At 36.5% G+C, this 64,274-nt stretch overlaps 5 protein-coding genes across 6 annotated transcripts in view; 4 read left to right on the forward strand and 1 right to left on the reverse strand.

Moving 5' to 3' along the window:
- Window positions 1-421: 421 nt before the first annotated feature.
- LOC113066517 (ATP-sensitive inward rectifier potassium channel 11-like) lies at window positions 422-4,455 on the reverse strand. Its single transcript, XM_026238391.1, has 6 exons — window positions 4,314-4,455; window positions 3,336-3,526; window positions 2,983-3,219; window positions 2,610-2,879; window positions 2,136-2,343; window positions 422-2,003 (listed from the first exon to the last, which is right to left on the reverse strand). Exons 2-6 carry the CDS (start codon window positions 3,492-3,494, stop codon window positions 1,576-1,578), a joined length of 1,302 nt encoding a protein of 433 aa, XP_026094176.1. The 5' UTR covers window positions 3,495-3,526; window positions 4,314-4,455; the 3' UTR covers window positions 422-1,575.
- A 57-nt stretch (window positions 4,456-4,512) lies between these two features.
- Window positions 4,513-5,926, forward strand: LOC113066518 (BET1-like protein). Its single transcript, XM_026238392.1, has 4 exons — window positions 4,513-4,746; window positions 4,992-5,077; window positions 5,210-5,266; window positions 5,353-5,926. The coding sequence occupies exons 1-4, from the start codon at window positions 4,725-4,727 to the stop codon at window positions 5,518-5,520; spliced, it is 333 nt and encodes a 110-aa protein (XP_026094177.1). The 5' UTR covers window positions 4,513-4,724; the 3' UTR covers window positions 5,521-5,926.
- A 1,565-nt stretch (window positions 5,927-7,491) lies between these two features.
- LOC113066520 (cAMP-regulated phosphoprotein 19-like) lies at window positions 7,492-11,271 on the forward strand. Its single transcript, XM_026238396.1, has 3 exons — window positions 7,492-7,665; window positions 10,324-10,446; window positions 10,521-11,271. The coding sequence occupies exons 1-3, from the start codon at window positions 7,627-7,629 to the stop codon at window positions 10,689-10,691; spliced, it is 333 nt and encodes a 110-aa protein (XP_026094181.1). The 5' UTR covers window positions 7,492-7,626; the 3' UTR covers window positions 10,692-11,271.
- A 768-nt stretch (window positions 11,272-12,039) lies between these two features.
- Window positions 12,040-33,293, forward strand: LOC113066519 (unconventional myosin-Va-like). Of its 2 annotated transcripts, none has more exons than XM_026238393.1 (40): window positions 12,040-12,648; window positions 13,256-13,366; window positions 13,973-14,144; window positions 14,631-14,775; window positions 14,891-15,047; window positions 15,147-15,290; window positions 15,811-15,892; window positions 16,069-16,176; window positions 16,656-16,762; window positions 16,849-17,114; window positions 17,202-17,283; window positions 17,382-17,522; window positions 17,614-17,739; window positions 17,828-17,911; window positions 18,205-18,339; window positions 19,081-19,178; window positions 19,256-19,342; window positions 19,602-19,710; window positions 19,965-20,176; window positions 20,286-20,442; window positions 20,652-20,891; window positions 20,980-21,174; window positions 21,670-21,763; window positions 22,001-22,146; window positions 22,247-22,360; window positions 22,446-22,583; window positions 22,654-22,710; window positions 22,799-23,023; window positions 23,170-23,207; window positions 23,325-23,405; window positions 23,732-23,930; window positions 24,018-24,111; window positions 24,317-24,466; window positions 24,630-24,784; window positions 24,933-25,019; window positions 25,202-25,352; window positions 25,437-25,719; window positions 32,525-32,699; window positions 32,778-32,858; window positions 32,941-33,293. In XM_026238393.1, exons 1-40 carry the CDS (start codon window positions 12,622-12,624, stop codon window positions 33,091-33,093), a joined length of 5,406 nt encoding a protein of 1,801 aa, XP_026094178.1. In that variant the 5' UTR covers window positions 12,040-12,621; the 3' UTR covers window positions 33,094-33,293. The 2 variants fall into 2 exon arrangements, with proteins under 2 accessions (XP_026094178.1, XP_026094180.1); XM_026238395.1 differs by having other exon boundaries at window positions 24,320-24,466.
- Window positions 33,294-53,169: 19,876 nt separating this feature from the next.
- LOC113066371 (THO complex subunit 5 homolog) overlaps window positions 53,170-64,274 on the forward strand; it is a 28,821-nt gene continuing 17,716 nt past the window's right edge. The window contains exon 1 of the mRNA XM_026238284.1: window positions 53,170-53,196. Coding sequence (XP_026094069.1) covers window positions 53,170-53,196 — 27 coding nt within the window. The remainder of the gene's footprint in view (window positions 53,197-64,274) is intronic.

Genomic DNA, 64,274 nt, shown 5'->3' on the forward strand with positions numbered 1-64,274 from the left:
TGACTTTCTTTCTGAATGTGGAAGATATTTTGAAGAATGTTGGTGACAAAATGGTTTTGGTTTTCATTGGCCTCCATTGTATGCATAAAATATGCCGGTTGCACTTTATTTTACAGTATGTGTACTAACATGTACTGATAGTGTACTTGCAGTGTATTTATCTAAGAAAGTTCTGGTAACTCAAGGTAACTACATGGGGTAGGGTTAGGTTTAGGGGTAGGTTTAGGGTTAGTACCTAGTTATTACATAGTTATTGTAATTACTATAATAAGTACATAGTATGTACATGAGGAACAGGACTGTAAAATAAAGTGCTACCAATATGTCAATGGGAACCAAAACTGTTTTTTTTTTTTTTTTTTTTTTTTTTTTATTCCACAAAGAAAAAAAACCATACTGATTTGGAATGGCATGAGGGTGAGTAAATGACACCAAACTGTTTTATTTCATATTGACCTCTACTGTATTTTCTATTTGTACAATGGAAGTCAATGGGAACCAAAACTGTTTAGTTACCAACATTCTTCAAAATATCTTCTTTTACATTCAGCAGAAGAATAAAAGTCAGACAGGTTTGGAATGACATGAGGGTTAGTAAATGAAGACCAAATTGTAATTTTTGGTTGTACTATCACTTTAAAAAAGTAACGTAAACACATCACATCTCATAAAACAAGATAAGAACACAAAAAGGCAATGAACTGGAATATTATTAAAAGGGCTTATTGTGTAAAAACCCATCATACTGTACAAACATATACAGCTGCCACATGTTTGCTTTAACAGCAGCAGTATTACATTTTAATTGAGGTATATGCCATATTTAATTTGAAGAAAAAAAAAAACTACTCTGTGGCTGGTAGAAAGAGTCTGTTAAACAGTTTGTGCAGAGTTAAGGTTTTTTGGTCATGTTTAATTTCACAACATGAAAGTTGATTCTGTTGACTCTACTTCTATCCCCCACAGCCTGCTTTTTATTCTCATTGAATGGCATCTTCACCTAATTACACTCCGTATCTTGACTAGTGCTGTCAAGAGACCTCATTTCTCTGTTTAAAACAATCCTAAAATTCATTATATTGCTTGCAGGAAAGGACAAGAAATTCTCAGAGGTATTTGTTATCAATGCTACAGTTGTCCATGTTTTAGATTTACAAAACATGTGTAGTATAAAACATATCTGAGACTATTATTAATAATATTCTTGAAAATTAAAGGGATAGTTCTCCAAAAAAAAAAAAAAAGTAAATTGTGTAATGATTTCCTCACCATGATGTTGTTCCAAAGACTTTGGTCATTATTCTGAATAAAACTTGAAAGATTTCTGTCCAGGTAACCAAAACTTAGAAGATCCAAAAAGGTTATAAAGATGCTGCAAATCAAATCCATAAGAATCAAACGGTTTAAGTTTTGTGAATATATATAAGTTTTATGAGTTTGGAACACCATGAGGTTGAGGAAATTATGACAGAATTTTCATTTTTAGTTGAACTATAACTTTAAGTGAACTAGTTACCAATAACTTCTAGGTTATTTCTACTTCCATACCTGCAAAACCAAATAAATGTTTTTGTTCTAATCGCTCATGTCCTCCACTGCTTCTTCTTCAATCTCTCTGCCTATTTCCTCAAGTTTCACCCTTTTCTTTTGCCCCTTCTTCTCCTCCTCCTTCTCCGCTGGCACGTACCAAGGCTTGACTGCTGTGTCATCGCAGGCCCGGCCGCCGCCCCTCCTGTACCCGCCCCGTCCCGCCCTCACCAGCCCCCAGCCCTGAGGTTTACCCTCATGGGGTCCGCTGTCCTGCACACCCCTGGTCTGGTCCAGCTCCTTAGCGCTGAGCGCCGCCATCCGGACGGGAACGGTGTTTCCAAATTTGGAGTAGTCGATTGAGTAGCGCCCATCCTCCTCCGTCATAATGGAGACGAAACGCCGACCCCAAAAGATCTCCTCTGGCGTGTAGGATGTGCGGGCCTGCATGGTGATGCCGGTGGTCTCCACAACACCTGATAGAACAGACACATCGGCTCTCTTTCATAGTGAACTATACAGGTAGCAAATTATTTTCAGTTTAGAAATGACTGAAATGAATTAATTTATCATTATTATTAATTCAAAGAGAAGTGTACTCCATTCACCTTCCAAGATGACAATGATCTCCAGGTCTTCGGTAGCCAGTGACTGCGCTGAGACCTCGTACAGTGGGCTTCCTCTGTCAATGGTGTGACTGATTATAAGTGGAGAGACGAGGAATATGCCGTTGCTCCTGAGAGGATTTTCCACCTGGATATCGAGCTGACAGACAGGAATCACCTCACCCTCCGCAGTTACTGTCCGCCGAATCACCTGAAAAACAGAAATCAAGATTAGGGTGGAATTCAACTCAAGAGGTTTTAGACAGAAGTGCTACACTATTACAAATAAATGTTCCAAAAGGAAGATTTTACAGTGATGCCAGAGAAAAACCATTTAGTGAATGGTTCTGAAGTACATTTAAAAAATCTACAGAACCTTTTTCAACTATGAAGAACCTTCTGTCCAAGGGAAAGGCTCCATTGATATTAAAGGTTCTTAAAGGAACCATAGATGCCAGAGTAGAAGATATTTGTCACCTGCAGCTGTATTGTGGCTGAGATGATCATGCTCTTCCTCAGATCCCCAACACGGAACATGAAAGTTGGTCGGCCGTTCCTCGGAGCAATGACTGCGTTACGGGAGAAGATGAGGGTCTCTGCTCTCCGGTTGGCTTGAGCTGTCTTCATGAACACACAGCCCAGCATGATGGCGTTGATGATCAGGCCCAGAATGTTCTGGATAATGAGGACTATGATGGCCAGTGGACATTCCTCCGTCACCATTCGTCCTCCAAAACCAATAGTCACCTGATTTTACAGAAATGACTGATATTACAGGTTCAGAAAGCTCAACCATTTGGTCCTCAATGAGTCAACAATTGCATAGAAATCCAGCCAGACTGCTCCTTACCTGCACCTCAATGGAGAACAGAAAAGCAGATGTGAAGGAGTGAATGGAAGTCACACAAGGCACAGGTCCAGGCTCGTTGGGATCTCGAGGCTCCAGATCGCCGTGAGCGAATGCTAAAAGCCACCACACCATGGCAAAGAGCATCCAGGAGCACAGGAACGCCGAAGTGAAGATGAGCAGGGAATGCTGCCATTTCAGGTCCACCATGGTGGTGAAAACATCTTGGAGAAACCGGCCCTGAGAAGCAACAGAATCCAATCAGTGAAGTGTACTGCATCGGTTGTCTAATAACACATTATACTACAAAATGTGAGTGAATTTAAACATTTGCTTGGTTCATTTGGGCAACGCACCTGTTCTCGTATATTCTTGTGGGCAACATTACACGACCCGCTCTTGGTGATGAAACGTGCCCTCTGTGACTTTGGCCGGATGCGACTGGGTTGTGCGGCATCCTCGGCGAGTCGTGTCAACAGGAAACCATCAGCCAAAAGGCCTTTGCGGGCCAGCATTATGACAATCTGTGGCTGATCGGTGCTCCACACTAAAAAATAAAAATAGATTTATAAATTAAATACACATTTTAAATGAAAACACTTTTTAATTGAAAATAAATGTCACAATTAAAAAAAAAATGTTAGGCTTATATTTAAGATGATCTATTTTAATCACATATATAGATTTCATTTCTATCAAATAAAATTACACAGTTTCAACCAAATAATAAACTTAATGTGGTGCATATTTGTCGTTCATGTAATTTATGTAATAATAAACTAATAAAATGTTCTAGTATATAAAAAAATATATAATATGTTTTAAATTCAATTATAGCATTAAAAAAGTTTAATTAAAATTTCAAAAAAGGTTTGTCCCTATTTTGCTTGGTAAATAATTTCAATTGAACTTGGCACATTTTACAACTTTAGAAGCCTCATTCAAACGCCTTTTAAAGTCATTCAGTTCACTGCATAAATATCTAAAGATCGTGCGTTAAGAGGAATCATTCGACACAAGCACTGAAAAATCACAAACCACACTCCTGTTGAAACATCATCATTAATACAGTTAATTATATTTAAAAATCACCATAATCACTTTAAAACCTTGATGTTGTTTTGTATCTGCGAATATATCTACGTTACTTCAAATGCAGGGCAATCGAAAATATATTTAATTTAATCTTCACTATAGAATGCACACGCCCAGTTATTCGTGCGTATATATTAAATATTATCAAATAGAATTATGCATCCGTTATTGTATATTGCGACTCGTCGTTATAATGACCGCATAATCAAGGTTATGTATTATAAAATATAGATGCTTACCAGCACAACAGTGACACGCGCTGTTTATATCATATCAGTGTAGTTTAAAAAATAATAACATTAACCGAACAAAATGTTTAAAACAAACGCAAGCAGATGGCTGGGTAGGTATCTTATGCAATCAGCCAGAGTCCTTATGATTAAAAAAAATAAAAATGAATGAGTGGCGGACAAACATATCCCACAATTCCCAGCGGCTGCCGCTTCGCTACACTGTACGACCCTTCGCTGTTCAGCGGTTTGGTTTGTGATAAATGTGTGCTGTTTTACAGTTGTCAACAATTTTACTTAAAGTATATGTGCTAGCTTTGGTTTAAGACGTTATTTACGGTTAAAACAGATCGGTTTTACCGGTGTTCGGCGTGTTTTCGAGTGTTTTTTCGAGGTTGTTAGCCGATTAGCTCTTTAAAGATGGCTGATCCGTGGAATCGAGGTAAGTGACACGTAGCAGTTTTCTTATATTGTACAGTCATATATTTTTATTTTAGCTGTTTTATTAGAATCGCCACATAATATTTTAAACATTAAGATGCCTCTCTTGTCTAAAAAAACTACAACATTTATTGTTGATGTTGCCAGTGCAAGTAAACTCGAAAATGAAAGTGGTCAGATATGAAATCATGTTGGTGTACTTTGTCAAAAAAGGCTTAATCTCGGTTAATTTTGGGTCATTGACAGGACATGGTGCTGTGGATGACATGCTGGACGCTGAAAACAGGCTAATGGCTGAAAATCTGGCCAGTAAAGTCTCTAGACTTAAATCTGTAAGGCAGACTTCTGTATATATATATATATATATATATATATATATATATATATATATATATATATATATGTGTCATTAAAACAATAGAGCTGTCATTCTGTGGCATTTATGTCTTTGTTCTCATTCAAAGCTGGCGTATGACATTGACAAAGATGCTGAAGAACAGAATAGCTACTTGGATGGCATGGTAGGTGTTTTGAAAGTGTTGATGTTGAATGTATTTGCAGTGTTTGGGTGTAACTCAGCATGTGTTTAACATCCTTGTTTACGCAGGACTCTAATTTCCTCAGCGCAACTGGCCTGCTTACTGGAAGCGTGAAGAGGTTTTCCACAATGGTACGATCTGGCCGAGACAACAGAAAGATCTTGTGTTACGTGTCTGCTGGTTCGGTTGTGGCCTTCTTCCTGCTGTATTATCTAGTGACACGGATCCAGAACTAATGGCTCATTTGCTAAGATTTTAGAACCGGTTTCTCAGTTCTATGAGAATTTTTTGGATGCTCTGTTTGATTCTTTTATGAGGTGATTTCAGAAAAGTGTTCAGCAAATGACTTCCCATTCATATAAAAGAGGAACGACTGCAGTTTGAGGATGATTGATCACATTAAACTTTATTTGGGCAAGCGCTTTGTTTACGCTATCAGAATTGGTCTATTCTGTGTATATTTTTATTCATAATCGAAAGTAACATGCCATGGACCAATAGTTGCTGTTTTATTTCAAATTAATTAAAAACATTTTTACATTACCATGCTTTATATTTTTATCGTTGTAGATTATGAAAGAAAATGTAACTAAACGAATACTATTTTGATAATTATGTACATTAAAATGATTTTAAATGTAAACACCTCTGTTGTGCTTTTCTGTCCAACTTTGATATAGAATGTCAACTTTGGTTGTTTTTAAATTAAACTAAAATTGCAATGTAATGTCCTTACATGATGTTCATTTGACTTTTGCATATATCTGGTGCTTCTTTCATCTTATTGATATTTCATGCTTTTCTAGAAAGTAGTATAATTTGAGTATAATTTTTAAACGTTCAGGGCATGGTTCACATGTTTTTATTTTTTTTTAATGTGAAATCTTAAATTTTTTTTAAGTAAAGGTAAGAATAACTATATTATTGTTAGTCATTTTTAAAATGAACTTTAACTGGAAGGAATTAAACATTTCTCAAAAACCTGTTATATTTGGAGGTGAGCACTTAAGGGGAGCTGTGGCCTAATGGTTAGAAAGCTGGACTAGTTCCCAGAAAGTTGCTGGTTCAAGTCTTGGTGCTGGCAGGAATTGTAGGTAGGAGTGAATGAACAGCGCTCTCTTCCACCCTTAGTACCCAGTTGCTCCCCGGGTGCTGGATAAATAGCTGCACACTGCTCTGGGGGTGTGTTCACTTCTCACTGCTGTGTGAGTGTGCACACTTAGATGGTTTAAGTGCAGAGCACCAATTCTGAGTGTGGGTCACAATACTTGGCTAATGTCACAAGTTTCACATTTTTTTCTAAAATGCAGTACAGACCAAAAGTTTGGACACCTTCTCATTCAAAGAGTTTTCTTTATTTTCATGAATATGCAAATTGTAGATTCACACTGAAGGCATCAAAACTATGAATTAACACATGTGGAATTATATATGGAATTATATACATTATATGTCATATTGTAGGTTCTTCAAAGTAGCCACCTTTTGCTTTGATTACTGCTTTGCACACTCTTGGCTTTCTCTTGATGAGCTTCAAGAGGTAGTCACCTGAAATGCTCTTTCAAAAGTCTTGAAGGAGTTCCCTGAGAGATGCTTAGCACTTGTTGGTCCTTTTGCCTTCTGTCTGCGCTCCAGCTCACCCCTAAACCATCTGGATTGGGTTCAGGTCCGGTGACTGTGGAGGCCAGGTCATCTGGCGCAGCACCCCATCACTCTCCTTCTTGGTCAAATAGCCCTTGATGCCTTCAGTGTGACTCTACAATTTTCATAGTCATGAAAATAAAGAAAACTCTTTGAATGAGAAGGTGTGTCCAAACTTTTGGTCTGTACTGTAAGTATGGCGTTAAAACAAGCATTTAAATATATTCTTACTAAGACACTCAAACAACTGACATTTATTTGCATTTTATGTAAGCACTCTGATATACTGTTATAAAATCTCATTGGTTTACATTAGAGAAACATACTTTATAATGATATATGGGCATTAAAAGTCTGATGTATCAAATATGAAATAACACAAAACACATATGCAAACTTTTTTTAATTGTTTTTAAATATTTTCTCTTAAGTTTCAACAAACTGTTTCATCTCAAAATTTACATTTCATTGCATAAATATATTTGATTATATGTATATATTTTTTTTTCAGAAAGCCGCTGTTCTTCTCCTGTCCACGCGGCGGCGGTGCAGCTCAATGGTGAGTGTGTGCGCCGCTCGCTGTTTCTGTCGAGGAAGAACGTTTAGGATTTTGAAGACAGTACCAGCCGACGAACGGATCTCTCAAAATAAGGCAGTGTCTCGTTTTTGTCTTTTGTTTTTGTTGCATTTAATTTGTCCTGATGTCCGGTGAAGTGGAGGCGAGCACAGTGGAGCAGCAGGTTTGTTTATACGAGCTCGTTTAATACGAGGCCATTCCGCATCTGACAATATGATCGTAATGATTCAGTTACGAAAGACTCATAATGTATAAATGCATCAGAGTTCAGAATGTTTAGAGACTTCATGCTGATAACGCATTTACAAGCGTAAACTGAAATTATTTATAATAAAACTGTAAACTTTTTTTAAGAATTCTGAACTGAATTTTCATCATTGCTGCATTTATTTGACCAAACTACAGAAAAAAACAGTAATATTGAATATTATTATTTTCTGTGATGCAAAGCTGTATTTTCAGCACCATTCCTCCAGTCTTCAGTATCACGTGATCCTTCAGAAATCATTCTCATATGCTGATTTACTATCAATGTTGGAAACTGTTGTGCTGCTTAATATTATTATTATTATTTTTTAAACCTGTGATCCTTTTTTCATGATTACCGTATTTTCCGGACTATAAGTCGCACTTTTTAACGTAGTTTTTTTTTCATAGACTTATCAACATTAATTTGACATGAACCAAAAGAAAACATTACCGTCTACAGCCGCGAGAGGGCGCTATATACTGCTTAGTGCTCCTGTAGCCTCTCCCTGAAAACATAGAGCGCCCTCTCGCGGCTGTAGACGGTAATGTTTTCTCTTGGTTCTTGGTTCTAAATAAATGCGATTTATAGTCCAGTGCCACTTACAGCATATAATGCCGCGTTTCCACCGAAATTACCCGGAACATTTGTACCAGGAACTTTTTTTCTCAGGAACTTTTTTCCCCCCAGACCCCTTGCTTTCTGCGTTTCCACCACGGTGTAAAGTACCGGGTAGATTAGGCAAATAGACTGGTGACGTAGGTCTGCGCGTTTCTCAATACAAAGTACCGCTGATTTAAAAAAAAAAAAAAAAAAAAAAAAGGTACGCTGATTTTGGACGTGCATCATTGGTAGTTAGTTCTGACTTCGTGCATTCGACTGGGGAGTGTGATGTCAGCGACTACGCGAATCCTGTAATTTTCCTCTCTGTATATTTACAATAAAACGAAATAGGATATAAAATACCACTGCCTCCTTTGGTTTCATTTAAGCATAATAACAGCTGCAGAAATGTACTTAGTTCAGGGATATGTGTATATGCAGCCATTACAATGAAACGAAATATATTTATAATATTATATTATAATATTTTATTTTCATTTTAACATATAGATAAATTGAATACAGACCAAAGAAAACCTGTTAGATTTACCCCGCAGCTGAATTATGTTATGTTTAACCACTAAAGAGACATCAGAGCCAGCGGCACATATCAGAAGATCTGTCCGAGATGAGGCTGCTCTCTGGGGATACATGAGGACTGAGCTTCCGCTGATCGAGTGGAGCTCACCGTCTACGAGATCGGCGAAATACATTTTTAAATAGGCGCTGTCTTTATAAATAAACCATAGATTTGAGTTTTAAACAACTACATTCTCGCCTGAAATACTTTTAAAATTACATTTCATGACACAATAACAGTAATATTTGAAAATGATCCAAATAAATGGTGTTTGAACTCAACCAATGCTGCGTGAACTCAGATCGCTTTGGCTACTGTTATTTTCCCCTCAGTATATTTACAATAAAACTAAATAGGATATAAAATACCACTGCCTCCTTTCGTTTTCATTTAAACATAATAACAGCTGCAGAAATGTACTTAGTTCAGGGATATGTGTAATGTTATATACAGCCATTGCAATGAAACGAAATATTATATAGACTTGCCTTTTTTATTTTCATTTTAACATATAGATAAATTGAATACAGACCAAAGAAAACCTGTTAGATTTACCACGCAGCTGAATTATATTTTATGTTTAACCACTAAAGAGACATCAGAGCCAGCGGCACATATCAGAAGATCTATCCGAGATGAGGCTGCTCTCTGCGGATACATGAGGACTGAGCTTCCGCTGATCGAGTGGAGCTTACCGTCTCTGAGATCGGCGAAACACATTTTTAAATAGGCACTGTCTTTATAAATAAACCACAGATTTGAGTTTTAAACAACTACATTCTCGCCTGAAATACTTTTAAAAATACATTTCATGACACAATAACAGTAATATTTTGAAAATGTTGATTCGAATAAATGGTGGTTGAACTCAACCAATGCTGCGGTGGAAACACACCGAGTACCAGGCCAAAGTCCCTAGTTCCTGGGTAAAGTTCCTGCGGTGGAAACGCGGCTTAAGTTTTTTTTCCTCGTCATGACATATTTTGGGCTCATGCGACTTATACAGTATTTGCCGAAAACCGTTAAAAAGAACAGTGTGTATTTAAAATATAAATATTTTCTAACAATATGTGTCTTTATTATCACTTTTTATTAATTTTACAGACCCTTTCTGAATAAAAGCATAAATTTCTTTAAAAAAAAATTACTGACCCCAAACTTTTGTAGGGTAGTGTATATTGTTACAAAAGGTTTTTATTTTAAATAAACACAGTTCTTTTTATCTTTTTTCATCAAATTCACTATATTGTTCTTTTATCCTTCAATCTAGCTGTTAGTTCAATGCAGCTTTAACAATTTTTTTTACATGATTTGAGAAAAAACAATCTTTATGCATCCTGTGGCTTAAGAATTAGTGTTTTCACATGGTTTTCATCCCTCTCTTAATGAAGGAGATGCAGGACACTGTTGTAAGTCCAGAAAAAACTGAGGAGGCCAAACTGAAGGCCCGATACCCACATCTCGGGGCCAAGCCCGGTGGATCAGATCTGTTGCGGAAAAGACTTCAAAAAGGGGTACGTTCCTAAAAAGAGAGTTTTAATATTGAGCCCACTATTGAGCGAATAATGGTCGTTGTTATCCCTTGCAGCAAAAATACTTTGACTCTGGCGACTATAACATGGCCAAGGCCAAGATGAAGAACAAGCAGCTCCCGGCAGCAGCGGCGGAGAAGACGGAGATCACCGGAGACCACATCCCCACTCCTCAGGACCTGCCCCAGCGGAAACAGTCTCTGGTGGCCAGCAAGCTCGCCGTCTAATGCGAGTGTGGACTCTTAGTCTCACCGCCATTCCTGCTGTCTACATCTCCATAATGTTTTGTCTTTCTTTTGCTGTCTTTTCTTACTCTCTTTGTCTGCGGCCTGTTAAAACGCTCACAGTTTAATGTTTTGATACTGCTGCTGTCATTGCTCTTAGTCAGTTGTATTGCAACATCGATGCCGAGGTTTAAACATGGTAATCTGGCGCATTAAGTCAGATTATTTTACGGTTTTACACCATCTTTTGATCATCTTTTTGTCTTTAAATAAGATTTGCGTGAATAGATTATAAGGACTGGACTTGAAAAATCACAACCACCTCTTCTGCCAAAACGGTGCCTCCTGGAAGAAACAAAAGGCCTCGTAGATGTGAGCTGTTTGAGCTGAAGAAAACCGAAGTGCTCTTAGTTCATTCATTCCTACTTGTTAATGATGAAAATGGCCTTAAAACTGTCTGTTTCTCTTGAGTGTATTGAGCTCTTCGCTGGGTTCACTAGGTTTTGTCGTCAGAACGCCTGAAACAAATGTTTACTGTCACAACTGTGCCATTTGTTCTGTAAATAAACTAGTTGCTGCTACACTTGTGCTGTGTGACCGAGTAGTTGATGAAAGGTCATCAACTGTAAAATGTAATTATCTAGACAAATTTAATGGAGACTAGCATTGGTCCATCGTTTAGCAATAATGTTTGGTGAATGTCTAGTCAAACCTGATCTGTGTCTTAATTTATATTAACCAAGGCTTTAATTTATTTCACTTGTATTGTTCGCTGGCTGAATACAAATAAAACCAGCTTAAGTATTCATTGTTTTTAGGATGTCTGGGTGGAGTGCAGTAACTCACTCTTTCCAGCTCATTCGTTGCTGTGGTGGATTTTAATAATTTTTTAAGATACTATAATATTATCAAAGCCAAGAGGATGAACAAACAGCTCCTGGCAGTAGAGATGACAGTTATACAAATGACCAATTCACATTTGACATACATAATGTATGAAGTTTTTTCCATGCCATTCATTTTTATAAGTTCATTTTCAGTTGACTGAAATATAGTTGAACCAAAAAAAAAAAAAACCGGTCCATTCAGCAGCGGCAGAGAATACGGGTATAAACAAATACATTTGTTGTTGGGAAACAAACAACTAAGCAGAGCGCAGTAACTCTAAATTTCCACAAAGCGGCACTGTTTCCACGTCTTTCATCAGCAGCCTTTTTCTTTTTTGCTTTCTGGCAACTATAATATCAGCAGCAGAGAGGCGATATATAAATAATTACTATATATTTAGTTCACCTTATGGTACCCCGGAAGATAAATATAAATAATATTTAACTTTATAATAAAGAATTATTAAATATTTTATCAGTTGAATTTTCAATGGCTTTCGAAATTTACTCCTGTCTTTATTCTGCAGAATTCAACACTTTATTTCTATAATTGTATTCCGTTGTCAAAGTTGTACCTGTAACTTTTCTCACCGGTGGTCAGGACCGACCAATCATATACCGCTGTTATTACTAGCTGATTGTTTTTACTTTTTAATCGATTTATAAGACATAGTTGTCCGAGTTTTAATTTGTATGCCAGATGTTTGTCTTAATACGTAATTGAGTAAAACGATTAAACTATTTTGTGTGCACATGTTTCCAGTGAGACAGAAATCACCCAGAGATTTAAATGCGGCTCAATGGAGGAGTCGGGGTTTTGAGCCACCAAGCGCCCCCTGGCGGAAGAATACATCGTGTTCAATGGAAAACAGCTATTAGTTATTTAACTGTGCGACTCAATGGATTTCACCGGCGGCTATCACACTCCCACACCACCAGCCAAGAGATTGCAGAAGTTTGGCGTTTCTCAATGTCTGTTTTCTAAGTCGCAACAGACGAAGAGAGTTGCGATGTTTCTGGAGTAGCGGGGTTTCAGACAGAGCCCAATGGCAGCGCTGGAGCTGTACTCGAAGGTATGAGAGTTTAAACCCCGCTACTTTCACACCTGAGCAGTAGATGCATGTGCAACATTGTACCATCCAGACACTACAATCCTACATCTGTTTGCTGTATTTAAACAAATTAACACTGAACACTTAAATTATTGTTCGATTCTTACATTTAATTATTTAATTTGATAAAACTGTCAGGTGATAAAATTGGAGGCAATAGAAAAAAAAGTTGCACCACTAATTTAAGGTAAATTACACCGTTTTATTAAACCTAGTTTTAACTCTGGATGCATTCATAAATCAATCAAATGCTTGATTAAAGTTGAAAGAAAAGCAAAAAATGTAATAATATTAATCTGATAAAAAATTAAAATAAAATACAAAATATATTAATCTAAGTTGCAGAATTAATATTTAAAATTAGACATTTTTAGAAATTAGACATGTATTTTTAATTTATTTATTTTTGCTTTAAATATGAACGCATTGATAAAACAATGACATGTTTGATTAAAAAAAAAAAAGCTATTTATTTTATAAATTAGATTAATATATACATTTTTTTCTGTTTGCAATTGCATTTAATAAATCTTGTTCTTCAAATTAACTTAATGTTGGCCACCTGCAGTTTGCTCGAGTCTGGATCCCAGACACCACAGAGGTGTGGAGATCAGCAGAGCTGAACAAAGACTACAGGCTTGGAGACACTGTCCTACATCTACAGCTGGAGGATGAGACGGTGAGATATCAAACAGTTGTCCACTTACACCCGGCTTTGTAACAGGTTAAAAGTTTACCCATCCAACATGGATATGGAAGGAAAACATGAGAAATTGGACCAGATCAGATGGTCTAAAGCTATCGAAGGCTGCTTGAGTCAGACTGGTGGAAGAAATAATGAGTGTGGAATTCCAATTCCAGCATATTACTGTTCCCACTACTTTTTTTTTAACTGGTGAAAACTGGTGTAGCATTAAACTGGAGTGAAGTCCCTAGGCCAAAGCAGAGTCTCTGTAGTTTAGCTTTTTTTTTTTTTGAGGTGTCTTCTGTCTGTAAGTGTGTCAGTGATAAAAAAAAAAAACCTTTTTGCATGTTAAATCCACAGCAAAACTAGTGTTTATAAGTCATGTGTGCACGAGATAAACTAACATGTTTTATGTTAAAGGAATAGTCTGGGTTTAATAAAAGGTTATCAACAGCATGTAGACAGTAGAGTTCACTACAGGAAAGGAAACAAATAAATGCACATTCTGTGGAAGTTTATAGGACAAGGCAGTAGATTCACTTTAAGAGCTTTTTTAATTCTTCATAGTAGCTTCTGCTGAACTTTAGTATCTTTTGGCAGGATTTTGAGTACAAGTTGGACCCGAAGAGTGTTGTTCTGCCTCCCCTTCGTAACCCGGACATCCTGGTGGGTGAGAACGACCTCACGGCTCTCAGTTACCTCCATGAACCGGCCGTCCTGCACAACCTCCGGGTCCGATTCACAGACTCCAAGCTCATCTACACCTACTGCGGTAATCAAAACCAACACCTCAGATGATCATGACATTGCTTATTAGAAATATTAAAATCATAGTTTTGACTTTCCAATTAATTTCGATGACAATATGAAAGCATTGTGTCTGTGGCTAGTCTGTTCATTGTCAATATATTGTCTTGTATTTCAAAATTTAAAGTGTTATTTTTAATTAATTCAATTTTACCATTTTATTTAACTAACAACTTTATTTTATTCATTTCTGAGCATTGAACTGTACACTTTGGAGCTCTCATGTGCTGCAGATATTACTAGAGAATATGAACCCAAAAATATGGGCTTGTCATCTGTACTTCAGCCCATTAGACTTTGAGTTATGGACAACTATTCTTAGATTAGGCTGTTTTACATACAGTATGCAAAGTAAAAAAAAAAATGTTAAATGCATTGTAATTCAGACTGTAATTGGACCCAGAACTCCAGAAGTTTAAAACAAATCTAATCAGTTTTAAAATAAAAACAGGGATCATCCTGGTTGCCATCAATCCATATGAAAGTCTTCCAATCTATGGATCAGACATCATCAATGCTTACAGTGGGCAGAACATGGGTGATATGGACCCTCATATCTTTGCCGTTTCGGAGGAGGCCTATAAACAGATGGCCAGGTATGAGCACATACCTTATTGCAATAGACTAGAGATTCAGAGTATAGAGTGTATCTAAGAATGAGTTCACAGTTTATGGCAATTACAATGCTATATCTCCCTTTCCTCCTGTAAGAGACGAGAAAAATCAGTCCATCATTGTGAGTGGAGAATCTGGTGCTGGGAAGACCGTTTCTGCTAAATACGCCATGCGTTACTTCGCCACGGTCAGCGGTTCCTCTGCTGAGGCCCGAGTGGAGGAGAAAGTGCTGGCGTCCAACCCCATCATGGAGGTAGCTAACTAACTTTAACCTGTGAAACTCCCTAAGTGCCAAACAAATGGAGATTTTTTCCAAGAATCTCCTCATACTTTGGTTTTCATATGCGTGTAGGCTATTGGAAACGCTAAGACCACGAGAAACGACAACAGCAGCCGCTTTGGGAAGTACATTGAGATTGGATTTGACCGGAAACACCACATCATTGGAGCCAACATGAGGACGTATCTTCTAGAAAAGTCTAGAGTGGTGTTTCAGGTTAATCTTCTGCTTATTCGTTTCTAGATCATACTTGTTTAGATCATTTGAAAGAGTCAACATTGATTTCAGTACCGTATTTTTCGGACTATAAGTGAGTATAAGTCGCATCAGTCCAAAAATATGTCATGACTAGGAAAAAAACCCCACATATAACACATATCGCACTGGACTATAAGTCGCATTTATTTAGAACCAAGCACCAAGAGAAAACATTACCGTCTCCAGCCGCGAGAGGGCGCTCTACGTCTTCAGTCTAGAGGAGCACTGAGCAGCATAGAGCGCCATCTCACGGCTGGAGATGGTAATGTTTTCTATTGGTTCATTTCTCTCGGTTCATGTCAAATTAATTTTGATAAATAAGTTGCACCTGACTTTAAGTCGCAGGACCAGCCAAACTATAAAAAAAAGTGCGACTTATAGTCCGGAAAATACGGTAATATAAAACATAATAGTATTAATATTAAATGTCAATTCTGGTGTATTTATGTGGCAATGTCACTTGACTTTCCTGTTTTAGGCGAGTGAGGAGAGAAACTATCACATCTTCTATCAGCTCTGTGCCTGTGCACATTTACCGGAATTTGAACCTCTAAAATTAGGTATGATGCCTACTCTGCATTGTGTTTACAGTTAGCAGTCAAGTAAACCGTTCACATCTATAATGAATTATGGATGTTATTGTAGGTTTTAAGTCAACCGACAGGTGATATTTTGTCATAAAGAAAATCTGTTGAGTGGACTCCTTTTCTTCAGTAACCAGTTTTTCTCTTTTAAGGTAGCACTGATGACTTTCCCTACACTAACCAAGGCAGAAGTCCCATCATCGAGGGAGTGAACGACCTGAAGGAGATGGAGGCCACAAGGAAAGCCTTTTCTCTGCTAGGTATGAATTGCTTACCTTTCCCTGTGTTCCCCCATATATTGTTTTGTACACTGGGATCCTATATATCTTTCTTATTATCAGAATGATAAAAGGTTAAAAAAATTTTGTGTGTGTTTTTTTTTATCTTATTATTTTAAAATAATAATTTGTTTTTTCTTTTCTTTCTACATTTTTTTTTATTTATTTAATTGTAGTGTTTTTTATTATTTTTTGTTGTTTAATTTTTTACATTTTTATTTTTAATTTTTTCAATTATTATTCTCATTATCTTTCTATGATTAGACTGGCCAGGTTTCTGAGTATCCAGTAGCTTATAGTTGATGTATAAACATGGACAAAGTGAAACTGTGTTTTTATAGAACATAAAGCTCTTTTATCTAAAAAGATAATTAGATTCTTCATGTTATAAATGAATGCTTCTTCACATACTCTTAGTTTAGTCATTCAGCCACAAACGTGCCGTTATCTGCTGATTCCAGGAATAACTGAGGTGCACCAAATGGGTTTATTCCAAATCCTATCAGCCATTCTTCATCTGGGGAATGTAGAAGTTAAAGAGAGAGGATCATCTAGTTGTGCCATCTCTGTAGGTTGCATTGAGAACGCAAGAATAATACACATTTTGCATTTTCGTACACTGAATTCACACGTTGTTGTTTTCATCGTGTCCAGGATGAAGGCGGTCACCTGGCAGTGTTTTGTGACCTCACTGAGGTGTCGTACGAGTCCATGGCTCACTGGTTGTGCCATAAAAAACTCAAGACTGCCACAGAAACCCTAAACAAGCCTGTTACCCGCCTGGAGGCCATAAACGGCCGTGACGCTCTTGCCAAGCACATTTATGCCAAGCTCTTCTCTTGGATCGTCAGTCAGGTCAACAAGGCCCTGAGCACCTCCTCCAAACCGGACTCATGCATCGGTGTCCTAGACATCTATGGGTGGGTGAGGTGCTATTATTTCATCTTCATGCTTCATTGATGTTTAAAATGCAGTTGTAGGAAAATTAGGTGAACCACTGTGCCCAGGTTTGAGACATTCGAGGTGAACAGCTTCGAGCAGTTCTGCATCAATTACGCCAACGAGAAGCTCCAGCAGCAGTTTAACATGGTCAGCTTTTTCAAACATTTGTCAGCTGTTCCAGCGTTCACGAAATGATCAGTCAAGTCCAAGCACATCACGACTTACAGAAAGCTTTTCCCCTCCAGCACGTGTTCAAACTGGAGCAGGAGGAATACATGAAGGAGCAGATTCCATGGACGCTCATCGATTTCTACGACAACCAGCCGTGCATCAACCTGATCGAGGCCAAGATGGGCTTGCTAGATCTTTTAGATGAAGAATGCACTGTACACATTGTTGAACCATATATACATAAATAAATATAAATAGCATATTTTTGTGATGAACTTCTCAGATTTATTGATTTGATGCTTCCAGATGCCAAAAGGCTCAGATGATTCATGGGCCCAAAAGCTGTACAATACACACCTAAAGAAAAGCTCTCACTTTGAGAAGCCACGCATGTCTAACAAAGCCTTCATCATTCTGCACTTTGCAGACAAGGTACATGAAGAGAAATATGCACTTATGTGGTCATACAGGAAGTTACTAAGAGTCAATGTCATTGTATCTCTTTCTATTTCCGTTTTAGGTTGAATACCAGTGTGATGGATTTCTGGAGAAAAATAAAGACACGGTCAATGAAGAACAAATTAATGTGCTGAAGGCTAGTAAGGTGTGTTCACCTCAGCATAGCTCACTAGCATTTCTCTGTTTCCTATAAGTGACTTTAAAATAGAGTTATGATACAACATGTCTTGAGATGAGGATCGCCACCTGTTCGGTTCATTAACATCTTTGGGGTTCCTAGAAAAGTGGTTCTCAATTGATGGGTTGCAACTCCAAAACAGGTTATGGAGAGCAGGAAAAAACTGTTTTAAATCAGTTGAGAGCCACTGAGTCTAGACTAGAGTGTAATAGTCACAAGTAGCATTCATATTTCTTTAACGAAGACTCTTGTTTTCTCAGTTTGCCTTGCTGGTTGAGCTCTTCCAGGATGAGGAAACACCTGCAGCTCCGAGCTCCACAGCACCATATGGTCTTGCAAAGGTTGGGCGGTCAACTCAGTCTTTTAGGGAGCACAAGAAATCGGTTGGACTGCAGGTTAGAGCTGACCAACAAAGCCGAGATCCATCTCTGTTTTTCATTGTCTTTTTAATTTGCTTCAATCTGAACTTGGGCTACAGAAAGCTTCTTTTTTTTTTAGAAAGGATGCATTAAATTAAATGACATTTTGCATTATTACAAAAGTTTGATTTCAGCTAAATGCTGTTCTGTTGAATATAAATAATTAGTGCTGTCAAAGGATAAATCATGATCAATCGCATCCAAAATAAAAGTTTTTATTTACATTTATATATGAATGTGTATGGTGTATATTTAGTATGTGTATATAAAGACACTCACATGCAAATATTTCAAAAATATATACTGTATTTATATATTTATAAGTGTGTGTTTTATAATATAAATAAATATTTAATATATAAACAAAAAATTCTTAAATGTATACATTTTTGTATTTATGTATACATACATAATATACACCATATACACGCATATATTATGTAAACTCAAACTTGTTCATGGTAGTTCATTGTCATAAAAGATGTTACTTACACGGTCTACCTTTGCATTTTCCCTCTAATTTTCATATACTATTCTGGTATAAATAATGGAAAACATGAATTTGATAAATGATTCCACAACCAAGGCTGCTGAAAAATGTGGGAAAAGTAGGCGGTTGCTATTGTGCTCAATTGAAAAGGATATTAATCACCATAAACCTCTTCCAAGAAAATCACAACGTCATTTGTCTCATGCTTGTGTTCCTCCTGTTTTAAGTTCCGGAACTCTCTGCACCTGCTCATGGACACGCTGAACGCCACCACCCCTCACTATGTGCGCTGCATCAAGCCAAATGACGTTAAAGCCCCCTTCATGTCAGTAAGCTGAGTTCAGAGATAATGCACCATTATGTAATCTCGGTCACTATAGTTTCTTCTCTTTCCGGCTCCAGGTTGGACCCCCATCGAGCTGTTCAGCAGCTCAGAGCGTGTGGAGTCCTTGAAACTATTCGTATCTCATCTGCAGGCTTCCCTTCCAGGTGATAATTCACAATGACATGTCTTACTAGTCTCCCTAATGCTTGGAATCTGATGCATTTGACGAGAACCAATCAGATGTGATAAACTCAAAAGCACAAATCAAAAGTTATAATAATCTAATATTTTGTTTATCAATTAAAACCCTTATTAAACATATTCCATTCGAGTTTAAAACTACTTTACAAAATGTAGTTCTGTTAACCCAGCTGATTTGGAATCTGTTTGTGTTTTAATAAATCTTTACCTCGCTCCGGTCAGGTGGACTTATCAAGAGTTCTTCAGTCGTTATCGTGTTCTAATGAGGCAGAAAGAATTCCTCTCAGACAGGAAGTTGACCTGCCAGAGTGTTCTAGAACGTCTTGTGCAGGTATCACACTTCTCTTTGTAAACATTAGCAGGACTTTTTGTTCTTTCTCTATACAAAATGCATATATCCTGCAAAAAAAAAAACTACCTTGGTTGGTTTAAAATGGTCTACGCTGGTTTAAGTCGATCTCCCAGCCAAAAAGTCCCCCAAAGCCCTCTAAACCAGCATGTTCACGCAAACACACACACAAACCAGCTTTGCTAGGTCTGAGATGTTTTTAAACTGTCTAATGTTACTTTGTTCCCCTTCTGCAGAATAAAGACAAATACCAGTTTGGAAAAACAAAGATCTTTTTCCGGGCTGGACAGGTGGCTTACCTGGAAAAGCTGAGGGCCGACAAACTCCGTGCAGCCTGCATCAACATCCAAAAAACCATCCGTTGCTGGCTCGCCCGGAAGAAATACCTTCGTTTTCGCCAGGCGACCATTACCTTGCAGAAGTACACGAGAGGACACCAGGCTCGATGGTGCTTCACACTCACGATTTACTTTGTGAAATGAGTCAAGTGTAAATGTAGTATTAGTGAATTACTGTTTGTAAATTAAACTAACGGTATATTATCTAACCTTGTTTAGCTTGTGCAAGACACTGAGAAGGACGCGGGCCGCAGTGATCTTTCAGAAGTACACACGCATGTGGGCAGCCCGACGACAGTTCCTGCGACAGAGAACAGCAGCGGTTCTCATTCAGAGGTTACTGCGCGGCTATACTGCCAGACTGGAGTACAAGCGGGTACGCAGACAAAGATCTAGGCTTGTAATCACACATTTAAAAACATGCTAGAAGAAATAAGAATGAGGATTTCAGGAATGAGTAACAGCTATCTCTTAGTACAGAAACAGATGCTAATTCTCATTCATTTCGATGTTACATTATGGGTTGCAAACGCTTTAATGTTGGATTGGAGATGAAAGCAACTGTTGTGATGTTTTCTTGCACAGTTGGTGTGTGAGCGCAAGGCTTTACTGATCCAGCGCTGGGTGCGTGGCTTCCTGGCCCGCTGGCGTTTTCGTCGCATCAAGCGTGCTGTGGTGTATCTGCAGTGTTGTGCGCGCAGGATGCTGGCCCGTCGAGAGCTCAAGAAACTCAAGATTGAAGCCCGATCAGTCGAGCACTACAAGAAGCTCAATGTCGGCATGGAGAACAAGATCATGCAGCTGCAGAGGAAACTGGATGAGCAGGTGTCCTTCATCTATTTTATCTAGATCTTTCTTGATATCTAATGAGGAATCTGTGTTTGATTTACAGTGTGTTTGTATGTGTCTTTAGCATAAAGAGAACCGAGAGCTTTCTGAACAAACACGGCAACTGGAGAGCCACAGTGCCACTGAGATGGAGAAGTTGCACATGCAGCTCAAAACTCTTCAAGAGGTGGAAGTGGAGTCCCGTCACCGTGGAGACCTGGTGACATCATTACAGGAGGAGCTGGAATTGGTCCGTCGGGAGCTGGAGAAGAGCAAAGAGGTAATATTCATTTATTTTCTTAAAAGGATTTATATACTTTTCTATGTATTTAGAATTTTATTTATCTTTATTTATCAAACATATCTATCTATCCTACATATAAAATGACAAAAATTAAAATTTTAAAATCGAAATTTTATTGAGCAAGGACACATTTGGAAACAAGTTGATCAAAAGTGACAGTAAAAGTATTTGTTTTCTTTTAAATAAATGCTATTCTTTTGAAGAATCCTGCAAAAACTGTATTGATTTCCACAACATAATTAAGCTGCACAAAATTCAGTATTGGCATCGTAGGATTTGCATTTTATATATTAAAATATTCAATTCTTTACATATATTAAAATAGAAAGCAGTTATTTAATTTTTTTATAATATTTCCAAGTGTTAATGTTTTTATTGTATTTTTGCTATAATAAATGTAGCTTTGGCGGACATAAGCGACTTCCTTCCAAAACATTAGAAAATCTCACCGAACTTAATTGCGATCTGCAGATGGTTGCTGAGCTGAATGAGAAGAACACACTGCTGAAGAGTGAGAAGGATGAGATGAACAGACTGATCCAGGAACAGGAGCAGCAGATAAAAGGTGGGTTCATCTGGTTTTGGCTTGGCTCAGGAAATCTCCGACCTTTTAACTAGTACTACTGTTGTAGTTGGTGAGTGCTTGGGCAAAAATGTCAAAAGGAAGTTACCCGTAAGCATTGCCATTCATCAGACTGGTAGTTACTTGACTGCTGAATCTGTTTATCTGCCAAGATTTTCTTATAATGATAAACAATGTACAAAACCAAACCAAGAAAGTCATCTTTATCGTCTTAAACAGAGAACTCCGAGGTGACCCATCAGGAGACTCCAGAGCACCTGCAAGCACAGCTGAATGAGGAGCGCTTCCGTTACCAGAACCTTCTGACTGAGCACCTGAAGCTGGAGGAGCGCTATGCTGATCTGAGATCAGAAAAAGAGGCGGCCGTAATAAGAAAAATATTTTTCATATCAATTTCATAATACAGTGGGATTTTTCGCAATTTTTACTATTGTTAACTTTTGTGTTACCAATCTTTCGAACAAGGAGCTTTCCAAACATGATCATAACAGAGCCGACTCTGGCTACAGCAGCAGCCAATCAGAGAGCATCCACAGCTCTGTGCTCACAGGGTCAGAGGTCAGCTCGCTGGAAAGAGAGGTACGTTTCCAAAAGCAGTTTGATTTCTGAATTTCTAGATTTTCTGTTATGATAGGGTATGATGGTTTGTGTTTGCTGCATCTAGGATGCAGGGCAGATGGCAGCTGATGTGTCTCTGCTGCTGAAACTTCAGAGGAGAGTTGCTGAGCTGGAGAAGGAGAAGATGGACCTGCAGAGTGAGATGGACAGCAAAGAAGAGCAGCTGGAACTGGAACAAACTAAAGTAAGAACCAAAACTGCTCGGTTGTTATCATGTTCTTAAAGTCATACATGTTCTTTCTCTGTGTTTCCAGGAACTGGAAGATTGTCAGAGAGTGTTAGGGGCAGAGAGAGACTATGAAGCTCTGAAGGTACCAAAAACACACTTTTACTCATTAAATAAAATTTTTGGTTTGTCTTTCATGCATTCAAAGAAGTGTGTGTGTTTTGTGCTCTCAGCGTCAGGAACTGGAGTCCGACAATAAGAAGCTCAAGAAAGATCTGCAGGAGCTCCGTCAGTCCCTCAGTAAGTGGTCAGGGTCAAAATTGGCGTCCCCTGGAGGTCAAACATATAAAGTGCTCCTCGAACAGCTCAACTCCACCACAGAAGAGCTTGAAATGAGAAAGGAGGAAGTTCTCATCCTGCAATCTCAACTGGTCAACCACGAGGGATTTAAACATAAGGTGGTGTGCAAACTTTTTGTGCAGCCATTTGACATTCCATATGTGAAAATCTTAAAAAGAATGTGATGAATTGAAGTAATGAAAATTAATAAAATATAATGCAGACACACAAATAATCAGTTCAATAATTTTTCTTTTCTTTTCAGGAAACAGGAACCGAAGGAGAATCAGGAGACTCAAGCAGGTATGTCAGCTTTTATACATGTCATACATTTGTATTTACAGTCCTCAGTCCCATGTTCAAGCTGTAACATGCATGTTTCTTTATAATGGAAGTCACTCATGACTCTTTCTCTCACAGATCTCCCACGCTGGGTCTTCATGAGCTCAATGAGGATGGAGAACTCTGGATAGCTTATGAGAGCCTGAAGGAAACTAACAGGTGAAATAAAATAAACTAATATGCTAAGACACTCTTTCTACACTAACTTTCACATGCCATTCAAAACACCAACTTTTTTAATTGGACGTGTCTTTTTATGTTGGTAAACAAAGGGGCCAATTGGACCCATTAAGTAAAATCGCATGCTAGCTGCTGAGGCAAAGTTTTTCCTATTACTTTACAATCTAAAACTAAAGAAATCTACGTGGACTAATAAAAAAAAAATAGTAAAAACTGTCAAATAATGTTTTTTTTCAAAATTTTAAGAAAAACTAATAGTATACCAAGAATACAAAAATAATTAACATTTGAATGTCTCTTTGCAGGATTCTAGTGTCACAGATGCAAACTCAGGGACAGACCCACGGGGAGGTGGTGGAGGGTTTGAGGGCGGAGCTTCAGCAGTTAAGGGCGGAGCTAGATCAGAAGCAGCAGATGCTGTCGAACAGCTTGGAGCTTCCACACGACGCTCGAATACAAGCAAGCCTGCAGCACGAGATCAGTCGCCTCACACAACAAAATATGGTGCACATACATCATCAGATATCCAGTACATGGTAATATATGACAGTAGATATTATTCTGCATTACAGTGATTTCTGTAAATTATAGGATCTCCTGGAGCAGATGGGGAAACAGGACAAAATGATCCGCAAACTAAAGAAACACCTGAAAACTTACATGGAAAAGTTTGGGGAGGCTGAGGGTAATGATTTCTCATTTTGAATAATTTAATACAAAATATTAATACTATCAGTCAAGTTTGGACACTGAATTCATGTTCGTTGTCTAAAAAACTGTAAAAACGTTTTATGATTTAAATGCTTTCAATTATTTTTATAGTTGAATTGTCACATGTATTATGAGTGGCATCCCGTGATGATAAAATATGAATATGTTGGCGGTGGCAGCAGGTGTTGATATCGAGCAGTCCTCTCCAGAGAACATGGTTGGCGAGAGCGGACACACGGTCAGTATCGTCCGCAAAGAGAGGGATTTCCAGGGCATGCTGGAGTACAGGAGAGAAGACGAGAGCAAACTGTTCAAGATACTCATCACAGGTGATCTGAACATCATAAACATGTAGAATATCAGTAGAGAAACTAAACACTAATGAGTGTAGATGCTTTCTTTGGAACAAAGTGAAACAAATGGACATAAGTTTTTGCCTAAAGCAATATATTCCATTGAAAAGAGTGAATTTTGAGCGCATTTTTTCCACAGAGCTCAAACCCCGAGGTGTGGCGTTGAATTTGGTGACCGGTCTGCCTGCTTACATTCTCTTCATGTGTCTGCGACACGCCGACTACGCCAACGATGACCAGCGGGTCTCCACCCTGCTGAACTCCTCCATCAACACCATCAAGATTGTACTGAAGGTGAAAGACTCTGTCTCTGTCACAAAATGTTGGAATACAAATCCATTGAGATGAAACTCAACCACTTTTAAATGCAAAATTTTGTCCAGATTATTTTGATTTAAACATCTGACGAAACATGCTCTGGATTTTTTTGTAATCTGTACAGAAACGAGGAGATTTTGAAACCATTTCCTTCTGGTTGGCAAACACTTGTCGCTTCTTACACTGCCTGAGGCAGTACAGTGGAGAGGAGGTAGGTTGTTTGCTGCGTTTCAAAACCCTAGCGTTCTGTCTACATAGACTGCATTGTAGGCATCATTACACTCCAAAAAGTCAGCAACCAAATGGCTGTAGCGTTTATTAAATGTATATATATATTTTTTTTTTCTATATGAATGCTGACCTAATATTTTATTTCATCCTGACCTCTTGTAGGCATACGCAAAGCACAACACTCCTCGGCAGAATGAACACTGTCTGACTAACTTTGACCTGTCGGAGTACCGGCAGGTTCTGAGTGATCTGGCCATTCAGATCTACCAGCAGCTCATCAGGGTTATAGAAAACATTTTACACCCCAAGATTGGTAACTCTGAATACTCTGATCATAAAGATTTCAATATTTATTTTATGCTGTCTGCTTGATCATTCCCTCTTTTCCTCATGGCAGCTCCAGCCATGTTGGAGCAGGAGACCATTCAGGGTGTGATGGGTGTGAAGCCCACAGGAATGAGGAAGCGCACACCTAGTTTCAATGAAGAGGGCTCTCACTCGCTGGAGTCCATTCTGAAGCAGCTGGATGTGTTTTATTACACGCTGCTTCAGCACGGCAATGACACCGAGGTGGTCCGACAGGTCATCAAACAGCAGTTCTATGTCATCTGCTCCGTCACACTCAACAACTTGCTGCTCCGCAAGGACATGTGCTCCTGGAGTAAAGGCCTGCAGATCAGGTACTGACCACTACTGCACAGATACTGTTTAAACTGAACTGAGCTGGATGATGACATCACTGAATTCAATGATGAACTGCCTTTAACTGAAAATGTAATGTTTACTATTGTAATTTTGCATTATTGACACATTTTCCCTATTTAATACTGTAAAGTGCTTTGACAACCTGTATTGTTAAAAGCACTATATACAAGTATGTCTCAATAAATTAAAATGGCAAGGAAAAGTTCCTTTATTTCAGTAATTCAACTAAAATTGTGAAACTCGTGTATTAAATTCAGTGCACACAGACTGAAGTAGTTTAAGTATTTGGTTCTTTTAATTGTGATGATTTTGGTTCACATTTAACAAAGACCCACCAATTCACAACTCAACAAATTAGAATATGGTGAAATGCCAATCAGCTTATTAACTGAAAACACATGCAAAGGTTTCCTGAGCTGTCAAAATGGTCTCTGTTTGATTCACTGGGCTGTCATGCTGATCATGGTAATCTGACAGTTGTCCGGAAGACAATCATTCACAGGGAGGGCAAGCCACAAACATTCATTGCCAATAAGCTGGCTGGTTACAGAGTGCTGTATCCAAGCATGTTAAAAGAAAGTTGAGTGGGAAAAAAAACATGCATAACCTATAGAGAGAACCACAGCCTTATGAGGATTGTCAAGCAAACTGGATTCAATAATTTGAGTGGACATCACAAGGAATGGGCTGATGATGGGGTCAAGGTGTCAAGAGCCACCACACACAGATGTGTTAAGGAAATTTGGATACAGTTGTCACATTCCTCTTGTTAAGCCACTCCTGAACCACAGACAACATCAGAGCTGTCTTACCTTGGCTAAGGAGCAGAAGAACTGTACTGTTGCCCAGTTGTCCAAAGTCCTCTTTACAGATGAGAGCAAGTTTTGTATTTCATTTGGAAACCAAGGTCCTAGAGTCTGGAGGAAGGGTGGAGAAGCTCATAGCCCAAGTTGTTTGAAGTCCAGTGTTTCCACAGTCTGTGATGATTTGGGGTGCAATGTCATCTGCTTTTTGAAAACCAAAGTCACTGCTAACCATTTACCAAGAAATTTTGGAGCACTTCATGCTTCCTTCTTCTGAGCAGCTTTTTGAAGATGCTGATTTCATTTTCCAGCAGGATTTGGCATCTACCCACACTGCCAAAAGTTGGTTAAATTACCATGGCATTGGTATGCTTGCTGGCCAGCAAACTCACCAGACCTGAACCCCAGAGAATCTATGGGTTATTGTCAAGAGGAAGATGAGAAACGAGAGACCAAACAATGCAGATGAGATGAACGCCACTGTGAAAAGAAACCTGGGCTTCCAGACCACCTCAGCAGTGCCACAAACTTATCACCTTCATGCCACGCTGAACTGAGGCAGTAATTAAAGCAAAAGGAGCCCCTACCAAGTTTTGAGTACATGCACAATAAATGAACATACTTTCCAGAAGGCCAACAATTCACTATAATATTTTTTTTATTATTGGTGATGTTATGAAGTATTCTAATTGCTTGAGATGTGAATTGGTGGGTTTTTGTTAAATGTAAGCCAAAATCATCACAATTAAAAGAACCAAAGACTACTGTGTGCATTGAATTTATTTAAATACACGAGATTCACAATTTGACAATTTAACTTTTCCACGACATTCTAATTTGAGATGCACCTCTAAATAAAGGTGACTTGGCACTAGAGGCCAAAAGACCTATGGATAGACAGGGTTGAAAAAAGTTTCTTTACCTCCAACCTTCTACGCATACCTTGGCAATATAATCGCCATTGGCTAGTAAACTTTTCAGTTTACTCGCCAGACTGATATACTATTTTACACACACACACTTCTTAATCAGTCAGTCAAGCATTATATTATGGTATTAAGAACCATTTAACCACTGGTTATATTTTTTTTCTGGCTATATATATATATATATATATATATATATATATATATATATATATATATATATATATATATATATATATATATATATTATATTATATTATATTATATTATATTTTTATATATTTATATATTTTTTTTATTAGGGGTGGGCATAGATTAATTTTTTTTTAATCTAGATTAATCTCACTGTGATCTTGAAATTAATCTAGATTAATCTAGAATTAAAATGGCCCATTCAAATTCTGACGAAGGCATACAGAATATGTGAATTACCCAAATAAAATTGACAAACAGTAAGTCTTTGAGAAGGGGTTTATCAAGCTAGGTGGTGCATTAGAAAAGGGGCTCATCTCCTGTTTACAAAATGTATCGCAAAGCGCTTGAAAGAACTGTAAACTAATTCCACATTGCACAAGGTGCAAACAACCTTACGCCTGTTTCACACCAATGTTTAAGTTTTTTTTCAAGTTTGTAGGTGTCAAGGTACAGAAACCAAATAATTAAATGTAAAATAGCACTGCTTCGTAGTCTTCAATGTAAAAATGAAATATACAATCAAACTTACATTTATTCAGACACCTTCAACATTTCTGTTTTGCTATATATATCAAAAATTATATCTGGTGTCTGTAGTTTTAACAGTCAAACCAAAAACTATTTAAAGGAATTCAGTCAAGAGCAGTGAGTGATTTTCTTTCATTTTCTTGGATTAACATGACAGCAGCCAGTAGCTAAATTAGGCACGGTCACTTTAAGAGAAGATCCAATATAAAACACATCCCATTTTTTTCCTCAAGCGTAATTCCCAAGGTGGATATTTTGACATATTATGTATGTATTTGTCGGCACAAGAGCAAAAATAAGCAAATTCGATGTTCAAGTGTTTTGAGACACCTTTCTCTGCGTGAGCTCTGAACAACAGAACACCCCGAGTACTGAATTAGGCTCTTTCACATTGTTTTGTTTTTTCAAACTGGGATTTGTATTTGTTCTTTCAGGTGCAAGAGGGACTTTGAACCGAGCTCTCTTCTGCGAAGTTCTCCTCAGTGTCGCTGTCCGTGATACGCGCCTCTCTCTCTCTCTCTCGTGCGCACCGCGTCTTGTGTTTGGATCCTTTAATGTTTAAATCGACAAGCGGTAAGGCTTAAAAACTTGTTAAAAAGATAAGCTTTCATGACGATGCGCAGCAGTGGCCCGTCAACTGTCCTGAGCATCTTTTTAGGCTGGCCTCAGCCAGTCGGTTATATAAATTATCAAGGTGAAAGTCATCATAGCTTGCTTAGTATAGACCCAGCTCCCAACCCAACTTTGAGAATAGATTAACGGCGATATTTTTTTTATAGCACATTAACGCCGATAACGGCCCACCACTAATATATATATATATATATATACACACACACACACACACACACACACACACATGCATATATTTATATATATACAGGGTACAGGGCTTTCGGTACGGTGCACGTGTGTACCGAATGACCGAATGCAATATTTTGTGTGCGGAACATAGGTACATTTTCGTGCAGCTGATTATAAGGCTGGTGACACACTGGTTGCATGGCGTGAGCGTGGCGTATCTGCTGCGTGTCAGTTGCGTGAAGGCTGCTTCATGTTTTCTGTGTCTTTACACACCAGAATCGTGCCACCAGAATCTGGCGCGCTGCTACTGTAGGTGACATAGGAGGCAATACTATATTCACACAATACTATAACATAGAAATAATTTAACGGGGTCTCTTTGCAGGTCGCAGCAGCACGAATTATGTGCCCAGCTACATCTGATTCAAATATTATGCTAATTAACACTGAGCGGTGGTTTCAGACATTACAGTGCCGCACTCGCACTGACTCTTATTCTGTCTGAAAGAATGAAAAGACCGAGCTGAAGGTCTGATTCGACCAATCAGATGAAAGCAGCATTTCAGCTCCGGCCACAAGTGCGAATGAAATATTGAAGCCATAAACTGAAATGATCAAAACGTACATGGACCAACTGTCTTGTCCATGTTCTCTCACTTGAATCCTCTTCTTGAGTCTCTTGACCTTCTGCAAGCCCCGCCTTTTTCACGCAGTGATTGACATGGCGGGAGGGGGCGGACAGGTGATCGGCTCGGAATGCATTTTCAATGTGCACATTTAATTTTGCTACATTCATTTCGGGACATTGAATGAAAATGCAATCATAAGTGTCTTGACTGTGAGTGTTAATGCAATTAAGAAAAATAGCAATTGAATGATAATTTTGCCACAGTGTTTGCTTGAACATGTTATACATATCTAATCATTTCTGTAATACATTTTCATTTAAATTTTGCAACTTATAAAGCATTTAAATTAGTATTCATTTTGCATATTAAAACTAGTGTGTGAAATGGCAAATTAAAAATATGTAATTTTTCATTTTTATTTTGCACCAAATGTTGCACAAATGTATTGGAAAACGTAAATACAGAAATGCATTGCCATTTTGCATATTACATTCCAAATTGAATATTGCTACCCATATGCTTCCATATTTCTGCTCTCACATACACATACATTCTCCTTTCACATACATCTATATACACACATACATATAGAATGTATGTAAGAGAGAGAGTATGTATGTATGTGCGAGAGAGAATATAGTGGAAACAGAAGGCTTTTAGTTGAAACGGAAGTCAGGTTAGGCGCGATCAGGGGGGCAGGGTTTCATAATTTTTTGAAGCACACCTGGGCGCTGCCATTGGCTAATGGACCCCCACCTGCTGTTAGCATTCCATTGACTCCCATTCATTTTGGCGTCACTTTGACAGAGAATAACTTTACAACTGAGGCATTTAAAGACTCCATTTGTCAAATAAATATTTCTAAAGAAACACAAAAATGTATAAAAGGCTCCATTACCTTGTATCTTACGTAATGGTCCCGTAGAAGCAGTTTTTGTAAAAAATAGGCTAACGATTGCGTAATAACCAGTGACTCTCTGTCGCACAGTAGATAAATTACCATATGGACAGGAGGAGAAGCTCGCAGACAATCTTTTACTGTCTATGAGGCTATCGGGGGGACTTGGAGGCATAAAGTCAAGGGAGATAATTAATCAGAATACTTACCAAAATGTGCTCCTTTTCATGCTCTCCTTCTCTGGAATATTCGGTGGGTGATTCAGATTTCTCTTGGCACAGCGGTTAGAAGACTTACAGGTTGCTCACGTGACATTTACGTCATCAAGCTCAGTTTGAGTCTGTGCAGTATGCCTGACCCCCAGGAAGTGCTTGCTTCTTATCGACTTCATTTTTCTCTGTTGAATCCAATGGGGTCGCTGTGTCCATTCCTTTAACTGTCTATGGGCGCGATCAGGCTCACCGGGCAGGTCTTGATCAGCATGGCTGAGGCAGATGAGGTAGCTGCAGAAGTATTTCTGCAAGCTATCTGGGTTTTAAAAAAAAAATTAAATAAATATTGTAATCGTGAAAAGGTTACATGGCCTTGTCCTTTGAGCGAGTTGTGATTGATGATGCGAGCTCAGCCTCAGTCGTGTTGCCAGATAGACGTATTGTAAGCGTTCAAGTTTTTTTTTTTTTTTTTTTTAATTTAGGAAGTGAATTAAGTGGGATGTTGCAAGTTAGGGACAGCGATATCTTTATATTATTTAAATAACTCAAGACTAATTGCGGTTTATTTATTTTTAGAATTTTATTAACTTATTTTTTTTTTTCAAATGCAGCTCTGCGTGCAGCAATAACTCAGTGCTAGACTAGTATTCTATAACCGTCACCTGCTGTCAAAGATTGAATTAGCATTTTCATCAGAATCAGAAAAAGCTTTATTGCCAAGTGTTTACGCACAGAAGAAATTTCGAATGGAGCTTCCAGTACAGAAAGTACAAACATAGTGCAGACACACATAGAATTAAGGAAATAAAACGAATAATAATAAATAGTAATAATAAAATATTAATTCAGCCCGTCTGTTGTTTTTGTTTTGTGCACTTGCTTCATGTTGCATATATTTTTTGTTTGTTTGCTCAAGGTTAGTTTGGCCAGTAACAGAGCAAAATAAACATTTAATACATGTATTGTAAAAAAAAAAAAAGAAAAGAAAAAAGAATAAGAACTAAATAAACTGGCAACGAGAATGGGAATCGGTTCATTTGATTTTAAAATAAATAAAATCCTGATCAGTGCATCCTTAACTGGAATAGTTAGGCCTACCTGAAAAAGCATGGTTTATTTCACTATTGTACCTATTTATGCAAAATGGTTATTATTTATTACAATACAATGTTACAGTCAACAATGAAAACAATAAGTCTTATTGATTGATTGATTGTGACAAGTCCTGTGAAAATTTTGCCAGGGTAAGTAAAAAAAATTCAACCACTGGCCGAACCGGACGAGTAGAAAAGTTCTTTAGTGTTAAGCCCTGTAAATACGATCAAAATCAGTGTCTTAACACTTGTACCTACACAGATCTGTAAAACACGTAGGTTAGATAATGATATGTTCAAGTTAAAAACTTTAAAATATGTACTTGAAAAGAAAAAAGGATGACTGAATAGCATAACTGTAAAATTGTGAGGAAGAGCTGATCAGGTCTTGCACATGCATTTCCTGGTCTGAGAGTGACTTCCTGCTTAAACAGGAAGTAATGGATACCAAAAAAGGTAGATATCTATGTATGTGTAAGGATAATGTATGTGTGTGAGAGAGAGTAGAAATGTATGTATGTGAAAGGAGAATGTAAGTGTGTGAAAGCAAGAATATATGTATGTGAAGGCGAATGTATGTGTGTGAGAGAGAGTGGAAATGTATATATAAATATATATAGAGAGAGAAGGAGAGTATGTGCATGTATTTATATTTTAACTATTTATTATTGTTTTTTCCCCTTTATATAAGGTATAATGTATGTCAGCTGGAGGAGTGGCTGCTGGATAAAGATCTTCAGGGCAGTGGAGCACGTGAGTCTCTGGAGCCTCTGATTCAGGCAGCTCAGCTTCTGCAGATCAAAAAGAAGAGCCAGGACGACGCAGAGGCCATCTGTACCATGTGTACGGCTCTTACCACTGAACAGGTGTGTGTGTGTGCAATCTGAATGGAGACTCTGATAAAACCTTGTTCAGTTCTGATGTTCTGTGTCTGTTTGTGACAGATTGTGAAAATCCTCCGCTTGTACACACCAGTGAATGAGTTTGAGGAGAGAGTGTCTATATCATTCATAAAGTCTGTACAGGTGAGTCATTTCTCAATGTTTTTAAATTTGAAGTCTGATATTGTTCGATATACATAGTAAAACACTCCTCCATCCTCTCAAGACTTTATTAAAGGACCGTAAGGAGTCTTCTCAGTTACTGATGGATGCAAAGATCATTTTCCCAGTCACTTTCCCTTTCAACCCTTCACCTGTGGCCCTCGAGACCATCCAGATCCCCAGCAGCCTCAACCTGAACTTCCTGACACGAGTTTAAAGACACACCAGTGAAGTCATCATGGAAACTATGGAACAGAATAAAGCCTTGTAATATATTTGGTCACATGTGGGATGTTTGGGTCTGCTGCCTTTATAATAGTTTGCGCCAATAAAATATTGCTGTAAAGCATGTTTATAGGGTTTTTTGTAAGGTTGAAAACGGACAGGAGTACTTTTCTTGATCTTTATAAAAATCTTAAATATCCAAAATATTTTTGTATGCAGTTATCAATGTAAAAACCTTATTGCAATTTGAAATATGAAATCAAATGCTATTAAAAAAATTGACTGAAACATGTTTTTTTCTTAATATTTCTTTAAGGCATTAAAAAATTATAATACAGTATATTTGTGTGTGTGTGTGTGTGTGTGTGTGTATATGTATCATTATGAAATAAATGTTTTTCTCTAATACACATTGGCCACAATTAACAGCACAATTTAATTCAATACTTTTTGAAACCTTAATTTGACAGTTTAACAGGTCTACATTTTCTCCTATAATGCTTGATGAGGTTAGAGAACACCTGACAAGAGATCAGAGACAATTCCTTCCTCCAGAATCTCTCCAGACCCTTTAGATTCCCAGTTCCATGTTGGTGCTTCTTCTATTCAGTTCACTCCTATAGGGTTCAGGTCAAGGACTTGAATCGCCGTAGCAGAAGCTTGGTTTTGTGCTCAGAGATTTGTGCTCACATTTCTGTGTTGTTTTTGAGGTTTGTGTTTGAATTATTGTATGGTTGGAAGATCCAAACAAGGCCCATTGTAAGATTTCTAACAGCGTCAATCACTTTGTTTTTTTACACTGATTTTTTTATCTGTTGGTATTTGATAGAAACCATGATGCCATTTATCTAAACAAGATGTCCAGTACCTCCAGCAGAAATATAGGCCCACAACATAAAAAATACAGCAGTATATTTCATTGTACACATGGGGTACTTTTTATCCCTGTGTTCACCAAACCCATCTTGAGTGTTTGCTGCTGAACAGTTCATTTTTTAGTTTCATCTCACCATAGAAGCCAGTCCCATTTGAAGTTCCAGTCATGTCTGATAACTGAATATGCTTTAGTTTATTTTTGGATGAGCTAGGAGAACTTTTCTTGAAACCCTCCCAAACAACGTATGGTGATGTAGGTTCTGTTTGACCATTGTTTTAGGTTTTCTGAACCCGAGACTCAACTATTTTCTGCAATTCTACAGCTGTGACCCTTGGAGAGTCTTTGGCCACACAAACTTTCCTTCTCACCGTGCTTTAGGATGATATAGACACACTTCCTCTTCCAGGCAGTTTTGTAAAATTTTCTATTGATTGGAAAATCGTAATTATTTTTTTCTTTATATATATATATATATTTTTTTTTTTTTTTTACTGATGTGCAGCTGGGGTCTGCGCTCGCTCGCAGATGCAGAGAGAAGCTCGCGCTGAGAAAGCAGGCGGCAAGGAAGTCGACCGGAAGTTGAAGTCGGCCGCGAGCTGCCATTTTGTAGCAGAACTTCTTTTTTTTTTTTTTTTATTAAATTTTTCAACATTTACAATATGTCAAATAAACTTGAACTTAAATTTACATCAAGAACTCGTTTGAGGAAAAAAATAAATAAACATGTGCTTGCATTTAAAACAGTACAAACTCACATCATATCAAGTAAGAAAAAATAAAAATACAAATAAAAATAAAAAATTAAATAAAAAATTATTACAGGGGCTGACAAAACAACATAAATGCTTCAAGCGTGTTTATTAACATAGGACTGTAAAATCAAAGAGCAAGAGACTGACATTGTTTCATATAACTCGTTTATGGACTGGTTTCCTTCCGATAACACCTTTAGAGATGCTATATAATTTTTAATTTCGTTCTTAAAACAGTTTATGTTGGGCTTGCTGTTATTCCACTTATTTTTGTGTATATGATACTTTCCCATAATGAAAATAATGTTCACCATTTTAGATAACTTTTTTGACATACCATCCATATATATCATCATTTGAAATATGTTAAACAAAGAGTTATTGATCCCAATATTTAACCATTGATAAACATCCTTCCAAAACCCCATTGTGACTGAACAAGAGAAAAAAAGGTGTTCAATTGTTTCATGTTCTGTCATACAAAAAACACACAGATTAACTTCAAAATTGAACCTTTTCCTTAGGATTTCAGCAGCAGGATAAATATTATTTATTAATTTGAACTGAATTTCTTTTACCTCGGGTAAAATTGGCCATTTAAGATAGCTACAACTAGTCTTTGTTAATGTAACTTGATTATCTGTTATCTTTATTTTCGTTGGCTTTTTGATATCATAGAATAGTTTTTCTTTAAACACACTTCCAAGTATTTTGTTATTACATTTTCTTTTTCCAAATTTCAATTCACCAATTTTTAATTCAGGAAGTTTAACAGTCACATTTGAATTTGTGAGGATATTTTTAATCATAAATTTTAAGGGAAGTGGAATATCTCTACTGATTTGGTTAAATTCTCTATAAGAGCATTTCAAATTAAACTTATCGACAAAGGAATTAAACTGCAACGGACTGCCATTTTTATCCATCAAGTCCGTAACGTATAGAACATTTTTATCGTACCATTCTTGTTTAAATAGTGTCTTTCTGTTAATTAATATGGTTATATTATTCCACAAGGTGGAATTATGTGGTGTGAAGTTGTGAGTGAACATCATTTTCCAGTAGAGCGGTATTTGTTTATGGAAGTCAGACAGTTTGATTGGAAGTTTAGTTATTTCAAAGTCACACCTTAACAAAAATTCTAATCCACCAACATTTTGGAAAATATATTTTGGTATGTGGAACCATATGGAATTTGATTGTGTCAAATAAGCTTTAACCCAGTTTAACTTTAATACACCTATCATGGATTCAAAGTCAGCAGCTTTCAGCCCACCATGTTTATAGTCTTTAACCATCACAGACTTTTTAAGGTAGTGTGTCTTATTTTTCCATACGAAATTAAAAATGATTGAATTTACCTTTTTAATCATTTGGGGGGGGGGGGGGCATAAAGAGATTGACAAGGATATACTAATTTTGATAAACCTTCTGCTTTTGTTAGTAAGTCTACCAAGAATAGAGAGATCTCTCATGAGCCAATGATTAAGAGATTTTTTCATACTCTCTATTTTCCCTTCAATGTTTAGTTGTTCTCTCTTATTTTTATCTTTAGACATTATTAATCCTAGGTATTTTAGTTCAGTTTTGACAGGTATGGAGTCTATATTTGTCTCAGCACATGGATGAAGACATAGTATTTCACATTTTTTCAGGTTTAGACATAATCCTGAAGCTTTGGGAAAAATTGATATTATATCTAGGGCTTTTCTAATTAAAGATTTATCTTTTAAAAAGATTACTGTGTCATCTGCAAATTGGCTTATTCGATATTCGTAATCGAAAATGTTGATTCCTTTAATTTGAGGGTGATTTACGATTAGATACGCTAGCATTTGTGTACATAAAATAAATAATTTCGGTGAAATTGGACAACCTTGTCTAATACCATGCGAAATCTTAATTTTGGGTGTCATTCCAGGGTTGAGGGAGATGTAACTATAAATATCATTATAAAACATTTTTATGATTTTGCAGAACCCTTCTCCAAATCCAAATATTTTGAGCACCGTAAACATGAAATCATGTTCCACAGTGCCGAAAGCTTTGAAAAAATCTATGAATAAAACAAGACTACACTGTAAAAAATTGTCCTGTAAATTAACGGTAGTATACTGGCAGCAGGTTTTCCAGCAGTGTACCGTAATTTTACAGTTTTATTACCGTTTTCTGAATTACGGCTTTTCTGTAAATTAACGGTAATATAATGGCAGCAGGGTTTCCAGCTGTGTACCGTTATTTTACAGTTTTCTGAATTACAGCTTTTTTTGTAAATTAACAGTAATATACTGGCAGCAGGGTTTCCAGCGGTGCACCGTAATTTTTCAGGATCATTACTGTATTCTAGTTTTTTTTTTTTTTCTAAACCGTAGAACTGGCAATTTTGCCAATCAGTAACTTTATTAAAAATATCTGTATTTTAACAAACTCACAAACTGGCATTTCATTTATACTAAAAAGTGGCAGCAAATAGACAGAGAAGACCAAGGGGGTATTTCTTATAGAACACTATTTATTTAAGTGCCCAACCAATAATTCAAATGCTTTCTCAAAAAAAGAAAAATAAATAAGCAAACAAAATGGAAGAATCAGTCTTTGTATGTGTTAGAGAAAGATGAGATGAATAGAGAAGAAAATTAACCAATTTACAAAACAGACAATGTGCAAAATGAACCCTGCAGAAGTCTGTGGATATATTTAAACTAAATTAAGTTGACCATATAAAACACAAAACAAGCAGCCATTTTAGGTCTAGCTTTGTGCTATGAGTATGACAATGCATGGGCATGGGCTTGGAGTGTACGTTCCCCTAAAAACAGCCTTTAAAAAAGGGCAAACAACTTCTGAACAAGAATCTTATTTTGGTGTAATAAGTCAAAACCTGGCAAGGATTTGTAGAACAGTCCAAGAACGTTTCAGAAGTATAAAACTGTCACCAACTCTGATGCAAGTGTAGCCAGGGAGGGGTGTAGTCTGAAACATAAACATTGAGAAAAATCCTTTTTAAGTTAAAATAACATCAGCAGAATTTTAATAGAACGTAACAAAAAACATGTATACTGTTTAATAATATAAAACATTTCAGAAACTTAGGACCCTACGATTTCCACGATGTGAAAAACATGGAGGCAATCACGGAATCCAATCATGAAAACGGAATTGGGCAAATAATGTGGATTGTCACAGAATTTGTCACATTTGTGATGAATACAATAAAATAGTGTTGTACACTAACTGAAATCGCGATGTGGATTAGTGTATTATTTAATAAAAGTTGCAATATTATGTTAGAAGTTGTACTTATAATTTTTGTAAAGTTATCCAAAGGATTAATTAGCTAATCAAAAAAAGGAACACTAGATTAAAGTTGGGGTGAAATGCTATTTCATGCATACTGAGTTTTTTACACTGTTAAAGAGTTGGATTCCCATGCTTAACATGGACAAAGTTTAAAAAATTAAGTTGTACGTTTGGAGGAGGGTTTGTCACAAGTTTCGGAAAGTTTTTTTCGAGTATGGCTCTGTGTGACATTAGATGGAGCGGAATTTCCTTATATGGGTCCTGAGGGCACGTCTGCCGGAAGAGCGCGCGCTCCCGTAGAGCAGAGCACTGAGAGCACAACAGACATTCACTGATCAGAGCGAGACGTCGCGAAATGTCACAAAAGAAGTGTGTTTTTGGTTGCCAGGGCAAGACAACCCTGCACAGATCACCCAAAAAAAAACAGCATTAAGGGACCAGTGGATGGAGTTTATTTTTACAAAGCATCAATGGAGTTGTGCAAGTGTTTTTGTTTGTTCCCTGCATTTCGAAGATGCTCGTTTTACAAACAAGGCCCAGTTTGACGACGGATTTGCGTATCGTTTATTTCTTAGGGATGATACAATCCCAAAGAAAAAGGGTCACGATCGTGTGTTGGAACCGCAGGCGGTGAGTAAAACTGCTTCAAATATCTCTGCCTCCTTGTCAGTGCGTCCCCTCCCATGCCGGAGACCCGGGTTTGAGCCCCGCTCGGAGCGAGTTGTTGCTGCTGCTGCTCTCGTTGAGTTTCAGCCTCGGGATCCGATTCTGGATCATAAATAAACGGCTGAATCTGACTGTTAGCCATGGTTTGTTTTGGATGATGTTTTTTTTTCCTCACGCTAATGTCACAACTTCCAAACGCTCTCAATGCAAAAGCCTACTGGCGCTCGTGATTCTTTAGCTCCGCCCACACGTCACATTAGTTTACAGAAAAGATAATCAATAGTTGCAGCTCTATCCCACATACACATACAAAACAAAACAAAAATCAAGCGTCTTCACATCAATCCTTCAAAATAAAGGTTTGGTCTAATGTGATGTGATTGTGACGGAAATATATCACTTTTGTACAGTAGAATATTTCATTTTCAAAGTAATATAATAATACAAATAAGAATTATAGTAATAAAAATAATAATAATCATTTAAAATGATGTTTAAGGAATAATTACACAATTGTTATTCCATGTTTTAATTGTAAAAGGAATAAAAATGGAATTTGAGAATAAAACGTATTTCCTAAAAAAAAATTACTGATAAATTGTTTAACTGAATCACTTTCAGGATTTCAGTTAATTGGACATGCTATTTGATTTCTAAAATGTATTTTAACCATTAAGATGTAATTTGAAAAAGTTAAAACAAAAAAAAATGATAAAACATATTTACTTAATTTCTTCATGAGTGTTAAGTTAAATATTAAGTAGATTTTACCTGAGAATGACAGGTGAGTTGCACTTTATATTAGAGCAGTCAAATTTACTTAAAATATATTTGTGCAAATTCTTTACTTTTCGCAAAGTAAATCTTATTTAATTTTTTTCAGAGTTGAGCGCTTGCATACAATTTTTTATAATTCATAGAAATGGAAAATGCTTCTTTTCTCTTTTTTTTTCTCATTGTTTCCAGTTCTCTGTGCCACTGACGACTTTTTTTTGGGTCAAATATAGGTTTGTGGATATTTTATTTATAAAACCGTTTCTTTGCTGTAAATTATTTTATTTTATGCAATGCAATCTACAGGGACGCAATGTTAGTAACCAAAATGATTCACATCAGTTTTTTTCAACTGACTACTTTTAAATGTTGATTTTTTTTTTTTTGTTAAACAAGTTTAAATGTGAGAAATATTTTATGTGTGTAAACTGTGAAATAAGTTGTATTAAGAACTGTATTTAATGAAAATGTATGTGTAACTTCACTTGCCTAGATGAAGTCCCATTTGAAGTCCATTCGATTTTTTTGTAGAGTGGCAACCTTTGGATTGACTGTAGTGGACTTCTTATTCACCACCTTCCCCGTCTTCTTGGAGACTACCTTGCCTCGGCAGGTCTTTGAGCCTCTTTCTGGGTTTATGCCATAGAATCATCTAAGGAAAGTTGCATTACACATTACCGAAGTGTATAATAACCATTATTCAAAATTCTGATTAATTAATTTGGTTTAGAATTTAGATTATTTTTGTAAAACTTTACAATAAGTATAAAGTAATAAAGCACTTATAAATCATTTGCAAACGATCTATATATATATTCTGACTCGTTTGGATTTAATGTGGATCTACATGCCTTTCTCCTATTTTCTCCAGTCTGGCATGCGAATAAAACCACATTTGACAGTGTTTCAGACGATGAACTGAAAAAACTGAAATGGAAGAACACAAGTAGAACACAGGAGAAAGGTTGAGGTAAATAGTTTGCAAATAATTTATTACTTTACTACTGTATACTTATTATAAAGTGTTACCACAGACTCTAAGAGAGTGATAAAAACATATGCAAAAAGGAAAACACTTACCTTTGAAAAAATTCTAACGTGCAACAAGCCTCTTCTTGATACTGCAGGTTGAAGATGTAGTACACAGCAAACACTGTTGCAACTGCAGTCAAAAATGTTGACTGGACACAAAAAAAAGAAGCAATTTTAACAATTGTGCACAACAGCAATGTTAACAATTTTATATCTCAGCCATCAGTAAATGTTTATTCTTCATCATGTGCAATGACACACTAACCCAGCAAAATCAGATGAGGATTGGCAGGTAGACTTAGTGTCTTCTCAACCTCAGATGCAGATGCTGCAACCTGTAGAGAACACACAATACACAAATAATAATATTACATAATATAATGTGGTGAAGTGGAAAGAAGAAAATTAAATACTTACATCTGCATATGAAACCAGTCCATCTTCATGTTCCTGGAAGTGGGACATTAATGTTAGAATCTTGACAAGCAGGTGTACCATATCTATGTTCTCATCCTGGGACATCCTCCAACTTTTCATTAAAAACACTTAAAAATATTCTGTCTACTCCTCTCTCTCTAACTCTCTCTCTCACACACACACACACACACACTCTCCCCCTCTCTCTCTCACACACAAACACTCTCTCTCTCTCTCACACACACACACACTCTCTCTCTCTCTCTCTCACACACACACACACACACACACACACACTCTCTCTCTCTCTCTCACACACACACAAAACTGTATTTGAGGCTGAGGAACAAGTTAGAATGTAAGTGAATGAAGTAACGTTTCCTCTGTGATATAGAGATTTGTGCCAATAAATCCAGTGCAAAATAAAAATTAAAATGTGCTCACATACAAAGCCCACTTTATTAACAATAAGTTAGAATATATTTAGACTACACTCTAACTAGTTTTAGATACGACTTATATTGAAAGACTAATGTGTCACTCCGAAAAAAACAAACGTTTCTCACCATAACGTTAACGCTACTCTTTCCATCTATCCAGTCAAGTGCTCATGCAAAAGGCGATGAGTTTATGCTTCCTAAGTAAAATTACGTTTACAGGCCTATTTTCGATTTCCCAATATATAAGGATAATATATAAGTTACCAACTTTATACGCACCTAACTTAGCAACATTAATGCAAATAAAACAAATCCTCCGTTTTAAACTACACTGGGTTGGCGCCAATGCAAAATGTAAATATAATTGTGCAAATAAGTGTTTCAGAAAATCAGGAAAACACACTTACTTAATATCCTCGTTATCTGCAATCTGTAATCTAGATTATATTTGAGATAATATCCGTTTTATTCACTGAGACTGATGCTTTTTTTTTTCGAGACTGATGCTTTTCTCTGGTATCATACGCTAACCGTTGCTCCCCTCCCCCACCGATCACGTGCTCATCTTCTACCGTTGCCAAATATGTTCAATTCATATCCAATGAAATAATCAGCGAACGCAAGCATTTTATATTTAATTATTTGTAAGTTTAACATTTACAGGATTTTACACCAGGAAAGAAAAAAAACGATGCAAATCCTTCACAAACACACACACATACACACTTAACTTTCAGGAGAAATTTGTAAAAATTGCATACATGCTAGTTCACCGTCTTGGCAAGATTTGTCAAAGGTAAATTAAAATATTGTGCCCACATTAAAAAAACGCTGCAGTTTAAGATAAAAATGTATTCAGACTTTGATCTGCTTACCTGTAAATGAGCCTCAACTTGAGATGAAATCCATAAAACTTTGACTGAAACCATGCTCCTCCATGCGTCAGCTAGCCTTTGGTTCCCCCTCTCCCACCGATCACGTGTGCATTTACGGTAAGACACCGTAATTTTAGAAAACAGTTCAGTACTGTATATTGCTGTTAATATGCTGTAAATTTACAGACATTTTTTACAGTGTCTGATTGAATGAATGATTGGTAGTCCATCATATCTAGAATCAGTCGAATATGATTATGAATATATCTTCCCTTTATAAAAGCTGATTGATACTCTTTGATAAGTTTTCCAATTACATGCTTTAAGTGATTTGCATACACTAAAGCAAGAAGTTTATAAGCATTACACAATAAGGTTATTGGTCTCCAGTTGTCTATCATCAACAAATCTTTTTGAGGTTTTGGTAATAAGGTTATCAATCCTGTTTTCATTGTAGGGGACAAACATCCTTCCTTAATACATTCCAAAAAAGCTTTATATAGTAACTTTTTAATATCTGCCCAAAAATGTTTTAGGAATTCAGATGTTAGCCCATCTATTCCTGGGGATTTGCCGTTTTTCATTTGTTTTAATGCAGTTTCAATTACTATTATAGTTTATTCTTCTTCGAGTATGTGTTTGTCTTCCACATCCAAATTTTTCAAATAAAAAGTCACAATCTGATTTGTTAACTTTTGATTTATATATGTTACTATAAAAGAGACTAATTTCATCTTGGACTAATTTCTGATCTTCCATTGTTATACCATTTATTATAAGTTTATTTATTTTTTTCTTACTTTGTCTTTGTTTTTCAAGTCCGAAGAAATAAGTTGAACTTTTTTCACCCTTTTCAATCCATCTAGCTCTTGATCGAACATAAGCTCCATTTGCCTTTGTTGTGTACATGTCATCTAATTGGGACTGCAATAACTTTAATTCAGTAATGTTGTCTAAGGATAATTGTACATTACTTGTTAGTTGATTGATTTTGTGAATTAGATCCTTTTGCTTCCGTTTCATTATAAATTATATTTTTTTACCTGTGTCAACTGCCATTTGTCTGGTTTTGAACTTAAACTATTGCCATTTACTGATATCACTCATGTCTAGCTTTTCAACCTCTGAGATAAGAGACTTCACCGGTTCACAAAATTCAGCATTTTTTAAGAAATTATTATTTAACTTCCAGATATTTGGAGAATGCAATTGCTGTTTGGATGTTAATAGGTTTAGACTAATCATGCAATGGTCTGTAAGCGGAGAGGCTGATATTTTACAATCTGAAACATCACTACATAACTCGCATGAAATCAGCCAGTAATCTAATCTTGAACATTGACCGTTTCCTGCAGAGCTATACCATGTAAACTGAACTGATGTTGGATTTAATGCTCTCCAGTAATCAAATATATATGTTGCTGTACATAAAGACAGTATAGTGTCGCTATATACAGGTTGAGAATTCCTATGAGGGATTCGGTCTAGCCATGAATCAGGGGCTATATTATGGTCTCCTCCCAATATCACTTTATTTGAATCATATGTTGTTTTCCATTCAATTATAAGTTGGCTTAATTTTTCATACAACTTCACATTGATTGCTTGGTTGTTAAAGCCATAAACGCATATCAAAATATAACGTTTGTCATTTGTCTCCACAACCACCATTAACCAGTGGCCTTCAGTATCTTTTTTATGATCAATAATGTTACCTGGAAATCTATTGAATAGTATCATGACTATCAGAATATGTTTAAATTAAATAAAATACCTGAGAGTTTCTTTCTATAAAATGTATACATCTTACCATGTTACTGAATTTTTGCTCTGAATAAGCAGAAAGTGTCTGAGCATTTGCTTACTACACAGTACTTAGGGGTCAACTCTGTGTCCATCATTGCCGTGTTTCCACTATCGAGCTAGGACCGGGCGTGCTAGTGCGTGCCAGGGCCAGTCGCGTTTCCACTGTCACTTCCGGGGCTTAATCGTGCCTCGCCGGGGCTTCCTTGGGGCCAACGGCCAGGTTTTTTCGGCCCGACAAAATCCTTGGGCCAAAGCGGGCCAGCTGGGGCTAGAGGAGGGGTTAAGAACAAAGGCGGAGTTTCTCCGTGTCTGGAGAGCGTCAGCGCGGATCATTTCAGAAAGATAACAACTTTAACACCAGCATTAAAGACTTTTTAAAATCAGTTGAGCTCAAAACCCCCTTCTAGTCAGCAGCGAGTGTTTGAAATAACTTGATCCGATGTGGATTATAATCACTAAACAAGGCAGAATATTTATAAGCGATGTAAAAGACTATGCACGATAAACATTAACATTACCATGGTAAATATGACCGCTTGGAGAAATCAGACGTCAGCTTCTTATTCTCTACCACAATTGTGTATTTATTAAGTAACATTTTATCTGTCGTCTTGTTTCGTGAGTTTAGCTCCACGTTGCATATCATCAAAATATAATAATGATTTTTGTTCGGGAGCTTTTATAAAAATAGAGAGTATGTGCTGTGGATCATTTCAGAAAGATAGCCGCGATAACGCCAGCATTAACGCTTTATTTAAATAAGTTGAGCTCAAAACTCACTTTCAGTCAGCAGCGAGTGTTTGAAATAACTTGATCCAATGTGGATTATAATCACCATACAGGGCAGAAATATTTATAAGCGATGTAAAAGACTATGCACGCTGGGCATTAACATTAAACATGGAAAATATGACCGCTTGAAGAAATCAGACGTCAGCTTCTTATTCTCTATCACAATCTGGTATTTATTTAGTAACTTATATTATCTAGGCCTATCACAAGCCTCGTCTCGAGAGTTTAGCTCATGTTGCCTATTATAAAAATATAATAATGTTTTTGTTCGGGATCCTTTATAAAAAATAAAGATATAATTCATTCTTAATGTGACGTATAGGCCACTGTGACTACAAATAAACAGAAACAGACTTCACTGAATAAGCAGGCTATTTTCATAAGCGTTAAAAATAAATAAATAAAATAGAAAGTGTATTTATGTGTGATTAATTTTGAGTCTTGATAAATTAAATCAATATGATCACTGTTTCACTTATTCTATAGTTAAAACATACATGCTTTTGAATTTGAATATATATCAAAGCATGCAAACAAACGGCCGCTTTTATCATGTTCGTTTTGTGATCGCGCATGTTCCAGTGACTTATTTCTTAGTTTTCTGATAACTTCTCTAGTGAAATAATGAGGTTGCATGACGTTGTTCTGAGAGGCGTGTTTTAGTGACGAGCAGCGGAGCTTCAAGCTCCCCTGTGGAAACCCTGCGCTACTCTGGCCTCGGTGCTACTGGCCCGAGGCTATGAGCCCCGCCCGGCCCGCTTTAAGCCCTGGCTCGCACTGGCCCGACAGTGGAAATGAGAGCATATCCTTCTCTTAGGGAGGCCTTTTTTCCGTTTCTTCTGGCTTCTTGCACCTTAGGCCAAAGCTTTGCACGGGCCTCACGATCTTCTTTTGTGAAGTCCTCCTTGAACTGAATGTTCATCTCTCTGCACACTCTTGCATCTCTTGATCTTCTCCATACTTCATCACGGACAGTTCTCAAGGCAAACTGGATGATTACAGGCCTGGGCATCTTGTTGGTAGCTGCATCGTTCTTCTTTCCCAAGCGGTGCACTGTGTCAACTGACTCACGGAGTTTCTCCACTGACACCTGGATCACTCTTGTAAGGATGCCGATCACAGTCTCTCTTGTATCCTCTTTGTCTTTTTCAGGAAGGCCCATCAGTCTAAGATCTCACCTTCTCTTATACCTGGCTACATTTCTTCCTTCACTTTGCTTATTTCTTCCCTATTTTCTCTCATTGCTTGTGTATTAGCTTCCATTCGACTTTCAAAAGCTTTCAGTCTGTCATCTTGTTCATCAAATCTCTTTATCAAGGTTTGAATTGCATCTAAGATGGTTTCATTTGTTATCTCACCCGGCTGTTTTCCCACATCTTGATTCTTTGGTTTCATTTTCTTGGGATTTGGGCTAGGCAAAGGTGTGTGGTCATGAGACATTTTTGATTTTCTTCCTCCATTGCCTCTATTTCTTCTTCCTCACATGCCTCGCGCAGGGCCGTCAGGTTATAGTCGTGGTCTGTTAACAGTTGAGCTTTAGCCACTTTGCTAGCGTTAGCCATCTCGTTCACGTTGCAGAACAAGAAAAGAAAACCGAGTAAAGGTAGTCCGCTTCGAAAAAATAGAACTCCGTGGGGCTGAGATGTTATTTATGCAGTTCTTACGTGAAGTTGTTGGGATTTTTTCTGTCGGAGATTAAATGTTTAGGACGATTTCAAGACTTTAATAACGGAGCCTGCAAAAACGCTACCGCTCATTCCGCCATCATAACTCCTCCCCTCTTGTAGCAGAACTTCACTTGCGTTAGCATCCAATAGAGGGTTTTCACGGCGTGTCATCAGACCGGAAGTCGGCCATGTTGGAGGCACTCCGCATCACAACAAAGCTTTTTTTTTTTTTTTTTTTGTGCAGTTTTTAGAACACAGAACATAAGGGCAATAACATTAAAACAGAATTAAAACAAATGCTTAAAAGAGAAGAAAATCAATTAAAAAAAAATAAATAAATAAAAAATACACATCTGTAAACTAATACAAATAATAACAAATTATTCAAAAAATAGATTTAAGGCTTTAAAGTAACTTACAGTTATTAGGTTAGGTTAGATTAGGTTTTTTCCCTGCCCATTTACATTTGTGAATAAATAATTTTCCATATATAATGAGTAAAATTACAATATACCAAATTTTGAAATCAAAAATTAATCATAAAAAAATAAAACATCCTTTTCTTTAAGTTGAAATTCAATATTAATACTTTGTTTAACAAAAAAAACTAGATCACACCAAAATAAATTTGTATAAATACAATCATAAAAATAAATGAACAATACTCTCATTTTCCCCTTTACAAAAAACACACTTCAAGTCAATATCTTTACAAAACTTTGCAATTACCTGTTTTACAGGATAAATACGATGAACAATCTTGTATGATACCTCCCTAATTTTATTTGTGATACAAAAACGTCTGGAGATCTTAAAGGTTTCTTTCCAGTTGACATCTTGAAATTGTGATCTCCAAAAACCAATGGCTAAAAGGAACACTAGAAATTTGGCAAATCTTTCTAAGATAATTGTTATTACATTTTTTGTTATTTTATATTTATACGTTCCAATTTAAGATTGAAATCTAAATTTAGTTTTTCGACTGTATCATTTCCTAATAATTTCCTAAGTTCTAAAGGGATGGCATTAATAACCATCATATACTCCTTAACCGGTATATAAAAATGAAAATTTTTCTACAAATTCTAAATATGTAAGCACATGACCATTACTACTATTAAAAAGTTGAGAAACCAACAAAATATTTTTACTAAACCAATTACCTAAAAAAAAGATTTATTTTGGTGTGTAATGTAATTATTATTCCAAATCAAGCATTTGTGTGTGTGTGTGTGGGGGGGGGGGGGGTTGTGTTTGTAAATAATCATCCATGATAACAATACCTGTTTGTGAAAATTGGAAAGTTTTATGGGAAGCTTGCTAATATTAAAATTACAATTAAGAAGAAATTCAATACTGCCTACTTTTTCAAAAATAATATTAGGGATGTAATACCATAGCTTATCTTTTGAACGGATAGAATTTTGTATCCACTTGATTTTAAAAATAGTGTTAGATATTTCAAAATCAAGTACATTTAGCCCACCTTGATTAAGTGGATTAGTAAGTTTTTTTTTTATTCAAATAATGATGCTTATTTTTCCAAATAAAATTATACATACATTTATTTATCTCATTAATTATACTTTTTGGAACATCTATAGCCATTGCGGTGTAAACTAGTCTGGATTAACTTTCAGATTTTGATAGTAAAACTCTCCCATTTAAAGAAAGGTCTCTCATCAGCCAGATATTTTATTTTTATTTTATTTTGTTCATTATTGGAGTATAATTAAGATTTATTCTTTCTTTTTGATCTTTGCATATCGTAATTCCTAAATAAGTAATATAGTCTTTTATTGGAATGCCACAAAACTCAGACAAGTTACTGGGTCTTTCTTTTAAAGCAAACAATTCACATTTTTAAAATACTTGCATGACCAATAAAAATAACAGAGGAGATAATGGATCTCCTTGTTTAAAACCTCTACCTATAATAAATCTAGGAGTGGTCCCGAAGGATAGTTTAACAGAGCTGTTACAATCATTAAATAAAGTTCAAACTGCGCGGATAAAGTTGTTCCCAAAACCGAAGAAATCCAGAACTTCAAATAAAAAGTTATGGTTTACAGTATCGAATGCTTTATAATAATAAAAAAATAAAAAAATATGTAACCATCATCATTTAAAAGAAAATTGTAGTAAATCAAATCTAATATTAATCTAATATTATTTCCAATATATCTTCCACATAAGAATCCAGATTGACAATCATCTATAATTTCACTTAAAACTAACTTTAGTCGGTTTGCAAATATATGTGAAAGTATATGAGTTATTGGTCTCCAATTTTCTATATTTAATAGGTCTTTACCTGTCTTAGGAATCAATGTAATCAAACCCTGTAACATAGTTGGCAGCATTACTTCATTTTGCAAAATTTCTTTGAAGACATATAAAAGAAACTCTGAGATATCTTCTTTGAACTCTTTATAAAATTCACAGGTCAGCCCATCGTTACCCGGTGTTTTATTATTTTTAAGCTTTTCAATGCTTTTATAAATTTCTTCAAGAGTTATGTCTTGATCACATATAAATTTTGAATGATGATCTATAGTTTTTGCATTTCTTTAAGTGAATCTAGAAAAACAACATTACCTATATTGTTATTTTGGGCATATAACTTTTCATAAAATGTAGCAACATAATTAGAAATTAATTTTGAGTCCACTCTAAGAGAATCATTAATCTTAAGTTTCTTTATAGAGGAAAAAATCTCCATTTTTTCTTTCTAGATTGAAAAAATATTTAGAATTTGATTCACCTTTTTCTAACCACTTTCTCCTTGACCTTATAAACGCACCCTTAGCTTTATATTTATAGATTTGTTCTAATTAGGGCCCGAGCACCGAGGTGCGAGGACCCTCTTGTATCTGCTTTGTTTTTTATTAGGGCCCGAGCACCGATGGTGTGAGGACCCTATTGGAATTGCTCCGTTTATTATTAGGGCTCAAGCCCAAAGGGCGAGAGGCCTATTGTTTTCCTTAGGATTATTTTTTATTATTATTAGGGCTCAAGCCCAAAGGGCGAGAGGCCTATTGTTTTCCTTAGGATTATTTTTTATTATTATTATTATTAGGGCCCGAGCCAATGGGCGCAGGGCCCTATTGTTCCCCTAAGGATTATTAGGGGCCAAGCACCGAAGGTGCGAGGCACCTATTGTTTTTGTTGGCGTTCTTATTATTAGGGGCCAAGCACCGAAGGTGCGTAGGCACCTATTGTTTTCGTTGGCGTTATTATTATTCTTCTTCTTCTTCTTCTTCTTCTTCTTCCGCCGCAAGTCTATGGCAGCCCATAGAACCGATTGCGGGAAAGTTGTATAATTTGGCACACTGATAGAGGACAGTCCCAACATTAACTATAGCAAATTTGAAGTCTCTATCTCCTACTCTCTAGCGCCACCACTTGTCCAAACTTTCAATGTTTGTATGCTAATAACTTTTGAACCGTAAGCCAGAAAATGGAAATTCTTTTTTCCTCTGAATCCTTGGCTCATGCCGAGTCGAATGGACACCAAAATTCAAAAATCGCAAGGTTTAGTTTTTTCGCTATTTTCAATTATTCGAAAAATCTACTTTTTCGAACTTGTCCTAGACGGTTAGTCCGATTGCCACGAAAATTGGCTCAGATCATCTTCAGACCATGCTGGCAAAAAGTTATGGAATTCAAGTTGATTCGTCCAACTGTTGTCGAATGACACGTAAACAAATTTGACGAAAAACACGCAAACATGCACGTGAGGCTATATCCCGGCAACGGTTTGTCATATTGAGACGAAACTTGGCGTGTGTTATAACAAGCATGAACTGAGACTACCTGCAGTGTTTCGACACAGCGCCACCTAGTGGTCAGGAGATATGAAAAATGCATATTTTGGCTCATAACTACTGAATGGTTTGGCCAAAAATCACACAACTGGTCTCTTTAGATTCAGTGAGTCATGTCGAGTCAAATGATATCCAATTTTCCTGTGTCGGCCATTTTAGGCGTCGGCCATTTTGAATTATGATTTAAAATGCTGTATTTTTTGAACGCAGCATCGTATCGTTTCGCAAATAATTACAAAAATATTCGGCTCCATGCCCTGAAGGTACTCAAAAAGTTTGGTGGCAGCGCCACCTTGTGGCCAATAGTTATAATGAAATATCACATAAATGCTAATAACTTTTGAATAAATTAGTCTATTAAAATTAAAATGATCTCGCTATATTCTGTGGGTCATGCCGAGAGTATTGATACCAATAATGTGAAAATTGGCCTTACTTCCTGTCCGCCATTTTGCTTAATGTTGAAAACCTACTTTTTCGAACTCCTCCTAGACCGTTAGCCTAATTTTCACCAAATTTGACGTGCATCATCTTCAGACCATGCTGGCAAAAAGTTATGGATTTTGTGTCGATATACGTAACGGTTCTCATTTAGCGCATCAACGAATTTGCTGGAAGGGTGCCAAAATGCATTTGAGGCTGTATCTCTGCAACACTTTGACATATTTGCACCAAACTTTGTATGTGTCATCGCCACCTCACACTGACCATGCCACATAAATTTGGTAACAGCGCCACCTATTGGTCAAGAGTAATAAACCATTCATTAACCATGAGTAATTACACTTTTTAAAATGCTAATAACTTTTTAATGCATTAGCCTATTTGAAGGAAACTGGGCTCAAAATATTCCCTGGCTTATGCCGATAACATAGATACCAAATATACCACGGTAAGCTGAACTTCCGGTCCGCCATTTTGATTTATGTTGAAAACATACTTTTTCAAACTCCTCATCAACCGTATGTCCAATTTTCACCAAATTCGAATCAAATGATCTTCAGGCTATACTGATTCAAAGTTATGGATTTTGAGTCGATAGACAAAACCGTTTTCGCATACCACATCGACGAATTTGAGGCACAATGAGAAAATGACACTTGAGGCTGTATCCCTGGAATGCTTTGGCATATTGACACCAAACTTTGTGTGTGTCATTGAAAAGACACACAGAGTACACCAAATTGATTTTATAACAGTGTCACCTATTGGTCAAGCTTGATAAACCAAGTAATCATGCTACTAGAGGTGGTATTGGTGTTTTTTTTTTTTTGCCATTTCAAATACAATAATTCCAAAATTGCTGTTATTGCTCATTAATGTATTTGGTGTGATGCTTTATGCGATGCTTAGCTACTACATTTGCCGTTGGAGTGCTTGGCCCCGTAATTGCTGCTTGCAGCTATATTTATTATTATTATTATTATTCTTCCGACTGGGAGTCTATGGCAGCCCATAGAACCGAATTCGGGAAAGTTGTTTTGGTTTGACATTCTGATAGAGGACAGTGCCAACATTAAGTACACCAATTTTGGTGTGTCTAAGACATTCCCTCTAGCGCCACCAACTGTCCAAAATTTCACTTTAATTTTTTTAATAACTTTTTAACCGTAAGGCCAATCAACAAAATTATTTTTTCCTCTGATTTCTGAGCTCATGCCAATTCGATTGCACCCTATGACGTCATTTTCCATCATATAAATATGGCCGCCATTTAGATTTTTTTGAAAAACCTACTTTTTCGAACTCGTCCTAGACGGTTTGTCCAATTCACACAAAAATTGAACCAGATCATCTTCAGGCAGTGCTGACCAAAAGTTATGCAAATCAAATTGATCCGTCGAACCGTTTTCGATAAACGCTCAAACAAATTTTATGTAACGCTTCCAAAAACAGTCGTAAGGCTGTATCTCGGCAACGACTTATCCTATTCAGACCAAACTTGGTACATGTCATAACAAGCATGACCTGAGGCAACATGCTGTGTTTGGGCGCAGCTCCACCTACTGGTCTGGAGATATGAAAAACTGCTATTTTTGCTTATAACTTCTGAACAGTTTGTCCAAAAATCATAACATTGGTCTTGTTAGATTCAGGGCAACATGCCGAGTCGACTGATATCCAATTTGACCATTTCGGCCATTTTGACTGTCTGCCATTTTGAATTTTGTGCTAAAATGCTGTATTTTAAGAACGCATCAACGGATTGTTACGAAACTTGGTATGGGTCATCAGCACATTGTCCTAAACGAGTGTGAGAAGTTTCGAAACAGCGCCACCTAGTGGTGATCTTCTTTTTTTAAATGCTTATAACTTTGGGTGTGGTCGACTTATTTTCAGGAGACTCAGCAAATTAGACTCCTGAAACCTTACCGAGTCCTACGATACCAAACATGCTAGGTTTCGCCTTACGGTTTGTGTAGCGTTGTGATTTAGCGCTTAAAAAACATCTGGCTATATCTTCGAAACCGCTTGTCTGATCGAGACGAAACCACCGTCAGAAGTTCGGAAACATAGGTCGATAGCTATACGCCAATGCCCAAATGCCAAAATATTGATAGTAAGGTGTAGTAATATTCAATCAAAGTCAAGAGTCAGTCATTTTTTACGTGCTTTTTCATATAAATGTCTATAACTCTGAAGTGAATTGAGATATTTTCACCAAAATTGACACACATATGTATGGGCTCACTCTGAGTACACATAAAAAAAATGGTGGGACTGAGCCTCTTGGTGGCGCTATAATAGAACAAAACATGAAATTCTCATTGACTTCAATACAGTTTTATGAAATAAAATTCTATACTAAACAAATGCATTGGTGTAATATTACGAAACTCAGAATGTACCAACAACACAATCCCCTGAAGGTACTCAAAATATTTTGACCACCTAGTGGTCAAAAGTTATAACTAAATTTACATAAAGGCTAGTAACTTTTGAATAGATCTGGCTATTGACATGATGCTGGTCTTAATAGATTCCTTGGGTCAAGCCGATGACAAAGATAGAAAGTTTTCCTTAATTGGTTGAACTTCCTGTCCGCCATTTTGATTAATGTTGAAAACCTACTTTTTCGAACTCCTCCTAGACCGTTTGTCCAATTTTAACCAAATTTGACATGGACATTGTTCAGACCATGCTGGCAAAATGTTATGGATTTCATGTCGATATACGAAACGGTTCTCATTTAGCACATCAACGAAGCTGCTGGAAGGGTGCCAAAATACATTTGAGGATGTATCTCTGCAAAGCTTTGACATATTTGCACCAAACTTTGTATGTGTTATCGTCACCTCACACTGACCATTTCAAACTAATTTGGCAACAGCCCCACCTATTGTTTACACGTGATAAGCCAATAAATCCTATTACTGGTTGTTGTGTTTATTGTTTTCGAGCCATTTTGCCTAAAATCATCTTAAAACTGTCTTAATTACTCATTCCTGCCATTCGTCTGAAGCTTTCTTTTGTAGTGCTTGGCCCCGTTATTGCTGCTTGCAGCTATATTTAGGGCTCAAGCCCAAAGGGCGAGAGGCCTATTGTTTTCCTTAGGATTATTTTTTATTATTATTATTATTATTATTTTTTTCCAACGTCTCGGGGGCTTTTGGGGCCCTTAACGTGCTTAAAAAGTCTTGAAAATTGGCACACAGATTGGAACCTGCGGCCATTAGGGCCGGGCAGAGACTGATACACGGGCGTGGCACAGGGGCTCTACAGCGCCCCCTGGAATATGGAGGGCCATATATCATACATTCTTGCTCGTAGACGTATGAAACTCGGTACACATATAAATCTCATCAATCCAAACAACTTTTGTATTGCATATCATAGGCTCCGCCCAACAGGAAGTTGGCTATTTAGGGTTTAGTATTCAAATTTTTCGTCAAAGTTGTGGGGGCTTTTGGGGTCCTTAACATACTCAAAAACTCTTGAAAATTTGCGCACACTTTGGAATCTGTGGCCTTTAGGAGCCTGCAGAGGCTGGGACCCGGGCGTGGCACAGGGGCTCTACGGCCCCCCCTGGAACACAGTCATAAATGTTGATGTATAGCTCACACATACTTGCACATATTCATATGAAACTCAGTACACATATAGATCTCATCGTACCAAACAACTTTCGTATTGCATGTCATAGGCTCCGCCCATCAGGAAGTCAGCTATTTAGAGTTATGTAAAAAGCGCATGCTCTGGAATTTGAAATACTTGTCATAGGTTTTTTTCTCGATTGCCGCCAAACTCGGTCAACATGATCTCAAGACACTGGGGATGAAAAATTGCCAGGGGATTTTTGATATCTCGAACGGTTTGCTCGTGGCGAGGCGTTGAAATTATGGTGAGAAATGAGAAACAGGAAGTGTCTAATACCGTCCACATACATTTCCTGATTTTAATCAAACTTCATCAGATTATTCGTTGTATGATGTCGATCGCATATATGTGACTATTAGGAGTCAAAGTTATAGCGCCACCAACTGGCAGAAGGAAGTGTGTCATTTTCAAAATGCTTTGAATTCAGCATCTTATTATTACTCGATTTGCTTCAAACTTCATCAGAATAATGTTAAAACACAGCCGATATAAATCTGCAAGGGGGATATTGATATCTAAAAAATTGTTGGCGTGGCAACATGTCAAACTGGAATACTTCTCAGGTGATTTTGAGGCATATAACATGCTTAGAATTTCATCAAACTCACTATACACACCAAACTTTGTCTACATGATGCCAAAACATTTTAAACAACTTAAATTGCCAATGGATTTTGGATAGCTTGAACGGTTTTGTCGTGGTGATTTTTTTTAATGACAGTAAAACTGGAATTATTAATTTTCCTGCATTTTTAAATTCCAAACACTTCAAAACCTTTTTTCATACAGAAAAAAAGTCATTCTGAGTAAATATGGATAGTTTCACGACTTTACAACACTGTATGGATAATAGAAAATTAAAAAACTGTCAGACATCTCATATCACTCTGTCCCTCTGTTTGAGTATATGTGCTTCAGACTTCCATTGTCTGAGAGAAATTGCGCCCCTACAGGTTCAATTCCTTAAAGGGAAATTCGACTGAAAGGGAGGAGACTCTCTTTTAGTTTCATTTTTAAATCGGTTAAAATACAAATAAATACTTAGATTTAATTCACACTGACAAGCTAAACCAACATATATGATTATTACCAGGTCAGGGCTCATTTATAATTGATGTGTGGTCAGTGATACGTGAGAAACACGAGAGATGAATCACCGCTCTGAGCAGGAGCGTGTGGAATGACGAGCTCAGAAAAAACGAGTTTATTCTTGTTTTATAGCTTTTAAAATTAAAATATTAAAGCGATATTACACAATTCACCAATTAGAACACACCAGGAGCTAAATTCAGATGTTTTTGAACTGTTTGTGTGAAAATGAAATATTCGCGGCTGAAATCACTGCCTCCGATCAGCGCGCACAGTGTCACAAGTTCAAAACTAATGAATTTATTCTTGTTTAAGAGCTTTTTCAAATAAAATATTGTCATAAATGCACACAATACACCCATTATAACACAACACGAGCTAAATGCAGGTGTTTGTGACCCGTTTAAGTGCGCAAGACTATTTGAAAGCGTGACTGGCAGAATAACATGTATCTCTCGAGCTGCAGGATTCTGCCTTTTGTCGTAAGAACGAACACATCACGGACAAGATTATTTCAAAATACATAATAGCTTGGCTAATATAAACGAAAACAGCCACGTGAACATAAACTGTTGAGAAATAAATCTGAAGTAGATCTACTGGATTTTAATATTAAGTGACCGCATATACCAGCTGCTTCTGTCTTCAATTTTAATCTATATAAAAAATTAAACTCATTCATCTTGGCGGCTTTTTTAATGTGTGTACGTATTTATTTATTATTTTGCTCTAACAAGAATTAATCTATATTTAATTAAATCAATTACATTTTATTTTACATTTGATTGGTCCATTTCTGCATCTAAACGCCTAAAAACCTAAAACATGCTCTATTATACTATTGTTAGCAATTTCTTTATCGTCCAATTTATCTGGTGTACACACTTTTATTTAAATAATAATAAACTTGTTTCTTAGATTATACACAGTTATAGTGGTCTATAATAAATATTAACAGGTTTTATTCAAGCTGTTTAGAATGATTGCAGTAGGCTAATTTGTTTTTATGTAAATCCCAAAAAATAAATTAAATAAAAAACATTGGAAAACAATAACTGTTGTACTTTTTTATACATTTTGTATAATTTCATAGTTTATGCATTATAGTTATAAAAACAAATAAATTTAGCCACTCACATAGAAATCTTAGGCCTTATCCTTTTCTGACAGTTTTAGGTTTTTTTTTTAAAAATCCTAAAAAACCTTATTTGTGCTGCAGATAATAATTTCAAACTCATTTGATACTGACCTCTGACATCCTGTGACATGCTATTTATTTGAATTTACATAATCTCATGGATGTAACAGTAAAACTGTTCATCTCACAGATCAAGACTAAGCTGTAATGCAAGCAGAACTTTCACAAATGCTTGTAGGTCAATAAAATCATTACAAAACACTTACAAATCATTTAAGGATTTGATAACACTGTAAAATAATGTCTAATTTGTTAAGATTAGCAAATGCATTAATAACACTTTATAATAACTGCACTCATTAGTAAATAGTCAGTTCATGCTTTATAAAGCCTTGTCCCAATATTAATAGTCAGTAGTAAGCAGTTTATAAATACAGCTATAAATAGCTTGTTCTTGGTTTTATAAGCACATTTATTAAAAAGGAGAGTAAAGGGTCAGTTATCTTCCTATGAAAAATAAAAATAAACAAACAACAACACAGATTGATACAGAACTCAGAAATGTTATTGTGGATTTATGATAAAATCAGCCTGTAAATGAATTCATTCTCCTCTAAGAAGACATAAGTAGTTCACACCAAACTGTTTTAACATGAAGCCATATACTGAAGATGTTAAATTTCGAAAGGGTTTAGGATACCTTAAATGGTGTGGCCATAGCGATTTATTAAAGTAACATAAAAAAATACAATAGTTATTTTACTATATCTTTAACATTTTTAATTCCAACTCTTCATAATTTTTTATATACGTAGAAGTCATCATTTGAAGGAAGCACAGTAAGTTTCATAGCTTTATCATTTTCAAGAGCCAGCATAAAATTAAAACTATCATAACATATAAATCAAGCTTGCAATTCTTAGTACCTATAATGGCCACCAGAGGGAGCTATAGGATTACTTTTAAATAATTATTGTAGAAACAAGTATGATTTAAATCATTTATAGAAATCTTTCAAAGAAAAATAATATGAATTTTATGTATTTTACTGATAAAATGACCCTCACTTAATTAGAATATCAAGCTGAAGTATTGTGAACTGTATATTAAGAATAATTCTTTATAGGCTTTATGGACAGATAAGTTTTGAGTGACTCTTGAAGGATCAGCACCACATCCTCTTTTACCACTGTTTAAAGAATGTATCTTACAGTACAGGTGCGGATGCATTTTGAATGGCTTGAATGGTTTTGTCGTGGTGATTTTTTGAAATAACAGTAAAAAAGTAACCAGTAAATGTCTTTTATTGTTTTAAAGTGCAGCTTCTAAACACTTTTAAAAATTGTACACATAGAAGACAAGTCATTCTGAGGAAATATGCATAGTTTCATGACTATACAACACTATATGGATGACAGAAAATTAAAAAAACTATCATACATCTGATGTCACTCTGTCCCTCTGTCACCGTGGGTGATGTGTGTGTGTGTGTGTGTGTGTGTGTGTGTGTGTGTGTTAATTGAATTAGGTGTGAAACTATCAGGGAGCATTTAGTCTCCAGCGCCAACATTTTACAGAACTGCCACTTTCCTGGAGTCTCAGAATTACAATGTGTCAGGTTCTGAGAGATCTAAGATTCCAAAAAATGATTTAATTAGAATACCATGAAGTATTGTGAAATACTATATATTAAGACTTTATATATAGGCTTTATGAACAGATTAGAGTGACTCGTGAAGGACCAGCACCACCTCCTCTTGTCCGATGGTTTGAGGAATATATCTTCCAGAATCCGGGATTAAGATTTAGGAGCTCATTTTTATTCCACCTCCTTTCCTGAAAAGTCTGTCTTGCAGAATTGACTAAAAATTAATCTTCACATTAATTCCTAATTATTTTGCAATTCTTTTTGTCAGTTCTTCTTGACCTGTTTTTTTTTTCTTCTTCTTTTCTGACCTCATGACCCAGTCAGCATTTTTGTACAATGGTCAAGTCTTAACTTATCCATTTCTGTATTGCATTTGTGTTTGATATTTCTCATGGGTATTTCATAATTTTCGACTTTGAGTTAAAATAGTTTGAGTTAAAACTCTTTTTTAGTGCATTTCATCTGTAAAAGAAAACATGCCTAATAATTCTGCACATGAATATAAGGAGTTTTTCTCTTCCAGCTTTCCTGGACTATTGTATAACACTCATAAATTATTAAATAAAAAATAATGGTAGTTATTAAGATTGATATGGTTTGGAATTGGTAAAATGTGCTTGGAAAAAAATCACAAAACAATGTTTTAATGTTTAAGTTTGGAATATTAACTGACATGAATGAATGCTATATAAATATTGTTCATGTAAACATAATGTTTATAAATGAAATCTTATTGTAAAGTGTTACTAAATATATATGTTCTGTGAATGTGATTTTAAAGTCTAGATGATTCGGATTAACCCTTTAACTGCCATATCCTTTAAAACCTCACTGCCAGAGGGATATTGTGAATGCATGTGCCCGCTGGGCACAGTTTAACTGATGCCACCGGGGTGGCGATGGCATTGGTGGCTTGAGCCCGCCATCGCTGCTTGCAGCTATATTTCTTATTATTTTTATTTTTTTTTTAACCTTCCGGGGGTTTTTGGGGGCCTTAACATACTCAAAAACTCTTGAAAATTGGCATACACATTGGAACCTGCGGCCATCAGGTTGCCGCAGAGACTGGAACCCGGGCGTGGCACAGGGGCTCTACAGCGCCCCCTGGAACACCGTCAGAAAATCCTGAACCATAGCTCACACATACTTGCATGTATTTATATGACACTCAGTACACTTATAGATCACATTGAGCCGAACAACTTTCACGCTCTATGTCATAGGCTCCGCCCAACAGGAAGTCAGCTATTCAGGGCTGTTCAAAAAAAGCATGTTCTGGAATTTGAAATACTCCTCTGAGGTTTTCCACCCGTTCGCCACAAAACTTGGTGAACATGATCTCAAGACATTGAGGATGAAAAATTGCGAGGGGATTTTTGATATCTCGAACGGTTCGCCCGTGGTGAGGCGTTGAAATTAGGGCACAAAATTTGAAACAGGAAGTGCCTAATAACATCCGCATACATTTCCTGAGTTTCATCAAACTTCATCGGTTTGTTCATTGTAATATGTTACTCGCATATATGTAACTATAAGGTGTCAAAGTTACAGCGCCACCAACTGGCAGCAGGAAGTGTGTCATTTTCTAAATTCTTTTAATTCAGCGTCTTATTTTTACTCGATTTGCTTCAAACTTCATCAGAATAATGACAAAATACAGCTGATGTAAATCTGTTGTGGGTATACTGATATCTAATATAGTGTTGCCATGGCAACGTGTCAAACTTGAATATTCTGTTATGGTGATTTTGAGGCAGACAACAAGCTCAGATTTACATTAAACTCAGAACACATATCAGTATTAATGATATCTAGACAATGGCATAAGCTTTTAAAAGGACGTGATGGAGGCACTCTATAGCGCCACCTTTTGTCAAAAGTGGGGGGGGTAGTTTTAGCTACAGACACCAAACTTGGTACATAAATTGTTCTTATCAAGACGGACAATTTTCTAATTCACAGTCATAAGCTACGACCAACAGGAAGTCAGCTATTTTGATTTGAATATGTATTTTTGGCAAATTCGGCTGTGAATTAATGCATACTCCTCACAGGGGAAGTGCACTATACACACCAAACTTTGTCTACATGTTGAAAAAACATTGAGGAACTTAAATTGCGAATGGATTTTGGATAGCTTGAACGGTTTTGCCGTGGTGATTTTTTGAAATAACAGTAAAAAGGGAAACATTAATTGTCTGGTATTTTTAAATTGCAGCTTCCAAACATTTCAAAACCATTTTTCATTTAGAGAACATGCGATTCTGAGGAAATATGTATAGTTTCACGACTTTACAACACTGTAAAATTAAAAATAAAATTATAAAACTGTCAGACATCTGATCTCACTCTCTGGCATTCTCTCTGTGTGAGGGAAAGGAGGGGGGGGGGGGGTGCTTGAGGACCTGCCTGACAGAGAGAGAGAGAGAGATAGGGAGAGAGAGAGAGAGTTAACATCTCTTTAATCACCAGAAAAAAAAAACTGTAATTGTGTGTTGTTGATTTTTTTCATCATTACAGCTTAAGAAATCTCTCTATCATTTTCTATCATTTTTAGGGACGAAAAAAACCTAGTACAATTTGTAGGGCTCAGACAAAATTATTTTATATAATTAGGTTAAGAATTATGTAAATTGCAAAATAAAAAAAGATTTTAAAAATACATACACGATGACTTGTATATATTTTTTTATTCTGATAATAATTTTAAACTTATTTGATACTGACCTATGACAGCCATTCTGTGACATGACATGACATGACCTGAATTTACACAATCTTGCTGATTTAACAGTAAAACAGTTCAGCTCACAGATAAAGACTAAGCTGTAATGCAGGCAAACATATTTTACAAATGCTTATAGATCAATAAAATTGTTAAAAATGCTTTTTCACAAAGTACATAATAATAAGGCACGTTGATATTCTGATGACATTTTTTTCCAAGTGCATTTTACCAATTTCAAATCACATCAATCTTAATAAATACTATAGATCTGGTATTTCATGATTTATGAGTGATATATATAATTGTCCTCGATGGCTGGAAGTGAAAAACTCATATTCAGGAGTGCTGAATTTTTAGGCATGTCTTCTTGTCATGCATTGGTCATAGAGCTCATTGTAGCGATGCTTCAGGTGTTGAAATAGATTTGTTATAGATTATACAGGTTCACTGTTTGCAGAGTGTATACAGTATGTGTATGTGGTGCAGACGCAGTAGCGAGAGCATGTTATTGTTACGCAAAAACACATTAAAATAATGTGCGAGCATGAATCTCTCCACTTGCATGCACATTTCCTTTACTTTGATCAAAAACGTGTCCTCTGATACATGCTGCTTTAGCAAAGCAAAAAAAAAGCAAAAAAAAAAACTTCTTTCAAAGTAAAACAATATGTATTTTAAAAAGCTAATGAATTTTACTGGTAATATAGTTTTATATAATAATTTCAGAAATGTTTATAGATCAATAAAAGTATTTTTAAAAATGGTTATAGATCATGAAAAGTGCGAATAAGCTCTCTTTGGTTTACATTAGTTAATGCATTAACTAACATGAACTAACAAGGAACAATCTATTTTTCAGATAATTTATTAATCTTTTTTTATGTTAGTTATTCCTATCATTAAAAATATTATTATTTATGTTTTTTCACAGTACATAAACTAATTTTAAAATAAAAATGTAATAAAAAAAAATATTATTAATAATGTATTAAAATATTTTAACTAAGCTTTAATTAACATTTATATAAACACTTATATTGAAAGAGACTGAAATTGAAGTAATTTTTACTTTTAAAAACCACTTGTAAGACCACAGTTAACAAATGCAGTGAGCAGATGAAAGGACAGAACAACAAAGATATATAGTGCCCCCTATTGGCAACAGGAAGTGTCATATTTTACACTGCGACAAACTACTCCTAGAAATATTTTGACATTAATGTCTTTTTCGTGGTCAGTCTATCTTGAGTTTTTGTTAAAGGTCGTGTCCATGGCGCCATGACAAAATTGATGTCTCGCCATAGGAAGAGAAGTTGTTGTAACTCAGGCATAAAATATTCGATCTTCCCCAAACTTCAAATGTTTGATAAGAGTCTTGGCCTGAACACATCTGAAGGAAAATATTCCATTATAAATGATAGCACCACCTGCTGGCAAAAAGAAGATTGGCACATATAAATGACTTTGACATATTCCACTTATATTTACGACTTTAAATGCATATTTCTCGCCGTTCGCTTTTTTTACTGAAGCCGCTTGCTGGCGTGAGCCCGGGTGCGAGGGCCCGATCATCGCTGCTTGCAGCTTTAATTATTATTATTATTATTAGGGCTCAAGCCCAAAGGGCGAGAGGCCTATTGTTTTCCTTAGGATTATTTTTAGGGCTCAAGCCTGGAGGGCGAGAGCCCTATTGTTTTCCTAGGATTATTTTTTATTATTATTATTATTATTATTATTTTTTTCTAACGTTACGGGGGCTTTTGGGGTCCTTAACATGCTCGAAAACTCTTGAAAATTGGCACACAGATTGGAACCTGCGGCCATTAGGGTTCGGGCAGAGACTGATACACGGGCGTGGCACAGGGGCTCTACAGCGCCCCTGGAATACTGAGGGCCATAATATCATACATACTTGCACGTAGACACATGAACTCGGTTACACATGTAGATCTCATTAAACCAAAACAACTTTCGTACTGCATGTCATAGGCTCCGCCCAACAGGAAGTTGGCTATTTAGGGTTTATTATTCATCATTTTTGATCAAAGTTGTGGGGGCTTTTGGGGTCCCTAACATACTCAAAAACTCTTGAAAATTTGCGCCACACTTTGGAATCTGTGCCCTTTAGGAGCCTGCAGAGGTTGGGACCCGGGCGTGGCACAGGGGCTCTATGGCGCCCCCTGGAAACACAGTCATAAATGTTGATGTATAGCTCACACATACTTTGCACATATTCATATGAAACTCAGTACACATATAGATCTCATTGTGCCGAACAATTTTCGTATTGCATGTCATTGGCTCCGCCCAACAGGAAGTCAGCTATTTAGAGTTATGTAAAAAGCGCATGCTCTGGAATTTGATATACTTGTCATAGGTTTTTTACTCGTTTACACCCAAAACTCGGTCAACATGATCTCAAGAACATTGGGGATGAAAAATTGCCAGGGGATTTTTTGATATCGTCGAACGGTTTGCTCGTGGCGAGGCGTTGAAATTATGGCGAGAATTGAGAAACAGGAAGTGTCCTAATACCATCCACATACATTTCCTGATTTCAAATCAAACTTCATCAGATTATTCATTGTATGATGTCGATCACATATATGTGACTATTAGGAGTCAAAAGTTATAGCGCCACCAAACTGGCAGCAGGAAGTGTGTCATTTTCAAAATGCTTTGAATTCAGCATCTAATTTTACTCGATTTGCTTCAAACTTCATCAGAATAATGTTAAAACACAGCCGATATGAATCTGCTGGGGGAAATTGGATAGATAAAAAATATTGTTGCCGTGGCAACATGTCAAACTGGAATACTTCTCAGGTGATTTTGAGGCCTATAACATGCTAGAATTTCATCAAACTCAGAACACATATCAGTATTTATGATAACTAGACACTGGCAAAAGTTCATAAGAGGGCGTGGAAAAGGCACTCTATAGCGCCACCTTTTGTCAAAGTGGGGGGGTTAGTTTTAGCTACAGACACCAAACTTGTAAAAAAAATTGTTCTTATCAACGACGGAACAACTTTCTATTCACAGTCATCAGCTACGAATCAACAGGAAGTCAGCTATTTTGATTTTGAATGTGGATTTTTTTTACATTTAGTTGTTGAATTAAGGCATACTGCTCAGAGGAGAGTAACACTATACACACCAAACTTTGTCTACATGATGCCAAAACATTTAAACAACTTAAATTGCCAATGGATTTTGGATAGCTTGAACGGTTTTTGTCGTGGTG

The sequence above is a fragment of the Carassius auratus genome, chromosome 50 (genome assembly GCF_003368295.1).
Source record: "Carassius auratus strain Wakin chromosome 50, ASM336829v1, whole genome shotgun sequence".
Taxonomy (NCBI): domain Eukaryota; kingdom Metazoa; phylum Chordata; class Actinopteri; order Cypriniformes; family Cyprinidae; genus Carassius; species Carassius auratus.

Excerpts from the sequence above, each read along its gene's own strand:
- LOC113066517 (XM_026238391.1), bottom strand. The coding sequence starts at position 3,494 with ATGCTGGCCCGCAAAGGCCTTTTGGCTGATGGTTTCCTGTTGACACGA. Across the intron at positions 2,880-2,982 it reads TGTTCTCCATTGAGGTGCAG|GTGACTATTGGTTTTGGAGG; the intron begins GTAAGGAGCAGT and ends CTGTAAAATCAG. Across the intron at positions 2,004-2,135 it reads GATCATTGTCATCTTGGAAG|GTGTTGTGGAGACCACCGGC; the intron begins GTGAATGGAGTA and ends CTGTTCTATCAG.
- LOC113066518 (XM_026238392.1), top strand. The coding sequence starts at position 4,725 with ATGGCTGATCCGTGGAATCGAG. Across the intron at positions 4,747-4,991 it reads GGCTGATCCGTGGAATCGAG|GACATGGTGCTGTGGATGAC; the intron begins GTAAGTGACACG and ends GGTCATTGACAG. Across the intron at positions 5,267-5,352 it reads ATAGCTACTTGGATGGCATG|GACTCTAATTTCCTCAGCGC; the intron begins GTAGGTGTTTTG and ends TTGTTTACGCAG.
- LOC113066520 (XM_026238396.1), top strand. The coding sequence starts at position 7,627 with ATGTCCGGTGAAGTGGAGGCGAGCACAGTGGAGCAGCAG. Across the intron at positions 7,666-10,323 it reads CGAGCACAGTGGAGCAGCAG|GAGATGCAGGACACTGTTGT; the intron begins GTTTGTTTATAC and ends CTCTTAATGAAG. Across the intron at positions 10,447-10,520 it reads GGAAAAGACTTCAAAAAGGG|CAAAAATACTTTGACTCTGG; the intron begins GTACGTTCCTAA and ends TATCCCTTGCAG.
- LOC113066519 (XM_026238393.1), top strand. The coding sequence starts at position 12,622 with ATGGCAGCGCTGGAGCTGTACTCGAAG. Across the intron at positions 23,024-23,169 it reads ACGAGGGATTTAAACATAAG|GAAACAGGAACCGAAGGAGA; the intron begins GTGGTGTGCAAA and ends TTTTCTTTTCAG. Across the intron at positions 32,700-32,777 it reads CGGCTCTTACCACTGAACAG|ATTGTGAAAATCCTCCGCTT; the intron begins GTGTGTGTGTGT and ends TGTTTGTGACAG.